We start from the raw sequence: 72,089 nt of genomic DNA, 5'->3' as shown, positions 1-72,089 counted from the left end.
AGCCTAAAAGTTTATATTTATCCTCCGGAAATTCTGGATACGGTTAGGGTTTGAAGAAGACATTGTCAAGAAGAAGGTATGTGTCGAAGATTAGTGAAGAAGACAAAGGAAGACAAAGTTATGTGTAAAATGGGAACCGTCAACTTTTTAAGTATAATGATGAAAAGCCTATAATAAAGGCAGCTATCACTTCGTAAATAGTGAGAATGAAGAAGTCTCGAAGAAAGGAATGAATAGCGGAATCAATTATAAAATGACACATGGACAGAGCATTAAATGGAAAAGACTGCTGAGACGTTAGTACTGTCATGAGCATTAATTGTGGCAAAAGTTCTTTTTACATGAAGATCCACTTCCCAATTATTTAATTGATAAAAAAAATGGAAAGTGGGGGGACTATCTGTATTGGAAAAAAACTGAATTTATATTAAAAATGATGTGGCATGACACGTGGATTAGTTGAATGGTCAAAGAACAGCAATTGACTAAGAGGCACGGTGAAAACAGCCACGGGAAGAAGAATTTAAATAAGCACGAGACGACGTATAGATACGAGTCTCGTACCAATTTAAATTATTTACAGCCAACGGATTAGAAGGCATTGAAAGCAAGGATCAGATGACAGAAAGGAGTCCAAATTCATTATTAAATGTCTGATACGTTATAAAGTTGGTATTTAATAGGAATGATTGTATAACGGCTTATTTAATGTCATTTATTGCTCATGATTATATCATTAAAGCTGAGGCTTTATTCCTTTACCTAGAATGATCTATAAAAGGAAGAAGTATCATCATTTGTAAGGACACGGAATACTATTGAGAATTCATTGAAATACTTATCTATTTACCTTCTACCATTGTTCTCAAAAGTATTTTATTTTTTGTCTCCTGATTATCAGTAACCCGAATTTCTCTTTTAGCTTTGACCAAGGACTCAGATTTTTGGTGAAACAAATTGGTTCCGTTACCGGGAATCTGATAATCTTTCCTTTTAAGCTATATCTTATCTATTATCGTCACCATGTCAAACAATAACGCCGACAACAACAGTAACAACACATTGGGAAACCATGAGAATCAAATACATCAAAATCAAGATATCGTGGTTCCCTCTCCTTTAAATTCACCACGTCAATCTCGTGAAGGCACTCCTGTTACTGAATCCCGTGCTGATCAACAAGAGCAATCTGAACATTTTGAAGGAGTTACAACTGAAGCTTTGCAAAAGCTAATCGATGCACAAGTCGGCAAAGCTCTTCAGGCACTTGTTAGTCGATTGTCTGTTGCGCCACCTACACCGACTCCTAATAATAATACATTGGAGAACCCCCGTTCTGGTCTTGATAATTCTGGAAACGGAGCAACCCCCAGTGAACCACAAGAAGGGGGACCAGGTAATTTAAATAATTCATATTTGCAAAATTTAGTACTAACCTTGCAGAAACAGCTGAAGGAACAAAATGAGCGAATAGAACAAATCCCTGGAGTTCCACCTGTAATAAAAGGAGTAGACATGGACAAATACTCACAACAACCATGGAAGCCTAGTGCTGCTCCCCTTCCAATTCCGAAAAAATTCAAAATGCCTGACATCCCGAAATATGATGGTACTACAGACCCACGTGACCACGTGACTGCATTTACAACCGGCGTGAAAGGCAACGACTTGACCAAACAAGAAATTGAATCAGTATTGGTCAAGAAATTTGGAGAAACACTCACCAAGGGTGCATTAACCTGGTATTCTCTTTTATCTGAAAATTCTATTAATTCTTTTGCTGAGCTTGCAGATTCTTTTATTAAAGCACATTCGGGAGCACAAAAAGTTGAGAAAAGGATGGAAGATATTTTCAAAATCAAACAAGGGGATTCGGAGTTGCTTAGAAACTTCGTTGATAGATTCCAACGTGAAAGAATGACTCTACCTCGTGTGCCAGACAATTGGGCTGCTATAGCTTTTGCAAGTAATTTAAATGACAAAAGTTCTGAAGCCACGAGACGACTCAAAGAAAGTCTTTGAGAATTTCCTGCAACCACATGGAATGATGTTTACAACAGGTATAGCACGAAGCTGCGAATCAAAGAAGATACCGTACCTAAGCTCCATCATGAAGAAAGGAGCGGTACCCGAAGGTCAGATTCCGAAAAAAGATCAGGTAAAAACATGTACGATACATATATGGGACCCGCAGGAAAGGACCCACGGTCGAAGCAAGATAACCAGCAATACGATCAAAAGTCAAGGAACCGGGATTCTGGCTCTTCTTCAAAGTTCAGGAATGATCGGAATAGACAAGAATCACGTGATGATGACAGGAGTTTAAAGGCACGATTCGGTGGATATAATTTTAACGTCTCTACCTCCGAGCTCGTAGCTGTTTTAAGAAGCATGGGAGATAAGGTACGGTGGCCGAAATAAATGCGGTCAAATCCAAGTAGACGCAATCCGGATCATTGGTGCGAATTTCACAACGATCACGGGCATAAAACTTCAGAATGCAGATTCCTGCAAAGTGAAGTAGATCATTTATTGAAGCAAGGATACCTCACTGAGTTATTTAGTGAGAAAGGAAAACAAACTTATATGAAAAACAGACAAGAACCACCACAACCTCCTTCACCCAAGAGGACAGTGAATGTCATAAGCGGGGGAGAAGATATTCATGGCATAACTTACACAGCTTCCAACAAGGTTTCTAAGGTAACGATTACACACGGGAAACGGGTGCGGCAGGTCCTTGACAATGAAAGCATTTCGTTCGATGATGCAGATAACGAAGGAGTGACAACTCCACATAATGATGCACTGGTAATATCTTTACTTGTATATGATACTAATGTAAAGCGAGTTTTGATTGATCCAGGAAGTTCTGTAAATATTATATTACTAAGGGTACTGCGGGAAATGCAAGCTGAAGACAAAATGTTACCCAAGGCGCACACCTTGTCAGGCTTCGACAATTCAAGTGTAGTAACAAAAGGTGAGGTAATACTAACAACTTTTGCTATGGGTGTTGTGAAGGAAACTAAATTTCAGGTAGTTGATATGGAAATGGCCTACAATATGATCATGGGAAGGCCATGGATACACGATATGGATGATGTCCCATCAACCCTGCATCAAGTTATCAAATTCCCATCACCATGGGGAATTTGTCAAATTCGTGGGGATCAGCAGATGGCCAGAAATGTCAACGCTGTAACAAGTACGAGCGCCGTAAATAAAGCAAAATAGCAATTACAGGAAACAGTTGAAAGTAAAAAAGATCAAACTTCAACTGAACAAGAGAAAACAGATTTGGACTCAAGGCCTGACACAATTCAAGAACCTGAAGAGAATGAAAGCATCAAAACGACAATTGAAGAGCTTGATGCAGTGATGTTATTTGATCAACAGCCTGAACGGAAGGTTTATATCGGGGCTAATTTAAACACGAATATGCGAGGTATGATAATCGAATTTTTAAAAGCTAACTTAGATTGCTTTGCTTGGTCCCACGCTGATATGACAGAGATACCACCAAATGTGATGACTCACAAACTCAACGAGGACCCTTCTTTCACACCAATAAAGCAAAAGAAACGGAAACAAGGTGCTTTCAAGAACCAGGTGATTCAGGATGAAGTCCAAAAATTATTAAAAATCGGATCAATCCGTGAGGTAAAATATCCAACTTGGTTAGCTAATACGGTGGTTGTAGCCAAGAAAAATGGTAAGTGGCGTGTTTGTGTAGATTATACTGATTTAAATAAAGCCTGTCCAAAAGATTCCTTTCCCTTACCACATATAGATCAACTAATTGATGCGACCGCAGGTCATGAACTTTTAAGTTTTTTAGATGCATACTTAGGATATAATCAAATCAAAATGGATCCTGGTGATGAAGAAAAAACTTCTTTCATCACAGACAGGGGGACTTATTGTTATAAAGTAATGCCCTTTGGTCTCAAAAATGCTGGGGCAACTTATCAAAGGTTGGTCATCAAAATGTTCCAAGAACATTTAGGGAAAACAATGGAGGTATATATAGACGATATGCTCGTCAAAACCCAGCAATCTCATGATCATTTCTCATCTATCTATTACTTTTGAAATTTTGCGAAAATTTAATATGAAACTCAACCCAGAAAAATGTGCATTTGGAGTTGCATCAGGTAAGTTTTTGGGTTTTCTTGTTTCTAACCGTGGTATTGAAGTGAATCCTTCTCAGATCAAAGCAATAGAAGAAATCCCGGATATCCTTACTAATAAAAAGGAAGTACAACGATTAACGGGAAGAATTGCAGCTTTGGGGAGATTTATTTCCAAATCCTCAGAAAGGTGTTTTAAGTTTTTCTCTGCACTTAAAAAGCAAGATCATTTTGAATGGAATGAAGATTGTCAGCAAGCCCTTAGAAATTTGAAAACTTATTTGTCAAAACCACCGTTGTTGGCAAAACCGAAGGTAGGGGAAAAACTTCTCATTTATCTGGCCGTATCTGAAGTCGCGGTAAGTGCTGTTTTAGTCCGCGAGGACCAAGGTAAACAATCTCCTATTTATTACGTAAGTAAGTCCTTATTGGAAACTGAGACACGATACCCACAGCTAGAAAAATTAGCATTAGCTTTGGTCATGGCATCTAGAAAGTTAAGACCTTATTTTCAATGTCATCCCATTGTTGTAGTTACTGCTTTTCCGCTTCGAAATATTTTGCATAAACATGAACTTTCAGGAAGATTAGCAAAATGGGCTATAGAACTAAGTGAATATGAAGTTATTTATCAACCCAGGACCGCTATAAAGTCTCAAGTACTAGCTGATTTCGTGGCTGATTTTAGCCAGGGGATGCATTTAGAAGCAGAAAAAGAATTATTAGTTTTTAATGGTGCGAACCCGGGGACTTGGGTTTTATACACTGACGGTTCATCTAATGTAAAAGGGGCAGGCTTAGGAATAGTCCTCGTACCACCTGCGGGTGAGACCATTAGACAGGCTATAAAATGTCATTCTATAACTAACAATGAAGCAGAATATGAAGCTGTAATTGCAGGTTTAGAATTGGCACGAGAACTCGGCATAACACAGATTATAATCAAGAGTGATTCTCAACTCGTGGTTAATCAGATGCTGGGGACTTACACAGCCAGAGAGTCACGAATGCAAGAATACCTCGCAAAGGTACGGGAGTTAATAAAGCAATTCTAAACTTGGAAAGTAGTGCAAGTCCCAAGAGATGAGAATGTAGAGGCAGATGCTTTAGCAAACCTTGCATCCGTAGCAGACGTGGCAAACAATACAGATGCTTCAGTCATACATCTATTTCATTCCGTTCTTGAACCTGACAAAAACGAGGTAAATTTTAATCATCTAACATGGGATTGGAGAAATGAAATTGTTGCCTTTTTACAACACGGAACCGTGCCTAATGACAAAGGAAAGGCCTACGCGCTTCGCAAAAAAGCTGCACGATATTGTTTATATCAAGGTAATCTTTATCGAAAGATGTTCGGCGGACCACTAGCAAGGTGTCTCGGCCCTTCTCAAACCGAATATGTCATGAGAGAAGTATATGAAGGACATTGTGGGAATCACGCAGGAGGACGGTCACTGGTAAGAACGTTAATTCGCACAGGATATTATTGGCCTAAGATGGAAGAAGAGGCAACCAGTTTCGTGTCCAAATGTGATAAATGTCAAAGGTACGACAATAATATGCACAGACCAGCTGAGTTACTACATCCTGTTTTAGCCCCTTGGCCCTTTATGAAATGGGGAATGGATATCGTAGGTCCACTTCCACAAGCAAAAGGTCAGGTAAAATTTCTACTTGTACTTACAGATTATTTCACTAAATGGGTAGAAGCAGGGGCATTTAAACAGGTACGAGAAAAAGAAGTTAAAGACTTCATATGGCGAAATATAATATGCCGCTTTGGAGTACCAAAGGAGATCGTATGTGACAATGGACCACAATTCATTGGAGCACAAGTTACAGAATTTCTTCGAAGTTGGCAGATCAAAAGAATAACATCTACGCCATATCATCCAGTGGGGAATGGACAAGCGGAATCAACTAACAAAGTTATTATCAATAACTTGAAAAAGAGGTTACAAGATTCAAAAGGTAATTGGCCTGAGGTGTTACCCGGAGTACTATGGGCTTATCGTACAACGACCAAAACAGGCACTGGAGAAACACCATTTTCGATGGTTTATGGTACGGAAGCCTTAATACCAGTTGAAATAGGTGAGCCAAGCACACGGTACGATCAGGCAACGGAGGAATCCAATAATGAAGAGATGCGGGTTAGCCTAGATTTACTTGAAGGAAGAAGAGAAGCTGCTTTGATAAGGATGGCAGCACAAAAGCAAGTAATAGAACGATATTACAACAGGAAAGCACGCCTCAGATTTTTCAAAATTGGGGACTTCGTGCTTAAAAAGGTGTTCCAATCTACAAAAGTTGTTAACTCAGGAAAGCTAAGTCCAACATGGGAAGGACCATACAAAGTCCGTGGCATTGCGGGAAAAGGAGCATACCAGTTGGAAACAATGGATGGTAAAGTTTTACCCTCACATTGGAATGTTGTCCACTTAAAAAGATATTACTTTTAAGAAAGTACCTACGATCAGGTATCATCATATAAAAATTCTTCTCTTGGTTTATTAATATTTTACTAACGATTTTAGATGCTAGGCTAAATATCCTAACTCGTGCCAAATGATGAGTCACAACCTGCAAGGCAAAATGGAGTATGCTTAAATTCCTAGCCCAGGGTTACAATTAATCTGATGGAAATACACACGAGTTAGGCAGTCTTCATCTATAATCACACCGTCGAGTCACGTATATCTTTCTGTTTCAGGAAAAGGGCCAAAGTAAAAGAAATAAACAAGTGCTCGAGGCTTCATACTTCACCGCTCGAACACTTGGGGGACTACATATTATACACAGATAGGTTCAAAGAAACAGATATGAGTATCGAATAAAAATCGGCCACAAAGAAGCAAGTGTTGAGAAGAAGTTACGAAGTCTTCAGCATTCATGAGAACAACAGAGTCATCTCTCAAACTCATAAACAAAGTCACCTCTCAAACCCTTCTTAACATGTAAAGATAGGGTCATGACTATGTACTGAAACAGGTTATAAAAAAAACTTTGTTTAAACTCTGTTATTTACAAATCTGTTACAAGAAAAACAGTTACGAGAAAAGTTGTAGATGTATTGTAATACATGTAACAGTCAAACACTTGTTAAAAGTTTATGAATGAAAACTTGCCAAAGTTGTTTCATACAAAACGTGTGTTTTCTTATTACTTTCATCGTATTTTAACACCATTATGAAGTTGAGACGTCTTCTTCATTAAGTGTCGATAAAATAAAAGGGCCCTATTTTATAAGCCTCATGTCAATAAGTCATGGGAAGAATCATAAAGCATTTTCAAAGGATAAAAATGCTAAACTATTCTATAAGTCCTAAATAAGTAAAGAAAAGGCAAGAGTAGAGCACATTGAAGTACTAATAAAACTTCTTGATATAATTTAAAAGACTAAGTAGAAACTTAGTCAATAAAAGTTTATACAAGTGCCCCATTATGATAACTGGGGACTTTCACCAAAAAATCCTTTAAAAAAACTAAGGGATAAAACCATCATTCAATTGAGGGGGTTGTCACGGAAGCTTCAACTTCCACAGACTGGGTTGTAGAAGTTTCACCCTCTGAAGCTGGAATAGCAACATTTTCAGGAACTTCAAGGGCAGGAGAAGGAGTATCAGTAGACTGTTGGCTTTTCTCGATGGTATCTATGACTTTGGCCAGTTCAGACTGCAAGTCAAAACCCTCTTGAGCAGCTTCCGTCAAAGTATCACGACGAGAATTCAGAAAAGCCCAACTCACTTCTATGTTAAAATTTTCCTCTAGAAGTCCATATTCCTTTTCCCACATAGCAAGATCGTTTTTTAAAATTTGATTTTCAGCTAAATGGGAATCAAGGGAAGCTTCAAGAGAAGCATGAGAACTCTTCAAGGCTTGAATCTCGTCAGAAGAAGTCTGTAAGTCAGCCTGAGCTTGAGTCAAGCTTTGCACTAACTCTCCTGCATATTCTTCCTTTTTAGCCAAAAGTGCCTTCAGCTCTCTAACTTCTTCACTAGCTCTGGATAATTGTTCTGACAAAGAGCATTCCAAAAGCTCTTTGTCTCTTTTCAATTGGCTTGAAGAGGCTTTGACTGTTGCCAGTTCAGAAGTTAAACAACGGTTTTGCTGCTCTAGGAGGTTTTTATCTTCTTGCAACTCTTCTATAGTCCCTTGAGCATTTTCGAACTGCTCCTTCCAGTTGGTTGCTTCAAGTTGGGCTCCCCTAGCTATTTCCTCAGCCTCGTGGACAGACTTTTCAGACTCACGAGCTTTTCTTTCCAGTAAGGAAATTCTTCTCATTAATTCCGTTCTAATAAGGTTAGCCTACAGAGGTAAGTCATGGAAATGAGAAATTGAAGATAATTTTAAAAAAAAAGAGAGAAAAAAAAAACTTGTTGGTAGAAATACCTTCAAAGTAGAATGAACTACGTCGTTCATCAAAGTTAAGCAGCTATGGCACTCCATCTTCTTCTTCTCGATATCTCCAATTAGAGGTTCGAGCCAAACATCGGCTCTGCCGGTCTTCCTCAGGAGGCTATGATTGGCAGGAACCTCCAAAGTAACACTTCTCATTGTCATATTTCCGCTGCTAGAACCTGTCTCTGTATGATAAACAGAGGGAAGAGGAGCAGCGGAAGGAATGGAGGTAAAAGATGTAGAAACCAACACCGGAGCAGAAGCAGGTGCGGTTGAAGCAGCCAAGGGAACAGATATAGGAGCAGTAGAAATTGGCAAACAAACGAAAGTTGTTAAAGCTGGTAAAGAAACACTTACGGCTGGCAGAGGAATGGAGGAAATAGGAACAAATGAGGAAAGAGGAGCTTCATCAAAAACAGGTCCGAGCTCGCCACTCCCGAAACCACTGTCAAAAAGGTGTTGAATTGACTCATTATTATCTCTTGGTTCGGCATCCTCATCAGATTGAATCAAAACAGGCTCGGTGGCGGAGGTACGAGCAGGAGTGTTTTCAATTTCATTATCAATGATTATTCGTCTCCTGGCCCTTGGCCTGGTAATTAGGGAGGTACCCTCCTCTTCCTCTTCAGAACTTTCCTTTGTAGCTTTTCTTTTAGGCAGCAAGGCTCGAGCCTTATCTAAATCCAGAGCAGCATTCGCAGACATGCGAATGGCCATAGCTACTTCAGCTATCATTCCTCTAATGCCAAATCCTGATTAAAGAATGGATATACATGATTAAAGTTGAGGAAAAAGTGCTTAACATGTAAAACAAAAAAAAATTTTAAAAAAGGGGGGATACCATGTGTTTTGACTTTCCAGCCATGTAAAGAAGAAATTGATTTCCAAGTTCTCTGCTCCCTAGTAGCAATCTTCAAAAGTGAGTCTACCCAACCACGAAAGTTGGGAATAGGTTCCACATCTCCCATGGTTGCTACAAAAAACCAAGAAGGGACGAGGTTAAAAACAACATTCTTTTGAAATTCTCAAAAGTAGGTACGGTAAATAAGAGGAAACTTACGTTCAAAATTCCACTTCTCAGGAAAGGGAATATTTGTTTCGCCAATCAAATCCACTGTACGGACAGCAACGTAACGGATATACCATCCACGATCTTTGTCATCCTCAGGGTTTACCAAAACTTTTTTGCTCCTTGCAGTTAAGGTGAAAACCCCATGGCGTATTAAGTTGGGATGGTATAGATGAATGAGATGAGAAAAGGTGAAATTGACATTGGCCTTGGATGATAAATATCTCAAACAAGCCACTGTTCTCCACACCAATGGACCAATTTGGGCCAAACAAATGGTAAAGAAACGACAAAAATCGAGAATAACTGGGTCAATCGGAGGATTAAAACCTAAAGTGAAGGGGTAAGTGTAAACAGAAGAATACCCATTTCTAAAAGAGGAAATTCTTTGATTTGGGGAAGGAATTGACATTCGGAGACTATCCTTCCAGTTACAATCTCTTCTTATGGTGGGGATTGTAAGCTCGGTTACTAATGTTGGGTAAGTATCGGCTCTTTCTAAATTTTTAATTTATTTTTGAAGAGACGTTTTGTCACTTTCAAAAGACAAATCGCCGGGAACTATATCATCAACTGAGGGTTCTTGAGAAGTATCAAGAATTTTCCTACTTTTAGAAGAAGGGGCTTTTGGGATAAAACTCCTTGAAGAAGAACCAGAGGAACCGCCTCGCATAGATTCTAACCCTGTTCGAAGCCTACTTCCTCCGCATCTTCTGTGTCTAACAGGGGCGTTGGGAAACTGATCTAGAATTGGAACTTTTTTACGGTTAGGGTTTGAAGAAGACATTGTTAAGAAGAAAGTATGTGCTGAAGATTTGTGAAGAAGACAAAGGAAGACAAAGTTATGTGTAAAATGGGAACCGTCAACTTTTTAAGTATAATGATGAAAAGCCTATAATAAAGGCAGCTATCACTTCGTAAATAGTGAGAATGAAGAAGTCTCGAAGAAGGGTATGAATAGCGGAATCAATTATAAAATGACACATGGACAGAACATTAAATGGAAAAGACTGCTGAGACGTTAGTACTGTCATGAGCATTAATTATGACAAAAGTTATTTTTACATGAAGACCCACTTTCCAATTATTTAATTGATAAAAAAATGGAAAGTGGGGGGCTATCTGTATTGGAAAAAAACTGAATTTATATTAAAAATGATGTGGCATGACACGTGGATTAGTTGAATGGTCAAAGAACAGCAATTGACTAAGAGGCACGGTGAAAACAGCCACGGGAAGAAGAATTTAAATAAGCACGAGACGACGTATAGATACGAGTCTCGTACCAATTTAAATTATTTACAGCCAACGGATTAGAAGGCATTGAAAGCAAGGATCAGATGACAGAAAGGAGTCCAAATTCATTATTAAATGTCTGATACGTTATAAAGTTGGTATTTAATAGGAATGATTGTATAACGGCTTATTTAATGTCATTTATTGCTCATGATTATATCATTAAAGCTGAGACTTTATTCTTTTACCTAGAATGATCTATAAAAGGAAGAAGTATCATCATTTGTAAGGACACGGAATACTATTGAGAATTCATTGAAATACTTATCTATTTACCTTCTACCATTGTTCTCAAAAGTATTTTATTTTTTGTCTCCTGATTATCAGTAACCCGAATTTCTCTTTTAGCTTTGACCAAGGACTCAGATTTTTGGTGAAACAAATTGGTTCCGTTACCGGGAATCTGATAATCTTTCCTTTTAAGCTATATCTTATCTATTATCGTCACCATGTCAAACAATAACGCCGACAACAACAGTAACAACACATTGGGAAACCATGAGTTAGTGTACAAAAATATTTCTAAAATATTGAATGTACTTTTTCCATAAATTTCGGTTGTTGTAAAGTCTTTAGGACTTCGAATTCATTAAAAAAACTGATATCTTGATTTAATTAATACTAATATATCTTTGTTTGAAAATGTCACTCAAATTTTCACGTAGATCATATATTTTGAAGGACATACGAATATGAACTTTGAATTAGAAAAAGATTTGGCTACCTTTCACAGGACAATGTTCCTCCCACTCAAAGCGACACGAAAAGTCAACATAATATATGTTGTAAAACTTCACTTCAAAATTTTAAAAATCAAAAGTGCACATCAAATTGGAAAAAGATTAAGTCTCTAGAGAATTGAATATCCTAAAATAAAAAACAAAATCACTAAAAAGAGGACTTATGGTGAATACAATTTTTACGTATAATAGGCATTAAATTGCGTATCATGCACTTGCCACTTGATCTATTTTGCTATAGAATGTAAAAGTAAAACAATGACATGTTATATCTATATCTATTTATGTACATCTATATCTTCTATATCTGTATCTATATTATTACAAAAGTATGAATACAATGTTGGTTTACAAAAATAACCTTATAAGTAATATTAAGCATAATAATTCACAATACAAGGACATAACATGAATTCTAGATATTAGCCTTGTAATCCTATTAATTTCTAGATGCCTCCAGCATAATCAAAATAACATTCTTATGTAATGCATTACTTGCAAATATTAGATCAAGAGACATGATACTGTTCGTAATAATAACAGGTAGTGTACTAACAACGATTTTATTATGAGATCATACAAGTCACTTTAGATTTGATATACCTCTTCAAAGAACTGAAATAACCATCACAAATATATCAAAGAAGCACAATGGTACTAAATTTATAAGGAAAGCAAAATTGATAATATAGGATGAAGCGCTCACAGCTAAGCGTCAAACGATCGAAACAATTGACTATAGTTTTAGAGATATATTGGATATCAATGAACCATTTGATAGAAAAGTAATGGTATGGGAGGTGATTTCTTTCATGTACTACCAGTAATTTCAAAATCGACGAAAGCAGAAACTGTAAAAGCTAGCTTGCCAAAATTAACCTTATGGACTCAAATAAAAAAGATTTAACTGACAAGAAATATAAATGTAAGAACATATCCAGCATTCAATGACTTCTCGCTTCGCGGTGGAAATGAAAAAGAGTATCCAATAAAAGATGATTTGGTTCTTCCAGAACACTTGGTTATCAACCCAATGGTAAAAGTAGTGTATTTAATAGGGAAATATTTCCATCATTATATTAAAATGTAATTCGTGCAAATTACATGATAGAGATTAAAAAGATATCTTAACTAGCAAAAATGAATATGTTGATTAACTAAATAAAATGTTGATTGTTAAGTTTTATGGTAAAAATGAAATGTTTTTAAATTTTTGACTCAGCAGAAGATGATACCAACAATTACTAACAAGAAGAATACCTAAATACTTAATACCGAATGACCTTCTACCATACATATTTGTTGTCAAGTTGGTTATTTCTTATGTATGTTAGTGTTGCCGTATATACAGTAGACAAAGTTAAAACTGGTTTTCCATTGCATATAGGTTGATTTTAAAGAAAAATATGTTCGTCATGCTACTAAACACTTAGATCCACCAAATAGTTTATGTAATAGCACACATATGATATATAAAGGTTTTGAATATAACGTCATACATACAAGAATTATTATACTGGTCAATATGCATATAAGTATGTGTTTATCTCCGAATTCAACTTTCGTCTTCCGAAACTAAAGAATATACTTTTAAATTTGTGCGAAAATAATTTTCAGTATATTTATATTTTGCAATTATAATAAATAAAGCACAAGGACAAACATCCTAAATATTGGACTATATTTATCGCAATATATTTTCTTGCACGAACAACAGTATTGTACTCAAGAAGGATATCAATATCGACAACAAACATTCTGGTTATGGTAGAGCAACCAAAGCATTAGAAGAAAACATACATAAAAATATCATCTACAGAGAAGTGTTCGGTAAGATACCATCATATTAAATACTTTTAAACTATAATACAAAATTATCTAACTAACATTACTAAATTGATCATTTGTGTAAGTTCTGATAATGTCCTTTCATTTTTAATTCTCGTATTATGCTTATATAATAATATATTCGATATTTAGATGAATTGTATTATTATGCATAAAAAAAATTATTAATTAAATTTTATTATTCCTTTATATAAATAAATATTTAAATCATCATGTGTCATTATTAACGTGTAACGCACGTTCATAGATACTAGTTATTATAAAAGCACGAATGTTTCACGCTAAATATTAAACAATAAAAATATTTCCAAAATATTGATCGACTATTTTGTCCTTACAAAGCTAAATTCATTAGTAGAGATAATCCATATTGGATAAAACTGTAAATTTAACTTTACCAAATATTTCGACATCTGCATTCAACTAAACTTCTGCCTACATGAATTTTGATCAATCCACCATGAATTGGAAGTCGTTCCCAATTCAAGTTGGCAACTTCCAACTCTAATTTCTCCTCTTCTCCTTTTTCGACTATCAAAGTTTATATAAGCTATTAACTTTTATTTTATTTATATAATGTCAAGACACACGATTTTTTTTATTTTGAACTATTGGCAGGTAATTGTGTAAACTTTCTGTGATCATATATTATTTGATTTGTAAAAAAAAAAATCTCTTCCTACTTATTTATACATGTATAGTAATTATGGGGTAAGTTTTTTTATACTTTATTTCTGTTCTACATAGTTTTTTGAAATTTTAGCATTTTAATGTATAATTTTTCTTATATATATCTATATTGTTATAAAAGTATGGATGTTACACGCTACATGTTGAACGACTAAAATATCCTTAAAATATTGAGTAACTTTTATGTCATTTGATAGTTAAGTTATCTCTTCAAAAAATAATTTCATAGTGAAATTGTAATAACCTTTATGTAATATAAATTTATGTGGAACTTCTAATCTTAATCAAGTTCCAACCTTTTAGCTATTTGGGATATCGTGACCAACACATTATTTACAATTCTAAAACCAAACCAATGATGGATTATTATATGCAGCGGAAGCAATCCCAGTATCAAAATCACATGTAATTTAGACAACTAGCATAAACGGGATTTCACGGGTTACCTCTTAAAGCGTGAACATATCTCTTCTACCACGTGAGCCTTCAGTTCCATAACTTCTCAATGGAATCTCCATTACCCGCACAATCGTGATCCTCGAACGTTCCACGGTCTTCTACTGTGTTACCCAAATAATACCCGAAAATAGCAATTTCGTGTGGGCGAAATTTCTAGGAAAACTTGGCTGAAAATTTCAGCCACCATCTACTCATCCCTCTAGGTGGAAAACCTCATGTATTTATAGCACAAGTTTTAAGGGTTAAGACCCTTTTCCAAAACCTGTTAGGTTTTCTTTTCCACCAGAAAAAGGATTCCTTTATTTCCTATTATTTAGGCACAATAGGGACCACAGAATTTAATTAACAAGGCTTCCAACTATGGAATTAATTTGTAATTTTTGAAATTAATATCCACCATAATTAATTACGAATTATTCCACTAAAAATTCGTAATTACACTCCTTATTCAATTTCGAAATTCATCCATTAAATCTTATTTAACTCCCCATGTTAAGATTCAGATACGAATCAATTAAATTAAATTACTGACGATTTAATTTATTGATTATTTCCTTTAGACTTTCGCTTAACTTATTTCATGTGTCGGATACAAAATCCACCGGTCGGGTTTACACATGAAAACTTATAAGCTTTCATAAAGGTATATCATCAATCTCTAAACCGAGACATGGATTCCATCAACTAACTATTACTTCGCCAATGTATATTATTATTATCCAATTTACCAGGCATATTGACCCACGAAAGAATCTCGCCTTTTAATAAATCAAAACAATAATAATATACACAGCTAATAATAATTATATAAAGATTAAGAGTATAAGTACATTTAATGGCTAGAGAGTTTATTTTATTAAGTCAGTATATAATACTTATCTCTACCTGGTCCGTTCAATACATATAAAATGTACTAGCACAAGAAGTTGGAATTAAACCATTCCCATAATCAAGATTAATTATATTTAATCTTGTGCTACAATCATTCCTGATGGTTTGTCCAATTCCATCATTAGATTGTGAACTCAAACTTTATACTTATAAGAACCGATGATTTAATCTTCCGTGTATAAGCTAAACTCTATACACTAAATCATATACTATATAAGCAAAGGACACAGACTATTATATGATCTATTTAAAACTTTATTAAAACTGAATAAACAATTATTTCATAATAAATACTATATCTAAACCAAACTCATAGTTAATAGTATATATCCCAACAATCTCCCACTTAGACTTTTAACCATGATAATTATTAGAATATACTATATCCAAATGCATGGTTAATAGTATATGCCCCAACAATCTCCCACTTAGACTCATAACCATGCATCTACAACTTTCTCAGGCATTCTTTTACATGACTATTAAAAGTCTTCACCAAATAAGGTTTTGTTAAAGAATCTTGCCAAGTTATATCTGATGCAATATTTGTTCAGTAGTACTTTGTCGTAATTATCTAGTTTGGTATTAAACTCTTCAGAGATCCTGTTACCGAAACTATCCCAAGAATGAACACCGAACTATAATTTTCTTTAGCTTTCTCCCACTAAGACGAAGTACCACTAATATTACCTTCGTTACCTCACGACATTGAAATATTAGTGACTTCTTACTATAGTGTTCAATGTTCAAACATCACTCCCACTCGATAAAGGCATATTATGTCTATTAACGTTCTCCCACTACTTAAATGCAATGGAACGTCAATTCTGACGTGTGGGTTTTGATGTTCTTGAACATCTAGTTATTTCTTTGCCCAGTTCCTGTAAAAATAGTTTACTTCTAGGAACATGTTTTATTAAACAGTCCTTATCTAGAAAAATGCATTTGTTTTAACAATTGCCTTATTTTCTTTAGGACAATAAAATAAAGCTTCATTCGTTTTCTTGGATATTCGATAAACATGCACCTATCCATCCTTAGTTCCAACTTACATATTTGCTTTCCCTTTCAGCACATATGCGGGATAATCCTATATCTGAACATGCCACAGACCAAGCTTACATTCAGTCCACAGTTCTATAGATGTCCCAGGTACTAGCTTAGAAGGAACTAAATTCAGAATGTAATTTGAAGTTTACAGGAAATATTCCAAAAATAAATAAGGCAAATCTGAATAACACGTCATTAGTCTATCCATATCCAAAAGAGACTTATTTCTTCTTTCTACTACACGATTCTATTATGGAGTTTACGGTGTAGTCAATTGAGATGTAATCCCTATTCTGATATGTAACTAAAAAACTCTTTAGAGAGATGCTCGCCACTACAATCAAATTGTAGTAACTTAATATATTTCTTTGGTGCTTCTCTATTTCAAGTCTTAAAAACCTTGAATTACTTAATTCATTAAGACTTACAATGCATCAAATAAATATATTAATATTTTGAGTAATCATTTATGAACGTCATAAAATACTCAAAATCTATCTCTTACGAGTATGTTCATTTAACCATACAAATCAGAAAGGATTCATTCTAGCTTATCACTAGTTTTATTTCCTTTTAAAGGGAAACATCTTTTAGTCAAATTTCCTTCCAAACAGGATCCACAAGTTGGTAGTGCCTCTACTTTCAATGAAACTTAAGGTCCATACTTGACCAACTTGAAATCCTATCCAGATTAATATGACTTAGATAAAAGTGCACAGATAAGTTTTACTCAATTTTGAAGAACATATTCTCTTATGAGGTAGACTAATATTGTTCTGTTCAGGAGAGACATCAATATATAATAACAACGTCATGCATTCATGTACCACAAGAGATAAAGTGTTTATTAAATAAAACAAATATCCATCTCTTATTTTGCCCAGAAACCGGAATTAAATTCCTTCTAACAAAAGTACATATATTGCATCCTTAAAATTAATGCCTTATCACTAAAAGAAAATTTTAACAAGTAATACGACAAATTGCATAAAATCATTGTGGAGTTGAGATAAAAATATTAAATAGATCATAATAAGTCAAAATATTGAATAGTAAAATTCAGACTGCATTCAATATTTATATACATACATGCATCTGGAATAATAAATTTCGATGGGAAAAGAATTATTCATGCAAAGTATATTATATAATGCAAGAATTATACAATCCAAAAATAAATAGAACCAACTCAGATGGAGAGCATACTATTATTTTCAGTCAATTGTATATAACTTTTTAATACAAAAATTTTAAAACACACTACACATATATGTCATGCATCTTGAATAGCAATTTCGATGGGAAAGAACTACTCATGCAACATACATATGCAATGCCAGATTATTCACTCCAATAATTAAACAGACCCAATTCAGATGGAGAGTATACTGTTAATTTAAGTCAAGTGAACATCATTTTTAATAGCTCTAGTTTCATTGATCCAACATGTATACTCAGATGGAGAGTAAGTACACGATATCAATTACTAGTATTTCACCTAGTGAGCTTACAATAAATTTATCCGATATGGAGGAAGACCTAAAGTCAACGCATAAATTTATTACTCACTTGAAATTAATAGTGGAAGACCATAGAAATATATTTCTATCACCACTTAATCATGATTGTATTGTAGTTACAAAATTGATTCAACCCTTTAAGCTCAGATGGAGAGTTAATACTGGTTATCAATAACTAGTAACTATAGCCAGTGAGTTCATAATAAATTTATCTGATATGGAGGAAGACCTAATGTCAACGCATAAATTTATTATCTCACTATAAATAAATAAAATGAAGACCATAGGGGTTTATTCCCATCACCACTTTATCACAACCACGAACTTTTCTCTGAGAATTAAGTTCCATATTAAAAAAAATGCTCAATACCCATTTAAACAGTCTTAAAATACTAAAATTAATATTTCACAGTGTATAGTGGTGATTATTGTTGACTGGACTATTTCTGATAAATCTACCAAATTTCATATCAATCAAAAATTGCGACCAAATTTGGAAAATTATCATTTTAAGCATTTTTTTAAGAATTTAAAATATGACCTACATTTTTTTTTATCATATACCAATTCATGTCAAATCAACATGTGTTATCATGTTCCAGATTAGACATATAAAATGATAGAAAGAATGACTTTTCGTATGTAAATCATATTTTAATCCGTCAAACCTCCAAAAAACTCACCTAAACGATCCCAAATCGTCAAAATACGATGTGATTCACTGCATAGCAGTGAGTTCTTCTTAAATGATTGCTTCCAATGATCCTATCGAATTTCAGGTCATTCGGAGATCGTGAAATTCATGATCGCCAAAACTAGACCAAATTCGAATAAATTATTTTTTTTGGCGTAGTCAGGATTAAATCCATGTGATTTGCATTCTTACTATATATCATATCAAGTTAAATCATCATGTTTCAGATTTAACACAAATATAGCCGATATATAAAGAATAATTTTTCATATTTATAACAAATTCAATTTAATAAACTGCTTGAAAACCCATCTAAACGACCTCAAAATGCCAAAAAACAACATGATTCACTGCATAGCAAGGAGTTTTTTTTTCACTAGATCGTTTTCGATGAACCCACCAAGTTTCAGGTTAATCGGAGTCCGTCAAATTCATGACCACTAGCCTGTAACCAAACTCGGAGAATAACCGTTTTAAGTAGTTTCATGAATTAAAATAAATATGATATTGATTTTCATTCTCCTTATAATTACACTATGAGCTCAAGGCATATATTATTTTCTTCCTATTTCTAGGATATATAATATCTCTTTTTGCAATAAATTATCCTTTTATTAAATACATAAGAACCTGAGATATTATATTTTCTCCCGTTTAGTGAAAACTCCAATATCTCTTCTCATGGGTGGAGTTAGTTTCACTAGTACCCAAAGATAAATACTCTTTTTCTAGTTATGAACCTCCACCATTAATGTAGATTTCTCAAGGATAATTTTCACATGGTATATTAAACATATTTCAATGACTCAAATAAATAGACCATTTTGTGGATCCTACTTATTAATCATAATGCTCAATCCATGAATAGATATAATTTCACATGTACAAATTTACTAAGAATTTTTCATGAGTTCAAATAAACAAACCACTTCAGTGGTAACTATTTATTACTCATAAAATTCTCAATTTACAAGTGAATATATATTTAGCTCATAAAATTATTTTATGGTAGACCATAGCTTAAAAGTCATACCAACATTATAAAACTCATACAACATACCGTTATATTTCACTTAATTAGAACCTCCAATCAGAGAACAAAATTCTTCATCGAAAATCCAAACTAGTAATCACGTAGGGCATGAAAATATAAACTTAAATTTGAGAAATTTTTTATGCACAAACATGCCAAACGCTCCAATCATTAGTCATCCAGGATATCAAATAGAGAATTTTACTTTCTTACAAAATAATTATATCATTACACAATATGAATTATACTTTGTAAGACCTAGTCAATAAAATCTTACACCTCTATTATTGAATTTAATACAACAACACGTTTATTTGCTAATAGTCAATGTGTAAACCTATTATATGACTAGTATTTAATCATGGGGACCATGGGGTGTCATCCCCAACATCATTGAATTAAAAAAGAATTAAAATTATTAAGAAATAATTTCCAGAAAATAGAAAAATGTCCAAAACACAGTCCAAACGACCTCAAAACGCCGAAAAATACCATGATTCTGCTAAAGTACTGAGTTTTTCTCACCACGGCGTTTCCGATGGACCCACCAAATTTCAGCTCAATCGAAGTCCGTCAAGTTCGCTGACCTCCGAAAATTCCGGCTATTCGGTCAAAAACAGGTTTTGCGTTTTTCTAGGATTTACCCCAAAAAATTCAGATAATCTCAATCAAATATCAATAAGAAAACATATATCTCATGATTATAAGAATAATTCATAAATTATGCACAGTTAATTCACAAAACAGCAGTACAGTTTTTCAGAAAACCACAAGTATATGTAATTCAAAAAATGCACATAAACACCATATTATTGTTTCATGAAAAACTTAGTTATCTAATTAGATGTGAGTGAGCTCTGATACCAATTGATGGATTATTATATGCAGCGGAAGCAATCCCAGTATCAAAATCACATGTAATTTAGACAACTAGCATAAACGGAATTTCACGGGTTACCTCTTGAAGCGTGAACATATCTCTTCTACCACGTGAGCCTTCAGTTCCATAACTTCTCAATGGAATCTCCATCACCCGCACAATCGTGATCCTCGAACGTTCCACGATCTTCTACTGTGTTACCCAAATAATACCCGAAAATAGCAATTTCGTGTGGGCGAAATTTCTAGGAAAACTTGGCTGAAAATTTCAGCCACCATCTACTTATCGCTCTAGGTGGAAAACCTCATGTATTTATAGCACAAGTTTTAAGGGTTAAGACCCTTTTTCAAAACCTGTTAGGTTTTCTTTTCCACAAGAAAAAGGACTCCTTTATTTCCTATTATTTAGGCACAATAGGGACCACATAATTTAATTAACAAGGCTTCCAATTATGGAATTAATTTGTAATTTTCGAAATTAATATCCACCATAATTAATTACGAATTATTCCACTAAAAATTCGTAATTACACTCCTTATTCAATTTCGAAATTCATCCATTAAATCTTATTTAACTCCCCATGTTAAGATTCAGATACGAATCAATTAAATTAAATTACTGACGATTTAATTTATTGATTATTTCCTTTAGACTTTCGCTTAACTTATTTCATGTGTCGGATACAAAATCCACCGGCCGGGTTTACACATGAAAACTTATAAGCTTTCATAAAGGTATATCATCAATCTCTAAACCGAGACATGGATTCCATCAACTAACTATTACTTCGTCAATGTATATTATTATTATCCAATTTACCAGGCATATTGACCCATGAAAGAATCTCGCCTTTTAATAAATCAAAACAATAATAATATACACAGCTAATAATAATTATATCAAGATTAAGAGTATAAGTACATTTAATGGCTAGAGAGTTTATTTTATTAAGTCAGTATAAAATACTTATCTCTACCTGGTCCGTTCAATACATACAAAATGTACTAGCACAAGAAGTTGGAATTAAACCATTCCCATAATCAAGATTAATTATATTTAATCTTGTGCTACAATCATTCCTGATGGTTTGTCCAATTCCATCATTAGATTGTGAACTCAAACTTTATACTTATAAGAATCGATGATTTAATCTTCCGTGTATAAACTAAACTCTATACACTAAATCATCTACTATATAAGCAAAGGACACAGACTATTATATGATCTATTTAAAACTTTATTAAAACTGAATAAACAATTATTTCATAATAAATACTATATCTAAACCAAACTCATGGTTAATAGTATATATCCCAACAACAACCACTTTCTCCATTGCACTGTTAATAAACTAGTAGTAATGGTTAAAGAGAAGAGGTGTCTAATTCTTCAAGGGATTTGGGGTTCACTTTCGCCTCGAATCCAAATGATTTCTCTTGTTTCTTTTATGGTATATCTAGTTACGATTTTATCTCGATAGAACCATTTTTTTTTCCAAAACCATATAACAAACAACAATTATTTATTGTTGTCCAATTGAAGTCCTCTCGTCCAATGAATTCGGCTAAGATTTAAAAGAAGTCCAGAAACTTACGACGAACTACATTGAAACTAGGAGGTAAAATTTCCTTGAAACTATCCTAATTATAGTTAACGAGCTAAGTTCTAATGAGTAACAACGATAAATGCCTTACCGATAGTTTTTTTTTTTCAAAAGATAATTTCGTGTTGGAAAATTTAATACATTTTGCCACAATTTATATTGGATATTATAACTACTATTTATATTTTAAACTTTAGATGAACTAATTGAATGACAAAAATATCCTAAAAAACATTGACCAACTTTATACCTTCCAAAACATAAATTAGTGGTAAAAGAGACAATTCTAAGATGAACAAAATTGTAAAATCGTAGACTTTGCCTATTCACTAAGTTAACTTTTAGTTGAATACATAATTAAGAATTATAGTTAAGATAGGAGTTACTAGAAAAAGGTAAAGTTAGGCAGGAAAACGATTTAAATTGAACTTAACGATTTCACATTGGATAACAAAAAAAATGTCCAAAAGTATCCAAAGCAAAGAAGACAAGACATTGGTTGAGAATAGAATTGTTTCAAGAATTCTGTAAGTAGTTCTATCTTTAATACCTAAAGATACTCGTGCATTGCACGAACGTAGAGATTAGTATATATTTATACTATGTTAAAAGTACGAAAGCCCTTAATAAAATATCATTCATCTTTTTTACTTTTTAAAAACAGAGTTCACACTGGATAAAATAGTCATTTAATTACTTTCCTAATATTTAGGACCTATAAATTCCTTAAAAATTGGTTATTAGATCATTCTTTATTTAAATTACATACCTACAATTTAGGACTTTAAAATTGATTAAAATTTTACCTTAAATATAGGTTTAAAAAGTCAATTATTTGGAATATTAATACAAAATTTAAATAGTTCGTTTGAAGTAGTTTTTACATGGCATTTGGAAAGTGAAATCCTACTGGTACTCAAATTGTATTTATGGTGAACAAAATCATTTTTTAACCTTAATGAGTAATTTTTTTGAAGAGCAATTTTACTTCATTAGTATTTGCAACAAATTGATTTAATTTATTTTAATTATGTGATAAATAATGTGAGACTAAAATTAAATACTAAATATAAAGGAAACATAATGTTTCACTTTTCTTTTAATTTTGTATTCTTCAATCAATCTAAACTATCATAAAAGCACGAAACTTAAACGTGAAATATTGATCGACTTTGTTGTCATTTAAAAATAAATTTTATATTGGAGAAAATTATTGTTTAATTAATATTTTCTAATATTTGGGATGTTGAAATTAACTAAAATTTTGACTATTATATTTTTTCTTATTTAAACTATATAGAAACTCCTAATATTTAAGAATGTAATCCTAGTAAGATTACTTATATAAATCGAGTGAGTTAATTTTCACAAGAACTCATAATTTTAAGAATTCACAGAACAATAATAATCCATGTGATATTAGAAGTTTTCTACTTCAAGATATCAAGAGACGAAACTTAAAGAAAATTACACAGAAATCATACTCAGGAGCTCATGATTATTTTTCAGATTGCTAAAATTTTAAAGATTTAAGGTTGGTAATGTTCAAAATATTAGCTATTTCAAGCTATTCCTTTTTAAGAAAATATTAATTAAATATTTGTCATTGAGTTTTATAGTTTTTCATAGTGTCGATATGTGGTTGCTGATATTACCCATCACTATTGACCTAAAGGAAGTAACAATATTTTAATAGCATGTACAATCTCTTTATGACGATAATGACCGAATATACGCAGAAAGGATAGCATGAGAACCTAATTATATCCTTAACTAAAGTCCAATAATAAGGTTTTTGTAGAGTAGAGATCTTCTTCTATCGAGTTAGATAAATGTAATTAACATTCATAATTTTTTTTTAGGAATTTGGATTTTTCATAATTTTTATTTAATAATCCAGACATATTTGTCAATAACAATTATGTATTTTTTTATAAAATATATCCGTTGATATGAGATAGTACTCTAAGACTAGTGTCCTAATAATGATAACGTAATATCGCTCAATTTTTTGCAGTCGAGCTAACCAATATGATGACTTATCAAGTACATTTACATTAGAAAGGATCGACAGAGCCTAATTGTTCATGAGTGTTGTGGAAAAATTGCACTCTCTTCAAGCTTAAGCCGAAAGAAAAAAAAATACTTTGATCTCAAATAAGTAATCTCTTTTTACCCTAATTAGTTCTTGGACATTTACCAATTCAAATTAATTGAATTAGTAATTTAAAATTAATAATGCGTAATAAGACGTGTATCCAGCCCTAATTCAGATGTACCTCAAGACACCAGAAATAATACTTGTGTCAAACGTTTTCCTAGATGTTGGATTGTTAACGTTGAATTACTATGAATAGAATTATTGGTTGAGATATTCTTAGTTGCTTATGGATCAAAATTGATTAGTTGATAAACATGTACGCAAATGCCAACACATTAAGATTTCAACTTTTTTGAGATGTGCAAATCTTCTATTTTCAGGTCTGTCTAGCATCATTATACTTTAGCTAATAAATCTCATTACGCTCAAGTAACATTAGATCAGACCACCTCTCCCACCGGAGCCCCCAGATAAACAAGTCCAAATGGAGGTGGAAACACCACAACACTCCTACAAGGAAATGCTCCTAGACAAACAAGTGGGTAACCAAACCAACTACTACGAAATGGAAAACCACCCAACATCAGAATTGCCTAAAGGGAAATACATTGAAGACTCCATCCCACTCTCACCAGAAGAGAAGGAACGCCTCTATGCTCCTTGGGGGTACTCAGTAATCGTCAAAATATTCAAAAGAAAGATGTCTCACCACATGCTTCGGTCTAAACTAATTGACTTAGGGAAGCCATATGAAACATTAATCTTGATTGACCTAGGATGAGACTTCTTCATAACAAAATTTAGCTTAGAGGAAAGTATGGTTAAGGCACTACATCTAGGGCCATGGTTCGTTTCTGGACACTTTCTATCCGTTCGGAAGTGGGAGCCAAAATTTGTTCCCCAGGAAGCCATCCTCACTTCTACTGCCATTTGGATAAGATTACCCCACCTACCAACAGAGTTCTATGACAAAGTCATCTTGGAAAGAGTTGGAAGGAAATTAGGTAAACTCCTAAAGATTGACCAATGCACATCCTCTACCCTAAGGGAGAGATATGCATGCATTTGTATTCAAGCGCCATTGGAAACCCCAGTGGAAACTTCAGTAATCATAGGAGACCACAATCAGTGATATACGAAGGCGAAGGAACCCTATGTACCAGCTGTGGTAGGGTGTAGCTGGGAAATGGAACCAACACCAGAGGAAAGCGAATTGAAGACTGTCACCTTCTCACGAAGATGCAAGCAGAGATAGCCAAAGGCACCTATACCCATGGAAGGTAGTGCACCAAAAACACTGCACACTCCACATACAAAAGAGGTACATGTAAACATGTTCGATGCCAATTCAGGTAAATTCCTACAAACAAAAACTTTTAATTATAATTTTAAAAAACCAATCCATAGTACTCAGAAAAACAAAAGAAGGCCACTGGCCCAATAAAAAATCACCCGGGGACCATCAAACGCCCAATTATGTGCCCAACCCAAGCCCATGGGAACAACCCATCATGGGAGCTAAGCGAAAAGCGGGGCCAGACGCAGAAAACCCCACTAATTCAAACAACCAGCCCATTTCCCAAACGGAGGCTAGCCCAAACCCCAATGATTCAATCATCACATTGGGCGGAATAGCCAATGGGGCCCTTTCCTTAAACTCAAACAGATACTCATCTGTGGGTACCACTGACAACCAATCTCCCCACCCAAACCCCAAAGCCTATACCTTTCATGCCAAAGCTACTGAAACACACGATAATGGAGAAAACCCAAGCGACAGAAATGGTAATAGAGTACCCTATCTGCACTCCTCTCCCTCTTCAGTCGAAAAGGCCACAACCGTCACCTCTATTACATCCCCAGTTAATGAACAAGTAACACCCCTAACCCTAACACCTGGAAACCTTTCCACTGTCCAATATGTGACACCAGAAGGCTTTACGATGGGAAATCGGTCCTTAAACACCGCTCCCATCTTTACACAAAATAGCACATCAAGAAATACAAAAAATGGCAAAAAACACACTTCCGACCACCATATCCACCCACCCACTGCCATCGGACCACCGACCGGCCTCCTGGTTGGAGGTTACCTTGCAAGGGCAGGGGATCTCTTACGACTTCACTCTGGACGACAAGAAGGTGATGTTGATAGTCCAAAATCCGGCACACCTAGCCAGAGTGACAATAGAAGCCCTGAACAAGGCATTAGTGGCATTTGGCCCTCTCCTATGGCAATCGATGGCCAGCTCCAGCAGCCCATCACCGATCACAGACCCATAAGCTCTCAACAACCATATTCTTCAAAGTTTCCAATCTCTCTCATTCTTCCCAGATCTGATGAAGGAAGACCCAACGGCGGATCCAGTGTTCACCCAGATCGATCTATCAACAACACCCTCATCATCCACACCAAATAGAACGAACAAACCACCTCCACTTCAGAATATTCGACAAGGAGTCTTCAAAGCACTGGATTTACTGAAGAAGAAGGATGTCATAGAAGAGTTAGAGCAGACCTACCCAACACCAAGAACGGAGTCGATTCTGCTAGACTCGGTAAGATCGATCAAATTCAGCACGGAAGTGAGCGAAATAGTAGTAGTCCTATGCCCCAAGTCCATGTCCAAGTGTGGAATAAGCCTAGTCTCAGCCCAAACATATGGACAACTGAAACCACTACTAAATCTAACACCAATTTTGAGCCTGAAGAGGAAATCCCCCCCCCCACACAAATACCAGATCTGCCAAACCAATCGATCCCTCAAGAGGGAGCTCACCAATCACCCACGTTCCCAATGATAAACTACATCATATGGAATGTTAGGGGTGGTAATAGTGCCGAATTCAAAAGGCACCGCACAAATATGGTAAGGATGCACAAGCCGGCGATGTTAGTCCTTCTTGAAACTAAAATGGCTGACCATCAGACCTTGGGCCAGACACTAGACTTTGATATGATTATTCAATCCCTTGCGGTTGGTCTTTTTGGAGAAATCGTGTTCATATGGAAGGAAGATCTTGTAGCTATGGAAGAGGTGGCTACCCCCCCCCCCAAGGTATTCATGCAATGGTGAAGGTAAGACCTAATCACCCACCTTGACTTTTTTCAGCTATCTATGCTAGCAACATCTTAGCAGAAAGAAAACTCCTATGGGAGCAGCTTATCACCATCTATAATACATTAGGAAATAACTGGTTCATAGGTGGAGACTTCAATGAAGTCTTGAAGGCCAGGGATAAGTTTGGGGGTAACCCTATCAACCTGAGCCGCAGTAACCTATTTTGGAACTGCATAAATAGGTGTCATTTAATCGACCTAGGGTATAAGGGAAGTAAATTCACATGGACTAACAAAAGGTATTCTAGCAGAACTTCCCTAATCCTAGAAAGAATTGATAGGTGTTTTGCCAATAAGAGTTGGATTGAACAGTACCCCGAGGAAACTGTTGAGTACCTACCAAGGACCCACTCAGACCACTATCCTTTAAAGATTCAAATGGAAGATCCCCCAAGCAACAAACCCTCTAGGCCCTTCAGATTTGAAACAATGTGAGCTAGCCACCCTTCCTTCCCTAGCATCATTAATCAAGCCTTCTCTGGACAAACCCCCCTACTCCAATCCACTGCCAAATTCAAGGATCTGGCAACAGAATGAAACCAACAAGTCTTTGGAAATATTTTTCACAAAAAGAACAAACTCCTGGCCAGAATCTATGGCATTCAAAAGTCCCCCAGCTACCAATTCAATAGCTTCCTCCAAAAGCTTGAAACATACCTTAATGAGGAGCTAAACAGTATCCTCAGAAATGAGGAAGACTTCTGGAAGCTAAAGTCCAGGATCAACTGGCTCAATGAGGGTGATGCCAGCACCAGATTTTTTCACACTTCTACCCTTAATAGAAGGAGGAAAAATAGAATCTTCTCCCTCAAGGATGACAATGGCAACTAGATCAATGATAAAAAAGAGATCCAGTCAACCATTGTCACCTTCTTTAATGAGCTTTACTCAACCTCCCACTCTGAAGTCCCTTGGACAACCACTCACCACTCCACAATGGAACCTACCCTACAGCAAAGCCACAAGGCTTTCATGGACATGCCCTTCCCTATGAGTGAAATAAAAAGGGCTGTCTTCTCCAGCAAACCCTTCAAATCACCAAGACCTGATGGCTTCCACCCATTCTTCTACCAAAAATACTGGAACATTGTTAGGGACTCTGTCACAAAATTCTGCCAAAAATGCTTCAGCACATGCTCCATGGATAACACCATAAACCAAACCCTCTTGTGCCTAATCTCCAAATGTCCACAAGCTTTAACATTAAAAAACTTGAGACTCATTGGCCTTTGCAACACCATCTACAAAACTATCACAAAAATAATAATAAATAGGATCAAACCTATACTGCACCTCATCATAGGACCAAGCCAAGCTAGTTTCTTAACCAACAGAAGAGCCTGTGACAATGCCATCATTGTCCAAGAATACATCAACCACTTCAGAAAAATGAACGGAAGGAGTGCCAATATGATCTTAAAAATAGACCTTGAGAAAGCCTTTGACAGGCTGGAATGGTCTTTTATCAGAGACACCCTAGATGCCTTCAATTTCCCTAAGGGCCTGTCCAAACTCATCATGTCCTGCATAAGTACTTCCTCCATCTCAATCCTTGTCAATGAGGGGAAAACTAATCCTTTCAACCCTTCAAGAGGCATCAGAGAAGGGGACCCTATGTCACCCTACCTGTCCATCCTGTGTATGGAAAGGCTATCCAGATCCATTGACAAGGCAATCATGCAAAACCAATGGCACCCCATCAACATAAGTAGGTCTGGACCAAAAATCTCCCACCGTTTCTTTGCAGATGACCTCACCCTCTTTGCTAAAGGTAACATCAGGAACTGTAATACAATCCTTTCCATATTACATAGCTTCAACAACCAGTCAGGACAAAAAATAAACCTAGCCAAATCCAGAGTCCTGTTCTCCTCAAACACTACCCAAGATACCTCCCAACAACTCTCTAATCTCCTATCCATCAAACACACCACCTCTTTTGGAAAGTATCTTGGTTTTCCAATCTTTCACAAAAAACAATCAACCTCAGATTTCTAGTTCATCATTGACAATACGTAACACAAGTTGACTGGCTGAAAAACTAGATTCCTCAACATGGCTGGGAGAACTGTCCTGGCAAAAACCACCCTAGGCACCATCCCAAGCCATGTAATGCAATACATTACACTGCCAACCAAAATAACAAATCAAATTGATAGAATTCAGAGGAACTTCCTCTGGCGTACCACCCATGAAAAGAAAAAACTTCATTTGATTAAGTGGGGTGTAGTTACTAGAACAAAAGCTGAGGGAGGGCTAGGGTTGCAAAAAGCTAGTTTTAAAAACAAAGCTGCTTTAGCAAACCTGGCATGGAGAACTTACAAGAATACCAATAGCCTTTGGGCTAGAGTCCTTATCCACAAAAATTGCAACATGTCCAGACCTGCTCAAGCTGTGAGACACCATGAGAACAATAAATCGCCTACCTGGAAGAGCTTACTAAAAGGCTGGGAGACATGTAGCAAAGCCAGTAGTTGGTTAGTTAATAGAGGAGATATGGTCAGTTTCTTCAATGACACCTGGATTCCTAATCAGCCTGCCCTCAGGCATTTGATAGAGGGACTCCTAACCCAGAATGACCTTCAAATTAAAGTGGAAACAATCCACAATATGGGCACTTGGGACACATCAACCATGTCATTTGACCTCCCTCCCCATATCCAAAACCTCCTTAAGGCTGTGTTTATTCCAAAGGTAGCCAATAAGGAAGATAATCTAATATGGGGCATCACAACCAATGGGCAATTCTCCAACAGCTCTACATACTCCATCATAAGCAAAAGTACACAAGCTCATTCTCTTGGAGAAGAGGACCACTTCAAGTGGATCTGGAAACTCCAAACCCCAAACAAGATAAAGTACTTTACCTGACTCCTAACACACAAAAGGCTACCCACTAGGAGCCTTTTACACTCTATTGGAATAAACTGCCCCACCCAGTGCCATTTTTGTGGTTTTGAATAAGAAGATATTGACCACATCTTCTTCCTATGCCCCAATGTTGTCCACGTTTGGAGTGCCATCCGGTCAAAATCTTTAGCCCAATCACCCTCCAATCCTCTCAGTTGTAGTCACCTTTGGCAAACAGTTTTGACAACTCTTAAAGGTGTAAAGTACAATGACTACCTTAACTGGGAGAACCTCATTCCCTACTGCCTCTGGCACATTTGGCTGGCAAGGAATAATAATGTGTTCAATAACAAAAAAGAATCCATCAATGCTAATAACACCATTGCTAAAGCTAATGAGTATCATGTCCTTAATAATAACATTTCACAACAATGCACCCACCAAATCATGCTTAAATGGACTCCACCACCAAGAGGCTCCTACAAATTAAACACTGATGGTGCAACAAAGGGCAACCCAGGGTGGAGCTGGGGGCATTTTCAAAAACCATAACGGAAGTTGGATGTTGGACTTCATGGAAAACTTACCCCAAACAACTAACACGGGGGCTGAATTTAGAGCCCTCATCAGAAGCCTACAACTAGCAGAACTAAACAACTTAGTTCCGCTACAAGTAGACACTGATTCAGCAGAAGTAATCAATATGTTGTTGAATGGAAATCTAATATTTGACCCCCTAATTTGTGAATGCAGATTGATGATTCAAAGGATGAGCAGCGTGGTAGTGAGGCACTCATACAGAGAGCAAAACAGGGTAGCTGATGCACTGGCGAAGGAAGCAGCCAAGGAATATTTTTTGAACAAATCAATATCTCTAGCAGTTCCTCCGGTGTTTGCCAATGATGTATTTTGGGCAGACACCCTAGGAACTGAACTACCTAGAACTTTTGTGGGTTATAATATAAGTCCAATTATGCAAAACTTTGCATCTATGGGGGACTTAAGGTACCCCAGTAACTTCCAAGGCAGTGTAACCCCTTTTGTTTAACTAGTTAATATATTACTCTGTTGACCAAAAAAAATGCCAACACTTTAAAGTTTAAACGTCAAATGCTATGACTCCCATTTTTTGAATGTATGTTCATTTTTTCACTCTTAGGGGTCGTTTGGTAGGGTGCATAAGAATAATGTTGAATATGATGTATTAGTAATGCTGGTATTAGTTATGCTTGCATTAGTTATGCTGGTATTAGTTATGCTGACATATTTCTTATCCATTGTTTGGTTTGATGCATTAAAATATTGCACAATTTCTGAAAGAATTTCTTATTTACAAAAATATCCTCAAAACCAGTCCATCACTCTAATTTTTTAAAAGAAACATATGTTGAGAAATGTTTTTATATGAAAAAGTTTACAAAAATTATTTGATTTGTCTACCTATATTGTAATATAGAACTAACCTATATGGTAATATAGAACTAAATATTTATTTATAAAAAAAAATATAGAGATATAATTTTATTTCTCACTATTTGGATTATTTTAAACTTGCATTAATATAATAACTAGCACATTTTAATCAAGCATAAATTTTGAAGGACAATTTCGTCTTTAACTAAGCTAATACATGCATTAAAAAGCATATTGCATTGCTAATACCATGGTTTTCTATGCATTAGTTATGCATAGGATATATCAAATAGAATGTATAACTAATGCTTGCATAACTAATGCATAAGTTCAAAATATCTATCAAACAAGATATTATTAATATACAAAACTAATGTATGCATTATTTTATCTAATGCATCCTATCAAACGACCCCTTATGGTTTGTTCTATTAGTTCTTCTACAAGATATAACTAGTCGAGATGTCAGGTCTTGTCTTATTTGTAACAAAAAAAAAAGGGAAAAAGAAAAGTAAAACAAGTCACTACGTTCAAACTTCAAAGAGAACTTTATTTTTCAAAAGAAAAACAAAAGGTCACGTCGTCTTATATATTTTTCTATTTTAAATATTTATCCTTTTTCTCAAGTTTTATAAATTTTAACGAGTAAAGAGTTTAATTTTTGTGAGACGAAAAAGAGATATAGTCCATAACATTTGTGCTGACAATATATAATTATTGAGTTTAATTTCTATATTAATTGTTTATAAGACAATTATAGATTTGAACGAAAAGTATAATTTTAGTGTATTGACAATATAGAGTTATTGAGCTTAAGTTCTACTATTATATACGATTTATAATTATTCATAGTTATATTAATTAAACACAATTAAAAATAAATATTATTTTTAAAATGATTGATAATTTAATAATAATAAAATTCACACTATCATAAGTATGAGTTTCCTCTCCGAACTATGCCTGGTCTTAATTATCCCCCTCAACTTGGCCTTTTGAGGGTCGTTACTCCCCTAGACGCTGATGTGCAAAAAGTGTGGGTGCACCCGCCTGCCACGTGGATTTTTCTGTCTATGTGGCTTTTTTTGAAACATAAAATATTTTTTTTACCTTTTTAAGAATATTACTTCTTTAGATAATTTTTTTCGAATAAAATTTATAATAAAACTTTGATATAACTACATTATTTAGGCTAAAAACAATTTATTTGACCAAAAATAATAAAATTTTAGTTAATATTTTTTTTTGATTTTGACCTGAAAATAAAGATTTATACAATTGAAATAAATAGTCAAGACATCTAAAAAGTTATAAAAATACATAGTTTAAAATAAATAGTCATTGCATCAAAAGAAGAAATAAAAGAGTGTAAAATTGCACTTGTAATTTCTTGCAATTGTATACTCTTTTTATTTCTTCTTTTGATGCAATGACTATTTATTTCAACTGTGTACTTTTACTTTTTAGGTAAAATCTGTAAAAAATAATATAAAACTAGAGCACCATAATTTAGAGCTATATAAAAAATTATAGCCAAAATAATTAATTTCAAATTATATATTTTTTATAACTTTTTAGATGCCTTGACTATTTATTTCAATTGTATAAATCTTTATTTTCAGGTCAAATTCAAAAAAAGATTAACTAAAACTTTATTATTTTTGTCCAAATAGAAATATTTAGCCTAAATAATGCAGTTATATCCAAGTTTTATTCTAAATTGTATTCGAAAATTTTTATCTAAAAAGGAATATTCTTAAAAAGGTAAAAAAATATTTTATTTTTCAAAAAAATGCACGTAGACCGAAAAATCCACGTGGCAGGTGAGTGCACCACACCTTTTGCCATATCAGCGTCTAGAGGGTAATGACTCTCAAAAGCTAAGTTTATGGGGTAATTAAGATCGGACATAATTTGGGAAGGATACTAATAATCTGAACCAAATTTAGGGGTGGTTTAATGTATTCAAACTAATAATTTGAACCAAATTTAGGGGTGGTTTAATGTATTTTTGCCTAGCTTATATCATACATAGTTATATTTTCTACCTGTCAAGTAGTCAACCAAATCACCGCCTTGCTTAAGTTCAGTCCCCACCTCAAAAAACAACGCCTCAGAAATCCCCAATCTTTTCTTCTAAAACAGATCCCAAACCAATTGCATTCTATCCATCCCTAAATCTCTCTGTTTCCTCGCACACCCTACAATTTCCTCTTTTTCCCGCCCGTTAAAACCCTAAAAGAAACCTCTTTAATTTAAATAAAAACCCTAGATTCATCCAAATTGCACCACAGATCCCTAATTTTATAACAAATTTCTACATTGATTCATATATTTTGTTTCCGTACAGTTATGGTTGAGAATCAAAATGGAAGACAGTAAATTGATGTTTGATAATTGCAGAGAAAATGAGAGCTCCAGTAATAGCAAGCCGCCGAATCCTATTGCTGGAGGAGGGCACCGTTTAGTGGCTTCTGCCACCAAGAGGTCCCTTGTTCGACACCCCTCTTTGGTAAATTGTCTACTTTTGCCTTCGCATTTATTGGATTTTTTTAGTTTTTTAGTTTAGTAAACTTGCAGAGTATTAATTATTTACTAGTTGGGATAAAGGCCTTAGTCGTGTCGGTGCACTTTCCTTAGATCCGGTGTTAGAAAAACTTAATTTCTTGAGTATTAGAATGAAATGGGTCTGAATAGAGCCCGTGGCCGAGGGGAGAATTTATACAAGGGGATTCAAAAAATACAACAATGTTTCACTAGGATTTGAACCTATGACCTGAAGCAATTTTGGACCCGCTCAGCCACTACACTAGATTTATTTTTGTCAGGGGATTCAATCATTTATATATAACAAAAGAAACTCATTTTTCTTTGTTAGTGTAGTGTAATTTTACAAAGGAGGGGATTCAATTGAACCCCCTTACTCCTATTTAACTCCGCCCTTGAATAGAGCTTATATAGCCAATCCTAACTAGTTTGGCATTGAGCTGTAGTCGTTATTGTTGTTGTTATAGTAAAGTTTATGCATTTTTTGGAGTGGTTTTAATAGATAATTTGTGTTAGTTGGCTTAGTGCATAAACAAAGCAAAAGAAGTACTCCCTCTGTTTCAATTTATGTGAACTAGTTTGACATTTAAGAAAAAATGAAAACTTTTGAAATTTGTGGTCCTAAACAAGTCAAAAAGGGGTTTAGAGTATTTTTGTGGTTATAAAAGCTTCTCATTAAGGGTGGAATTGGAAGTTTAAGCTAAATAGTTTCCAAATTTAGAAAGGGTTTATTCTTTTTGGAACAGACCCAAAAGGAAATAGGTTCACATAAACTGGAACAGAGGGAGTACTTCTCTATTGTTGTGTTCATTGGATATGTTATTATCATATGATTGCTTATATTTACAAATATTGGACATTTTGTGGTAATCTGACTCTGCTCAATTAAGATAGCGACCAAGTTAGAAAGGTTATCTTTATGTGTTTTAAAGCAATATAAGCTGCTGTGTTCTTTGCAACTATCTCTTCTTGTCATCTGACAGTTTGATTGTCTTATTGGGGAGATGTGTTCCAACCCTGTTTTATGGTTTCATAAGTAATATGTTGAAATTTGGAATTTACATGCATACGTTTTCAATATAACTAAAGAAAAAAAATTGTTTAATGTGATGTTTTCTGGGAATTTTTATGGCTGTGGCGTCATGGTTGGGAGCATTCTGCTGATTTAGTGAAGTGAATGATATTAATCCTTCTTCGATTTGAATAGTATCTACTAGGAGGATGTAGTTTTCTGGTTTTGGCTTCTTCAGTGTTATTATCTTTGAAGAGTATACCACTTCCATTAATTCTTATATGAAACAGTTTTTCTGCCCTTCTAGGGTAGGGGTAAGGCTGCGTACATCCTACCCTACCCAAACCCCACTTGTGGGATTATATTGGGTTGTTGTTGTTGTTGTCTACATGAAAAATCTTAATAGGCTAGTTTTCTGTATTAATAGAAATTTAATATATCAACTATTGGATCAGTATGTTTTGTTTGTCTGTTTGATTAATCATGTTTTTATTTCTGATCTATTTGTAATTTGTTTGGACATTATGATCTGTTACTTTTTATTTTTATATTACTTCGAATTAGTTGCTGGCTGAACTTTCAGCATTTGTATGATCTGTGGTGATTTTGTATCTTCTTGATGTGTATTGAAGTTTTGAGTGGAGATTTACCAGGTGAGAACCAAGTTATCAGATGTTTCTCTTGAACCAAGGGCAGCTACAGGTGATCATGCAACGGAGTACATTCCATTGCTTCGCTCAGGTGCTTGGGCGGACATTGGATCTCGGTCAAGCATGGAAGACGTGTATGTGTGTGCCGACAATTTTATGAGCCACTATCGATCAACTAGTTCTAATGAAGGGAATCGTGCCTTCTATGGGGTAATAATTTTCTCTGCTCTTGCACTCATAATTTCTGAGGAGTGATATTAATTTAACTCCCCATATTTGGGAATAAATTATGTTCTAACTATTCAGCATTTAGCTGTTTACCGTAAAAAATATTATTCTGCATTTGACAGGGCAGGCAATGCCTGTCTCTGCAGTTCCCCTGGTTCCTTGAGCATCCTGCTAATTTTTTGTTATTTACAGTTTTAATTTATATTCAAACCTAGTCATTCAGGCTTATTAGATACCTATATGTTGACTTGACTTGTTTGCATTTGGGCCGAGTTTCTTTATGCATTTGCTTGTAGACTTGACTTGTTTGCATTTGTGCCAAGTTTCTTTATGCATTTGCTTGATATACTTTCAGATCATATTTTCTGAAATGCAATATATGCAGGTCGTCTAGTGCTTCCCTACTGTCCTGCCGCTGTGTGTGTGAGAATTTCAAGAATTATGTCATATTTGTTATGGAAATATTGTTAATTCCTGAGGACTGTAGGACGGCAATTAAATAAGTTATGTTGTTCGAAAAGGGTATATTGTGTGTGTGTGTGTGGGGGGGGGGGGTTAACTTTTATTTGGCTCAAATTGTATGATGAACTTGTTCCGTCCAGTTTTATTTGATAAAGCAGTTACAATTTTAGTTTATTTTGGAAAGCACTTTAGGGGAACTCTACTGATAACTGATAAGAACAAAAAACAAAATCTTGTTGTGGTTTCAGGTTTAATTGAACTTAATAATGCACCATCAGTTGCAGATGAATAAACCTAGGTTGCTAAATTATTAATCACAACTCACAAGTCCAAAGCCAGGGTGTGGGAGTAGCACAAACTTATTTGCCACCAAGAAAGTACATAGAAACTTGATGTTTGTTAGTGTTTACTTAATTCCTGGCACTATTTAGGTAGTAAAACACAAAAAGCTGAATTCGCCTTTGACTTTTAAGTTTTACTTTTACACGTTCATGGCCTATTAGAAGTAGAAGACGCTCTGGTGGGATCTTCACGGACAGAAAATGATTGCAGTTAGTTTAATAATGATCGAATGGCGTTGCTTCTCCGGCCCGAATCGAGGCATCTCGAATTGGTAACAAAGAAATTCATAAGAAAGTGTAACTCATTATGACTTAAAATTAGCTGTGTATGCATTAGCATTACAGAATAAATTGATTTTAGTGGTATATAAGTAGCTCTAGATCCACTCTCTTCAATTCCAGTAGCCGAACTAACAAGGATAGGGTCAAACTCTCAATAACTGAGGCTCATACGAATAGAAATAAAAAAGGGGGGGGGAGCAGCACGAGAAATGGGCTGCTTTGAAGTTTCACGACCAAGTGCTAGATTATTTTGTGCAAATTCCTTTTTTTTTTAATAATAGATTGGTTGGAATGCTTGTAATTTCTTGGTACTTAGTGAGAATTGTGAGATGACAAATAGCTCTTCTCACTCTACATGCATTAAAAATGTTGGAAATTGATGTGTCTCAGAAGAAGTGTATTGATGAAATAAACAGTTAGAAGGGCAGGCCCTACATTTTAAGGTTTTGATGTTATTTTCATCTCGTGGTGAGTTGGGTCTTTTCATAAAGTTTATCTCTCCCAACTCAAAACTGAGGGATATGAAGTAAAGGAAAGTTATGAGGCTTTCTTTGCTTGAGTTTCCATTACAAGATCACTTCTTTTTTCTTTTCTTTTTTTTTTTCCATGTAAAAGGACGAGTTAGAAGTTTCTTCTCATGCTCAAAACTAAGGATATCACTAAAATCATTTCAAGCATTTGCTGTTTAGTGTTTGAAAGCTGAATAGCCTTTTTAGTCACTACGCTGCCACTACTGAGACAATACTGGAGCTGAGTGGTGAAAAGTAGTATCAAGTTGATTACTGTGTTTACAGAGTTGTTTACTTACCCTCTCTGTTTGTTTCATTTCATTATGTTTCCAACGATTGATTGGGATATAACTTGAACTAGTATTTCTTTGGCGCTGGAAGTAATACCAAGAATTGAGTATACTTATGCAAGGCTGAGGGGAAGAGACGTTTCAAATTTGTGGTCTGTGTTAGATATCTCAAATTAATTTCGAGTGCAGACATTTTTTATTTGTTACCAGACTCAAAAAATTGCAGACCTCTTTTATGTTGCATTTTCGAAATGAAACTGAAGAATACTAGGTTCCAAGATCAAGCTTGCTTACAAATTGAAATCTTCTTGTTTTTGGGTAGTTTGTGCATGGATGAAGCATTTAAGACATTTTGCATGTGCACAGATTCATGGTGGATATAGGGGAAAAATACATTAGATGTATAAAACTCTACTTTTTGTTTCTATTAATGCAAGGTTTTTGATGGACATGGAGGAAAGCATGCAGCTGACTTTGCGTGCTACCACTTACCAAGGTTTATTGCGGAGGATGAAGACTTCCCAAGGCAGATTGATAGGGCAATTTCTTCTGCATTCTTGCAAACTGATACTGCCTTCGCAGAAGCCTGCATCTTGGATGCTGATCTTGCTTCTGGTACCACTGCTTTGGCAGCCCTTGTTATTGGAAGGTTCACTTGCTTTCTGTTGAAGAGAACATTTAATCATCTTTTTTGCATTAAAATCATTTGCGGCACTGTTTAGTTTTTGTTGTTTTCATTATTTTTGGCTGGGGTCAGGCAAAATGGATTAAGTCAGGTTCAGGGTAGGTTTGATTTGGAAGCAATTCAATATAACTTGCAGGGGGGGATCCTCTGTTTTTTCAACTAGAACATCTGCACCATTCTCATATTTTTTCTGTTTTTGATCGGTGGATACTTATCTTTTTATAACTCATGTTCTGAGGTAATTTGCAGCTATGTTCAACATATACAATATGTAAGACCTTCCATTCTGAATCGTCTGTGGAAACCTCGCTCACTTCCTTATTGTTCACCCACCGACCTCTTGCGAGTTGGCTAAAACTCATACTAATTTTTGTGGCATTGGAACTTTTGACTGAACATTATGTAAAAGTTCTTTAAATTGGGACTTGTATTTTTATGGTTTAGATACACGACATGTTCCTTCTAACCTGGTAGGGATGAATATGATGAGATGAGCTGAAAATAGTGCCACTAAGCTACCTTTTTGTAATATATCTCGCCAGATGAAGGAACATGTGAGAATAGCTCCGATAAAATACCCCCCACGCGCCCCCACGCGCCCCCACGCGCAGCCAGTTTCCGGCAAGGACAATGCCACGCGCCGGCGCGTGAGTTCAATTTCCGACCACTTTTCAAAAAATTTCTTTTGGACAGCACAATCACTGGGGAATTCCGACCACAACCATACAATCCTTTCTGAATTCCGACAACTTTTATTTTTTCCGGTGGCAGGAACCTTCCAGATTTCTGGTTCTGGTTTTTCCTCTTTCATTTTTGAGTTTTCTAGCTCAATGGGATAACTTCCAAACAACCTTTAACTTTCATAAGCTGAGCAACTGGTTTTAGTACAATATGGGAGACAACAGGATATATTTCAACGCAGGATTCAAATCTTTTGACATCACCAGATGGAACTCCAACAAAGACACATGGTTTGAATGGGTTGAGAGAAGTCGCAACATGATGAGAAGATCATCCATGGGTAGAAAGGCAATGGAATGGATCTGCTTTGCACTTAAAGAAGCCTCGACAGATCAAAACAATCTAGTGAAGAGATGGAAGTACAAGGAGCTAATGACAGAACATTTCTGTACTAGGAAATATAACGCTCATGGAAGATACATGAGTATTCTGTCACTGAAGGGCGAAGGGAGGTCAGTCATAATACTCCCAGAGTTAACTCTGAACTCTGGCTGGAAAGACATAGCAGCTAAGATAGAAAGATTCATTTATCAGACCACCAGGCCGATTTCCATAGCACCACCCAGAAACACTGTGGAAAATCTCCCTTATGCCCAAGTAGTTAAGGAGAGTAAATGGCAGTCCAATACACTTCGAGAGGCAAGGGTCAGCACGAACAATGGGGAAATCTCTGTTATGGAACCTACTGGAGGAGAGGATACAGGCCTACTAAAAAGATGTATTATCGGGTCTTTTGGGAAAGAAATCAATGAGAGACCCACTTTAGCAGACATAAGGCGATGGGCTAGTGCTTCATGGAACAAAGCATACGGAGTAAACATATATGAAATGACAGGAAACATGTTTCTTTTTGAATTTCCAAACAGATTCATGGCAGAGCAGATTGTGCAAGGAGAATGGAGATGGAAAAAATTCAAGCTTCATCTGGAATGGTGGAATCATACTGCCAGTTGCATTCCAAACTCACAAATTGAGGAAACATGCTGGATTAGAGCCATGGGGATTCCTTTACATATATGGTCACAAAAGATCTTCAAAGAAATAGGAGATCTCTGTGGGGGATGGTTAGCTACAGAAGAAGAAACTGATCTCAAAAACCATCTTAAGTGGGCAAGAATCAAAATTGCTGGTGATGGCAGAAAGACTCCCAACGAGGTGGGGATTGAAAGAGATGGTACCAAATTTTTCATCCCAATCTGGGCTGAAAGAAAGACACGGTATGAGCTTAACACTAGTAAAGGAAAGGTAAGTGGACAATTTACACAAGGTTCAACTTCGATGAATCAGAGCAGTAAAGTGTCAAAAGTCAAGCTGAAATCCTATGACCCCGATATGGCTGCACAAGTCATTTTTAATGACCTCTCGTGTGAGATCTCTGAAGATACTGGGCTGAAGCCTTATATCGAGGAAATGGGAGGACCTTCTTACTCGGGGGCAAAAGAGTCCTCTCCAGGGGACCAAACCCTTAATGTGAATCTTGAAAGTATGCAAAAGGAAACAATTACCAGTTGTAGTCAGCCGAAAGGTGGAGCAGTTTTGGCAAGATTGGAACAGAAGGAAAGGGAACAAAGCATAAACTCAAAGATGGGGAATGATCAGGTGGGAAGTTCTTTGGAACATCTAAAGCAACTTAGCTCTATTCAAGAGTGGGAAATCGAGGAGGTGAATCCTATAGCAGTTCAGCAACACATTCCATTACTGGATAAAGACATGGATGCAACAATATGGGTCCACCAAAATATGATCAAATTGGGGAAAATGTTTGGAGTAGATTTTCAAGGACATGAAGAAGAAGCACTGGAGTTGCTAATGCAAATTGACAGCTGCAGACAGGTAAGAAGGGTGGAGACAGAGTTGGAGGTGAAGAAACAAAGATTCAAAGGATCACTGGAATTAAAAGGTTTAACTTCGTTTCGATGTCAAGTTCAAGAGTGATGGAAAAAGGAGTAGGGGAAGAGATCTATCAATCATTTCTATATGATGATCAAAGTAATTTCCTGGAATGTAAGGGGATTAAACGATAAGAAGAAAAGGGAGATAATAAAAAGTCAAGTGCAGAATTGGAGGGCAGACATTATTTGCATGCAAGAAACAAAAGTCGAGGGGGAAGTCGAGGAAATAGTCAGGCAAATATGGGGTGGTAGATGGGTGAGGTATGCATGTTTAGAAGCTAGCGGCACGAGAGGGGGGATTTTGTTGTTATGGGATTGCAGAGTATGGAAAGGGGAGGTGTTACAGACTGGTGCATACACTTTGACGTGCAAGTTTGACGCTCTTCTACAGAATTTTCAATGTCACATAACAGGAGTGTATGCTCCAAATTGTAGAATAGAAAGGAAAAAAGTATGGAGAGAAATTGGTGCAGTGAGGGGTTTGATGGAAGGTCCTTGGGCGGTTTGTGGCGATTTTAACGTTACAAGGTACCCGTCTGAAAAACGGGAATGTTCAAGGAGGTCCAGAGCGATGGTGGAGTTTTCGGATTTTATAGAAGATATGGAGTTGATAGATCTTCGACTTGAAGGAGGAAACTATACTTGGTTCAAAGGGGACAATCATACAGCGGCTTCAAGAATTGATAGATTTTTCATTTTCAGAAGAATGAGATGTAAGGTTCAGGAACATCAAGCAAACTATCCAACAAAGGTTGATTTCGGACCATTCACCTGTGGCTCTAGACTGTGGTGCGTGGGAACAAGCTAAATCATACTTTAAGTTTGAAAATTAGTGGCTGAATGTGGAAGGCTTTGAGGACAGAATTAGAGAGTGGTGGGGATCTTTTGAATTCTCAGGAAGACCTGATTACATTTTAGCTTGCAAGTTAAAAGCTCTCAAGGGCAAGCTAAAAGGATGGAGCAGAAGTTATGAAGGCAATTTGGGACTGCAGAAATCAAAATTGCTAAGTCAACTAGCAGATTTTGAGACAACGCAACAACTAAAAGCGTTGACAGAGGAGGAATCAGTCAGGAAAGCAGCCACTCTAATGGAGATTGAGGTGCAACTCAAGAATGAAGAATTGGCATGGAGACAAAAATCAAGAGCTTTGTGGCTCAAAGAAGGGGATAGGAATACAAAATTTTTCCATCGGACTGCAAATGCACGCAAGAGAAACAACAACATTGACCAAATAATGATTCGACATGAAGTAATGGAGGATCCAGAAAGAATAGAGAACGAGATCATTGAATTCTACAAGGAGCTTTACACAGAACCTGAACAGTGGAGACCAACAGTCAATTTCGAAAATAGTTCAAGCATTTCTGAATCAGAAAGGGAGTCTTTACAGAGTAATTTTGAGGAACAAGAAGTGCTGAGCAGTCTGAAGATGTGTGCAAGTGACAAGGCTCCAGGGCCAGATGGATACACAATGGGTTTTTTCAGAAAGTGTTGGGACATTTTGAAGGAAGATATCATGGCGGCTTTTAACAACTTCCATTCACAGGAGATGTTTGAGAAAAGCTTCAATGCAACATATATAGCTTTGATTCCAAAGAAGACAGGTGCGAAAGAATTGAGAGATTTCAGACCGATCAGTCTGATAGGGAGCTTCTACAAACTGCTCGCAAAAGTCTTAACTGAAAGACTTAAGAGGGTGGTTGGGAAAATTGTCGATGCTCAACAAATGGCGTTCATCAAAGGAAGACAAATAATAGATGCAGTGATGATTGCTAATGAAGCTGTGGACTCAAGAATAAAAAAGAAAGAACCTGGAATCTTATGCAAATTGGATATTCGAGAAGGCCTATGATCATGTGAACTGGAGCTTCCTACTAAGAATGTTAGAACAAATGGGTTTTGGGCAAAAATGGATTAGATGGATGAAATTTTGCATATCTACTGTGAAATTCTCCATTCTTATAAATGGATGTCCGAAAGGTTATTTTCATTCACACAGAGGTCTCAGACAAGGTGATCCTTTATCTCCCTTTCTATTCATCATAACCATGGAAAGATTGAACAACATGATCAAAACGGCTAAAGTCAGTGGATGGGTTAAAGGCTTTGAGGTAAACAGGAGTGAGGCTAACAATCTAGAGATCACACATCTCCAATACGCAGATGATACTCTAGTCTTCTGTGATGCTGAAAAAGATCAACTTAGATTCTTAAGGATCATTTTGGTTTTATTTGAGGGAGTATCAGGATTACACATTAACTGGAGAAAGAGCAATATTTATCCCATTAATGAAGTTAACAACATGGGGCAACTGACTCAGATTTTGGGAGGAGAAGTTGGGTCCCTACCAACTGTCTACCTTGGGATGTCTCTTGGTGCAAGATCCAAATCAAAAGAAATCTGGAATTCAGTCATAGAAAAGTGTGAGAAGAAGTTGTCAAGATGGAAATCGCAGTACCTATCATTGGGGGGTAGGCTAGTTCTAATCAACTCAGTATTAGACTCTCTACCTACTTACATGATGTCTTTGTTCCCAATTCCAGCAGGCATTTTACAGAGATTGGACAAACTCCGAAGAACATTCCTTTGGCAAGGCAATAAGGAGAAAAAGGTCTTCCATTTAGTCAATTGGAAGACGCTAACAATGGATAAAAAACAAGGTGGAATGGGGATAAGGAATTTGAAGAACCAAAGCAAGGCTCTTAGAATTAAATGGTTATGGAAGTACTCTAAAGAACCCGAATCTTTATGGTCCAAAGTGATCAAAGCAAAGTATGATGAAGAAAACAATTGGGTGTCAAAAAAAGTCAGAACATCACATGGAGTAAGTGTGTGGAAATCCATCAGAGAACTTTGGCCAATAATGAAGAATCACTCCTCCATAAGAGTGAACAACGGAAGGAACACATCATTCTGGAATGATAACTGGTTAGGAATTGGAAGCTTAAAGGAAAGTTACCCAGATATGTTCGGTTTAGCACAAAACCAGCATAAGACAGTAGCTGAAATGAGGAGTTGTCAAGGATGGGAAATAGCTCTAAGAAGACAGCTGAATGACTGGGAGATAACAAGATTAACTGACCTCTACAAAGAACTGGAAGCATTTACAGGATTACAGGAAGGGTTGGATTCAATATGGTGGAAGAGGCACAACAGAGGGGTTTACCGAGTGAAGGATGCATATAAGATTTTGAATCATGACAATCAACAGGTAGACACATGGCCTTGGAAACATATATGGAAAACAAAGATTCCATACAAGGTAGCTTGCTTCACTTGGCTACTAGCAAAGGAGGCGGTTTTAACCCAGGATAATCTCATAAAAAGGGGAATATCTCTGTGTTCAAGATGTTTTCTGTGTGGGGAAAATGCAGAAACTGTTAACCATTTGTTTCTACATTGCAAGATTACAGACCAACTATGGAGAATCTTTATTAGTCTTAGGGGTATTTCATGGTCAATGCCATACAGGATTAAAGATGTCATTTATAGCTGGGAAGAAGCTGGAGCTGAAGCAACTAGCAGAGATAGATGGAGGACTGTTCCGACATGTATCTGGTGGACAGTTTGGAGGGAAAGAAACACTAGATGTTTTGAAGACAGAAACAATCCACTGCAGAAGATCAAACTCAATTGTATTCTTCTATTTTGTTTTTGGTGCAAACAGATGTACACAGAAGATACATTGACAATCGTAGACATACTAGGATCCTGCCTGGTTTTAAATTAGAATATCTTCAAATTCTCTCTATGTAAATTTGGTTTTCAGTGCAACCTATGTACTGATTTTTATAATATATACAATAGTTACCAATTCAAAAAAAAAGATGAATTTATTGTACCATTTACATTCAATATTAGATTTCTCTGAGGAAAATGTAATCTAATTTTATCTAAAAGATGTATCTATCACTATGAAAACCATGACTTCTTGTTCATTTGCTGGCACCATTGTCAGTAAATTCTTGGATCTACGCACTATCTCCCCCTCCCCACATGCTTTCACAGCCTAGAGTGAAGAGGATTTACTTTTATCTTATCTTTCTTTTGCTTTCATTGCTGATCCCTAAGCATCTCTTTTCCTTTGATATTTTGCATGGAAAGCAGTTCTCTGGTTGTGGCAAATGCTGGAGACTGCAGAGCTGTACTCTGTCGCCGTGGTAAAGCTATTGAGATGTCGAGGGATCACAAACCAGTTTGTTTGAGGGAAAAAGAACGCATTGAAGCTTCCGGAGGATATGTGGATGACGGTTACCTGAATGGACAACTCAATGTGGCTCGTGCTTTAGGAGATTGGCACCTGGAAGGACTAAAATCAGTTGATGGTGGTCCCCTTAGTGGAGAACCCGAACTTATGAGCACCAGACTTACAGAAGAGGACGAGTTTCTCATAATAGGCTGTGATGGTATATGGGATGTCTTCATGAGCCAAAATGCTGTGGATTTCGCTCGTCGAAGGCTCCAAGAACACAATGATCCAGTGATGTGCAGCAAAGATCTCGTTGACGAGGCTTTGAAAAGAAAGAGCGGGGACAATCTATCAGTGGTTGTGGTGTGTTTTAAGAAGCAGCCACCTCCTAACTTGGTTGCACCACGTGGAAGGGTACATAGGAGCATTTCTGCAGAAGGTTTGAAGGAGTTGCAGAGCTTCTTGGATACCTTGAAAGATTAAGACGATAAATCGTGGTCTTTTTGTTTTATTTTCTTTTAGTTTTTCGGTTGTCGTAGGATTTCTTTTCTTAGGTGTTAAAGATCCCTCCTCCCTTCTTTTCCATGTTCTTTTTCCTCCCTTTGTTGTTTCTCATTCTTGTAGTTTATGCTGAAATGGTTAGATAATGGGAGAGAATAACAAACCAACTGTAACATATGCGGCTCTGTTCTCTGATTACCAACATTTATGTGTTTTAGGTGGTTCTGAACCTTCTTGGTAATCTTGATTTATGCTAATATTTCCATTAAGTTTCTCATTGAAGTCTTGTTAGCAGTATTATCCAATTTAGATGCGGGGTTGCATTCAGCTGGTTACTATGGATTTTTTATGTCTTAACGTTTACATCAAAGCGTTAACTTAATTTCAGCTGTGGTTCGAAAATTTCTCTCGAAGATTCATTTTTGACTTGTAAATTTTTCTTCCATTTCTCCCGTTTAGCTTTGATAATTTTGAATTCTTTGTAATTTCGTATATGTAAACTTAAGATCTCGTTTGAAATAAAGTAAGTAAACACAAGTCTCCATATTTTTTCTTTACAACTAGTATTTGGGCACGTGCGTGTACCATATCAATGAGTAAAAATTGCGGCGCCCCCATTTAACCTATACCCATTTTTTAAAAAACTTTTAACTTGTACCCACTTTTTAACAACTTCAGCCCCCTTTCTCCTCCTTCTCCTCCTCAAAGTTTTATCTTTTCTCTTCTTTCTCAAACTTCTCCATCCCTATCTGCTTCTTCTTATTCCTTTTCGCGGACACCCTCAGCTGTAAAGGTTCTATCTTGATAAGAATAATAATAGTAAAAATATGATTATTCTTCAAGAGAGACAAGATCTCCTTCGTGTATAAGAATAATATTAAATTTTCAATTCTTAGATTCAATGCTCAGAGCATCATGAACATCAACTGGAAGACAAAATCTCGAAGGGAACGAAGAATTCTCACCTGCGAACGAATGGAAAAGTTCATACGTTTTGTATTTCCAACTGCTGCAATTTTCTGCATTTAAGACAAATTATCATACTCCCTACGCACAATAAAAAGCGGAACCTTTGTAAAATTACGGCGACTCAAATGAAATTATAAACAAACAAAAACTTGAAGTTCCCCAGTTACAAAGAAAAAAACTTTAGCTCTAGAGCTGAAGTTCGCCAGTTACAAAACAAAACTTCAGCTCTAGAGCTGAACTTTAGGCCCGGCTACTAGAATGCTGAAGTTTTGCGTGATTGCCTTTGCTACTTCAGCCCCGTATGCTGAAGTTATGATAAAAAATGGGTACGCTTGCAATTTTTTTTGTAAAGCGGACACAAGTTAAAACGTGACACAAAAAACAGGTATAGATGCAAATGCCCCTATCAATGAGATGTACAAGTGGAATATTCACCCTAAAGTATATTGCTAATATTCATGTTATAAGTAAATAGATCAAGTTACACTCTGTTTGGATCATTGTTCCTCGTCGTTTTATAATGTATTGTATTGTATTGTATCGTATCGTTTTATAAATACAATGTTTGGATAGATTGTATTGTTTGCTATTGTAAAATAATATTTTACTATTTGGTTTGACTGTATCTTACTATACTGTAACTGATGTTGACTAAAACACCCTCAATTGTTTAAATATTAAATTTATTAAAAATTGAACAGAAGAAGGCAAAACACCTTAAAAAAGCAGAACAAAGGAGCGAGACAGAAGAAGGCAAAATGAAGGAGCGCAACTAATTTGGATTGAGTAAAAGCAAATTAGGAGAAAAAACAAAACAGAAGGCCGTAAAACATCTTTAACATTGGTGACAGAAGTTCTTGAAAAAAACAAAGTAAGTTATAGGTTGGAGATTTGGAGTTAAAATAGAAAAAAAGGTAAACGGTAAAATAGAATTGTTGAGTAATAAGTTAGGGCATAATTGAAAAGAAAAATAGGAAACAATCTCACCACATCAAATCGGTTGTTTCAAAAAAGAGGACTTTTTATTATTCCGAAACAATAGATTTAACAATACAATACAATCAATTTTAATGAAACAATCAAAACAAACATTGTTTTGGGATAACAATACAATACGATACAACGGAAACAACCATCCAAACAAGCCGTTAATTTTCAGCAAAGTACATATCTCCATCATTTAGATATATAATTATGTTAAGTTTGACCCATTATCACAGGGGAACAGTGGCCATATCTTTTTTCCAAGTATATTAAAATTAGTATTAGTATCCGCGCGATGCGCGGACAAATCATTTCAAATTACGATGTATATTGTTTGAATCATGTACAAATAACCTTAAAATATATATATATCTCAGATAAAAATTATATAACATGAGAATTTAATTATGAAGCAGGATATGAAATTATTGATCAAATCTCGTAGTAGACAACCAATCTTTTTAACATATATTTATACAAATAACTTTAAAATATATATATCTCAGATAAAAATTATATAACATGAGAATTTAATTATGAAGCAAGATATGAAATTATTAATCAAATCTTGTAGTAGACAACCAATCTTTTTAACATATATTTGTAGCAACCTAACCCCTTGATTTTAGTACTTGCATTTCGTTCTGTTGTCGATATTAAAGAATACTAAGCATGTCGTATTGTGATCTGTCTTGTTCGAGCAAATTAGATCATATTATTTTAACAAAATTCTTACAATCACTTTATTTTTATCAGGAAGTCAAATATGTCTTATTCATCACATCATTTTTACGTAAATTCTTTTTTTTTTGTTCTTTTCTTATAGTTATTGTATTATTTAATATTTCATATTATTATACCATCATATAATTTTTTGTTAGCTTATAATTAAATTAATGTCTTGCTTATTATCCTTTTAATAGCATGTGATAAAAATAAATATTTTATTCTCAAAATTTGATATATTTTTATGCTTTTATCCTCTTATTCATAATATCTTAATCATTTAAATTTGTCAGTAACATTTTTAAATATAATTAATTATTTTATTTTATCTATATTAAAATTAATTTAAAGTATAAGTATCCTCACACTACCTCTATTTTCTTTTTAATATACATTCTCTTTCCTACTATAAATGTTAATTAGTTTTATATTAATATTTTACCTATAACCAAAATAATGTCATATTTTGTTTTAAATTGTAACTTTTAATTACTCTAAAATATTAATACATAACTTATTTGATTATCATGTGTCAAATGTATTGAGTTCTCTTATAATTAATTTTGTATTAGATGCAGTTAAATTTTCTTTCTTTTTTAGCTATAAGATAAAATTTAATTTTACTTTTAATTTTCATTATTAAGATTACCAATATTAGAAATTTATTTTGTATTTTTAAAAATTTATTTAATCATAGAAAAAAAATTCTTAATTTTATGAACACATTATTTCTAAATATTGTAATATTATTTTTACTATCATTTTAATTATTTACGTAATATTTGTTTTTTAAAAAAATCATCTCAAACTCAAATAATTCTTATCATTTTATTTTCTAAACTGGACCACATTTTCAAAAAATTATGCTATGTATTCAAACTCAAACTAACTACACTCGATTCAGATATTAATCATAAGTCTAAAATATTAATACATAAGTTATTTGATTATCATGTTCCAAATGTATTGAGTTCTCTTATAATTAATTTTGTATTAGATGCAGTTAAATTTTTGTTCTTTTTTAGCTATAAGATAAAATTTAATTTTTAATTTTCATTATTAAGATTACCAATATTAGAAATTTATTTTGTATTTTTAAAAAATTATTTAATCATAGAAAAAAATTTCTTAATTTTTGATCACATTATTTCTAAATATTGTAATAATATTTTTATTGTCATTTTAATTCTTTACGTAATATTTTCAAAAAAAATCTCATCTCAAACTCAAATAATTCTTATCATTTTATTTTCTAAACTGGACCACATTTTCAAATAATTATACTATGCATTCAAACTCAAACTACCTGCACTCGATTTAGATATTAATCACAGAAAAATATTTTCTTAATTGTTTGAAAATATAATATCTAAATGTTGTAGTAATATTTTCACTGTCATTTTACTTCTTTACATCATTTTTTTTCTTTTTTAGTTTTAAGATACAAATTTAATTTTTGTAAAATTACCTATATTAGAAATTTATTTTATAATTAAAATTTTTATTTTTTATTATTATTTTATTTTTCATAAATAAGACTTCAATTTCGTGGTATTATTTATAATTTGAGCATTCGCATAGTAGTTTTAAGAACTTTCTAAACTTAAATTCAAATAGTCTTTTATTTTCATTTCTAATAGTAAATTTCTAATAAGTTAACATAATTTTCCTATTTTTTTAATCTAATATATAGTCTTATTACGTTTTATGTGGCTTTTCATTAACTCGTAACTTTATTTAATATCATTCTCAACTACTTTTCTTTAATAATATAAGATAAATATATAATTTTTTAATTATAAAATAAATATTTATTTTGTTTCAAAAATATTGCTCGAAAATTTTAAATTATTTAAAATTTAATAATATTTTAAGTATTGTATATTTACTTTATTTTATTTTCTAAACTTATGATTTATAAATGTCCTTACATTATCTCTAATTTATTTTTTTTGTTCAATATTTTTAGTTTTTTTATTTTACTATTAGACTTGAGTTATGTGGACTTATATTATGACTTTTCTTATCATAATATAAAAAACTTTCTCATCTCAAATTTAAATAAGTTTTACACTTTTTTCTATGATAAAAAATCTTAGTTTTTTTTCTATTTATTCTTTATTATTGATCTTATATTATTCAATACCTAATATTATTACATTGTCATGTGAGTTTTTATTAGCCTGTTTGAATTTAATATCTATTTTTACCACACTCATTATAATATAATATAGATAAAAATTAAAATACTTTCTTATCTCAAATTCAAATAATTTTTATCATTCTATTTTCTTAATTGGACCATATTTTCAAAAATATTATGGTATGGTTTCAAACTTAAACTAACTAAACTCAATTCAAATATTAATCATAGAAAAATATTTTCTTAATTGTTTGAACACATTATATCTAAATGTTGTAGTAATATTTAGGTATAAAATATTCGTTTGCACGATTTATCAATATTAATATGAATTTATTTTTCTTGTTATTAAAATATCTTTTGCTGATTATTTAATTTTTCTCTTACCTTATAATTAATTTGTATACTTTATGTAAGATCTTATTTTGCTGCTTGAATTTATTTAGTTTTTAAACTCAATAAATCTTTAATATCTTAAGTAATTTTTAGTTTTATTTTATATTTTAACTTACTCCAAAGTATAAATAGTCATAGGTTATCTCAATTTACGTCTTTATATATATATTATTTTTTTTCTATTATAGTTTTTAATTAATTTTTCACCTCCATATTTCTAGCAAACATAGAAGAAAATCTATATAGATATATAGATTAGATTTGTCTAGATCTATTTAGATTATGTATAAGATTCATTAAACTACCTCCATTAATTATGTTTCTATATATAATATAATTAATTAAAAACTATAAGCAACAAAACCCTAATTAATAGAGATTCTTAATAGTATTTCCTTATATAGATCAGTGCCAGCTCTAATATACAATATTATAAAAAATCAATTATTAAGTAGATACACAATTTTGGAGGATTTTCAAAAGGAAAAAAATATTTAATACTAATTTCTTAGGTAAATAAGCGACATCTCTAATATGCAATTCATAAAAAATAATCAATTATTAAGTATATACATAAATCTGGAGAATGTTCAAAAGGAAAAGGTATTAATATTATTTCCTTATATAATCAGTCATAGTTCTAATATACCATTCATAAAAAAGTATTCAATTATTAATCAGGGAAAAATTCTAGAGATTGTTTCTTCAAAAGGAAAAGATATTTAATAATATCTTTATGCAGTTTATAAATTTTGTTTAAATTATAAATTAGATTAGCTACATAATTCTAGAGAATGTTCAAAAGGAAAAGGTATTTAATATTATTTTCTTATATAACTCGGTGACAACTCTAGCAATTCGTTAACAAAAAAATCAATTAGTAATTAGATACAAAATTCTAGAGAATGTTTCTTCAAAAGGAAAAGATATTTAGTACTATTTAGTTATACAATTCGGTGACAACTTTATGCAATTCAAAAAATCCAATTATTAATTAGTAATAACTTTTATTAATGTTACACAAATAGAATCCAACAAATTAAAGAATTATTATTTCAACTTAAAATCAATGTGCAAGATACAAAATTAAAATTTAATTGATTCTTTCTAAAAAAATGATACCTACCATAACTGAATTATACACAAAATATAATTAAAGATACTTATATTAATGTATATTGTACACAAATAATATCAGATCCAAAGCTTGTACTAAACAAAGAATTATTATTTCAACTTAAAATTAATATGTAAGATACAAAACAAAAATTTAATTATTTTTTCTCAAAAAAAGGATACCGACTATAACTGAATTATACACAAAAAATTTAATTAAAGATACCTACATTAGTGTATATTGTACCCAAATAAGGTCAGATACAAAGCTTGATCAATTAAAGAATACTTCATCAATCTTTAATTGTTTCCATAACAGACGTCCCTACCATAATTATACAAGAAAAGGCTAACTAAATTATACTACTCTATATTATTTATTTTCCAAATTTAAATTTAAATTTAATAATATAATAGAGATTCTGAAGAGTCAACATACGTCAAATATATTTCCTATCATAATTAAATAATAATTCTTATTGAACTACTACTTCCATTAAATATGTTACCATTTATAATTCAAATTTTTAATGTTGTCTTAAAATTGCCAAGTGACTTTATTTTGGCTTGTTACTTGGCTTAACCACATGCTTCACTACTCTCCTTTTAATATAATATATAGATATAGATATTATGGTGCTAAACAAAATATTATGATATTGAGGATTTATGTGGTAAACTTCAAGCTTGTAATTAATGAAATTGTTGTTTGTTGTTTTCTTTTCTATACTTTTACCTTTTTTTTTTTTTTGGTGTGTGTGTGGGGGGGGGGGGGGGGGGGGGGGGGGGGGGGGAAGGAAGTAATTCCGTGTGAAAGCTCGTTGTAAAATAAACGGCCAAAGTATCATAATTCCTAACTTTCAAAAAGCGGGATGATTGCTCGTAGCAGTCGAGTTTTTTTTCCCAAAATGTAAATTTTTTGGCTGAAAACAGTTCATTGTTATGTATTTTTTGTTGAAATTTCAAAAAATATACGAAATGCATGTAAAATAAGTTAACTGAAACAAATAATGACATTAGGTTAAATTTGCATTTCTGAAGTGTGAGTTAAATTGAATAAATCGGATAATGCAATTATAAGTCGCGTATATCAAATGCGACTTATAAAGCGTACATCTAAAATAATCGAAATATCTAATGCTATTTATAAACCGCATTTTGATAATCAAACGCAGTTCTTATAATTGACAGCTCTCTCTCTCTCTCTGCAAAAGTTGTACAGCAGAAATGGAAGTCTCTTCCGTACAAATGCTCTATACACATGTGATTGATTTCCTCTACTCCAAAACTGTAGCCTCTGCATTGTTACTCCAATTGCAGCTTTTGCCATTTCTTACAATTTATTAATTGAACTTTAGTTTCACTCTTCTTCTACTTGTGCAGCTCATTTTCTGCGCCGTTCAACGTTGCCGCTTAGCTGATGATCTCTGCAGATTATCCGTAAAATTGACTTCCTTCTCTCGATTTGGACGCTCGCTCGTTCGAATTTCAGGCGATTTCTCTCTCTCTCTCTCTCTCGATTTTGTTGATGTGTGTGTGTGTGTAAAAATGCGAGCAGAAACATGTATTGCTTGTTAAGTTGCAACGCCGTCTGTGTGCGTGCGTGTGTGTTCTGGTTCTTCGTTCAGAAATTCGTATCTGCGACTGCGTATGTATGCCATAATTCCGTATATGCATGTCTATGATATAGACGATGTGTCATCTGGCAGTGATTCACTTTGAATACGCATTGACTAGTTTCTCTGGATACGGAATTTACATTTGCATTCAAATTTTATTTTCTCAATTCCAAATTTCACTCCGAAGCTAGATGAGGTTGCTAGACAGATCCTGAATCCATTCTCCTCTTCGGTATTGAACAGGTTTGAGCTATTTTACGATGACCTTCAACCTACAGTGATGCTACTCCTTTCTCCGGGCTTGAGATAGCTCGCATGGAGGAGCTAATTAACTACACAAAACTAGTTATATCTTTTTGTTGAGTGCTCAAATAAGTATAAATTGGTCGGCATGTTAACTTGATGACTGATTTGTCCATGCTAATCTGTCTAATTCACATTTTCACTGATCCTATTGGTTAGAATAAGGAAATGAGATTGCATTTCAGAAATAAACTGCATATTCATTTTAAACTGTTGATTGAGTGTTTTGTTAATATAGTTAGCAGAATCTATGAGGCTGAATCACTAAAATTTCTTACAAACAGTTTCTGATACTGGTGTTGGAAGCAAATTGGAGGAATACCAATATTTGAAATACAGAAACGATGCTGTTCTGACTAATCAATGGGGTAAGCAATTGGCAATTACATGCTTGTTATTTTTTTACTCTATTTTTCTATGCTATGTTCCTCAGAGAGTTATACCTGATATGCATGCAGCTTTGGTTTAAGTTTCGGTAGATACCTCTCGTCTAAAACATATCTGTGTATCGTATATATATGGAAGAAACAAGACCTCATACTTTTATTCATCATTGCATAGACAGTAGTTCCTGTGGTTCTTAAATGGTATATGTGACATAAGCCATAACTCTGGACTTTATTCTGACCGACTAAAATGCTGATTAAAGCACAAGAAAAAGTCGCCTTTGTATTCCATTTCTTGGAATATGAAGCATAACTTCATGCAACTTGAAGTTACTAGGAGCATTATTCTTAAATTTTGAGCCAACAGATTAGGGAGCTGAAAAGGAGGAGCGTATGGTGGGGTGGGATGAAAGAGAGAGAGAAATATGAGGATTCTAGTGGCAAAGCAACACAGCATTTTTAGCAAATGATCAGGTCATAAATGCCTTTGTTTTACTACCATCGCTGCCGGACAAGAAAAATGGAAAAGAACATAAAGGGAACGAAAGAAAGTGCTAGCTAATATAAGAGTTCAATTTTTAATTATTCAGTTTCTGGGGGTTCACAGGTATCGCAACTAAAGATCATGCGTCTCTACTTTTTGTGTTCTCTTGCCTGGAAGATACAATTGAAAGCCTTTCATAATTTCTTTTCTGCCACATGTGAGTTTGCTGATGATATAGTATCTTTTACATTGTAGATGGGATGATTTCTCTTGCAACTACAAGTAAGTCCAACCTTCTTGGTGAATAATTCTATTGCTTAGTCAAATTTTATTGTTAGGACAAAAATTGGGAAGTTTTGTACTCCCTACGTCCCAAATTAGTCATCACGTTTCGCTTCTCGAGAGTCAATTTGACTAATCTTCGAAGCTAAATTGAATTACATCATCTCAATATTTTACAATTAAAACTTAGATATCCAAAAACCATATGAAAAGTACTACAAGTTGCAATTTTTCTCTCTAAAATGTTGGTCAAAGTTCACATAATTTGACTCTCGAGAAGCGAAACATTTTGGGACGGAGGGCGTATGTAGTATTTTTGGGAGTTTATTCATGATATAGTCTGCACAAATTACTCTAGCAAGTCCTATTATTTCCTTTGTCCTTTGAGGGATGTGATACTCAATGAACTTCACAAAGAGGAAGGTTAGGCAGCTTTCTAAAACTTGAGATATTTATAGGTCAAATTAATGCCACAATATTATCACTCTTTCTATTCAAACAGTCTCAAAACCTTGAAATCTTTAACTTGGAAAAGAGGCATTACCACTAAAGCAAGTCCACACTTTCCTATGGGTAAATTGGGATCAGCTTTTTACTAAAAATGTCTCAATGCTAACTCTGCACTGAATCCTGCCTATTCATGTCTTGAATGATACAGTTCCTTAACCATCTACTTTTAATCAAAGAATACATGCTCATCCGTAACACCTTCTAAATATTAGCTAAAAAGTGGCATTGACGCAGTTTGACAGTAGATTGAACTATATGTTGTTCTCCAACTTAAGCAATTCCAGTCAAGCTCACACAGCTTCTCTTTTAGCTTAGGGTGCTCATTATCTACTAGCAATTAAACCGTTGATATTGCTTTGGAAGAATGGTTTCTGGATAGTATTTATGGTTCACATATATAGCATATTTCTTACTTTAACAATCTTATGTTTTACAAGTACATAAGTTGGAACTACTCCTATAATCTCATAGGATTGAGCATTGGTAGTTTAAATTGAGGGATGAAAATTGCAGGCATATCTGATAGTGAGATACACAACTTAAACTTAAATTTGAAAGAATCTGATTCTGCTGGGAGACTGATAAAGCTACCCTCAACTGCAAAGAATGGTGACAAATTCAGGTATGCCATTTGCAGGGGCTCCATCCTTGTGATCCTACTCCTAAACTAGTTTTCTCTTGACTGTACCCATCTAGTCTTTCCCCTCTTCCTATGTTTCTGTCTTTCTGCACATGGTTAATTAGTTATACCTTGCAGCGGGACTGAAGTATCAGTATCAATATCCAAGAGCCTTGATGACTTATTGGCAGAGGTTACCTGCTTTCTTCAGAAGGTTCAGTTTTCATGTTTATCAGCTCATTCTAGATATGATTTCTCAAATTCAAAGTAAATCTCTATTAACTCCAGTTTTTCATGGCTTTTTACGCAGATGATCCTTGTGAAGATTCCGGCAAGTTCATTTCTGTCCTTGATATGCTTTATAATTCGAATCAAATGCAACTATCTCCTCTATAGACCCCTTTCATAGTTCTAAATGCAACTGTTTATTTTTGAAGGGGTTCACCATGTCAAAAAAAAATCTGTCGTTATCAAATTCGCATTGAGATTTGAAAAATTTAAGTATATGTCTTTTTAACCAAGTTCTTTGGACTTCTAATTATAATTAAGGAGCTATCTTTTTTACTTCTGCTGTTTCCTAGGAAATAGCTAGGACCCCTACCTCTCTTGGCTGATTGTTTGTTTCTTCTTCCAGAAAGTTGTAATGGAACTCTTAGTTGGTGGCAATGATCCTTTGGGATCACAGATTGAAAGTCGTATTCTGGCAATTGAGGGAAGTTCTGCATATTCTCCTGTTGAAAGCATTAAATGCTTGGAAGTAGGATTCAAGGATTATGTTCGTAATCGCCACACTGTCTTCTCAATTGGGTGAGTACTAGAGGGGTGCTAGGTTTTGTCTGATGAATGATGCATTCCTTCATCTACTTTTTGTTGAAGGGTGGGGATAATGTGTTAATAGGTCTTACTTCCACATATTAAATTCATAATTCTTAGGTGCTAAACTCAAAAAATAAAAAGGCAGTACTTAGCAATGGTATTTCTTGTTTCTTCGTTGTCCAATCTGACGTAGTTTCCCGACCTTTGTCATTCTTTGCTTTACATGGAGTATTGCATCTACTATCTTTAAGTTAGGCCTTTCTTGCTGCAATTTCCCATTAAAAAGTGTAACATTTACAGTTCTTTGCTCTTTCTTGTGTAGTTTTGTCTGTATGTCTGACTGTTCATTAAGGTACTTTAGTGTGTTGTAAAGTAGTTAATTATTTTTCTAAAATGCATAATTTGAAGATTTTGGCTTCTTAAAAGACTGGTGTAGTCAAATAGTTTAGCTTGAGCCTTGAGTGAAGATGGGGAAAAAAGAAGCTTGGGATGGAGTGGAGCAGGTGAGGAAAAATCAGGGGTCAAATATAAAAGGGAATGCTAGAACTCAAGCCAGATAAGCAGAAGGAAGGAGTAGAGGCAATAAGACAGATCACATGTAGCATGCAGGAAGTAGCAACTCAAAGTCAAGCCTTTTATATTCTGGTCGAGAATTCAATTCGCTCCTTCTATATTTTGATGTAGGATGATTTAATTTTCCCTGCATTGTTTAGTTAAGATCTATTGGTGGTGCTAAACTAGAAACTGCGATGGCTCATATATGGAAATTTCCCTTTGGAGATGCAACTGTCGTCCAGAGCAAAAAAAAAGTGCATTAAAACAATCTTATTATACTTAATGCTGTAGTTTCATATTTCAGGGAAACTCTGAAGGTTGGAACTGGGGTTGCTAACTCTTCTGGAAGTTCTCAGGGCAATAGCCAGGTGGTGGAAGCTGTGGTGATTATCAGTGAGATGTCAGAACAATTCCCTTCTTCGTGCATCAGGGAACAAGACATGAAAATGGAGGTTTGCTTTTGGATTATTAATTGAAGAAAGCTCTTAAAACCATAAAAAAATGTTCACATTCTAATATGTGCTTATTATTAACCATGTTGTCACCAAATGTTAGATAACAGTTTTCACCATATACATTCATATTTCATATTCTTTCTGAACTTCTATTAACTTGTAAGTTGAGTTCATTTATTGTCTTAGAACGAGTGGATCGTGAAATATCTCAGATCTGCATTATTAATGTCTCTGGAGTTTCCAATTTTCAGGGTCTTATATCACTATAATGAATCTCTTGTTTTTATGTAAACCATGGAACACAATGTGAAGAATCCCGTGCCTGTATGGTGTGTGGAAGCTGATATTTATGCATCTTTCCCTACATCATAGAGTAGAGAGCTATTTAAGTGAGTAATAACTGAAAGATATTTCGATTTTTTTAGGGCCAGTAAGTGGACCTATTTCTCTGTGGCCATCCTGATAACATTTGATTCGATAGGATTACATATACAGCAACAACAACTATGCCTCAATTCCAAGCAATTTGGGTTGGCTATTCCTTGACCTTGTAGCTCCTTTTAAGCTCATGATATGATTAGATATGCGTTGAGCTTTAATGAAGAAGTGGGGATTCATATAGTTGACCCTAACTAGTTAGGGACTGAGGCATAGAAGTTGTTGAAAAGTGCGATTGTCCATTGTAATGTTGTAATAAAAAATAAAGTATTGTCTAAAATCTAATCTATTATGTATCTTTCCAATTTTGTAGATGTCTCCAAAAGGACAAGTATTTTCTAAAATCTAGAGTAACCCATTGTGCACCAAACAGGATACATTAATTGTCCGATCTTACCTAGTGTAAACAAATGTGGCCTCTGGTATTAGCTTTAATTAAGTATTGCTTATTATACTTAAGAGGGTATCAGAAGTTTTTGCTAAGTGAATCATAGAAGTTACAGGTTGGTTAACTCCAAGGATTTCTAGTCCTTACAGTAGTTTCAACATATTCTGGAGGTATGTTGGAAGTTCAACATAACAAAGACATGTTAAAAGGCACCTTGTGTGCCTTAGCATCAATCCATAGTTGTTGTATGGGTCAGGAAGATGATTGGTCAAAACTTAGTCTTCTAACATTGTATGCGATCACAAAATATTTTAAGCAATTTTTTTTTGAAAATTTAGTTCCTTCTACCTGATTGATGAGATGCTGTTGAAGTTATTTAATTCATCTCTGAGCATTACTTGCTCGCCTTCTTTTAGTTGATCCAGTATCTTGCCCTTCTTCATGTTTTCTTTTCAGAATAATAGTAGTTTGTTTCTGTTTCTTTGATTTGTATCTTTATGCCTGATTCCAGGTCTTATATTTCAAGGACTTTGTACCTTGTTCTATTGCTCAGTCGGCCGTTGATGCATTGACAAGCATCAACTGGAAAAGTTATGGGTTGGCTCTACGAAGCATTGCAGATCATGATGGTTGTATAATGCTGGAATGGGAGAACCTGCCACAATATTTTCACGTTCATATTGCCATCCATTGTTACCATAGACAATATCCGTAAATTATACATATCCATGATAAATAACATGGTTATACAATCTTAGGTGTTACCTTTAAACAATGAGAAATTTCTTGCATCTGTGTTTTGCTTAACTTGCTTTCAAGGTGAAACAGTTGGTTGCACAAAACAGTCTACCTGATCGAAATCTTGCTAGAAAAGCTGTCAAGTGTGCTTTGGATGACTTAAAGGAAAATAATCACAGGGTTCTCCTAAGTACACGTGCACTTAAGGTAAATTTTTCTCGATCTTCTCTGCATTCAAAATGGTCATTGGATTTTCTGGTTCCTGGTATTGGCTGAGCTATGAACAAATTAATCCCCCCATTTTATGATCTATTCTGCATTCTTATATGTCCATACCGAAGCATGAAGCAGAAAAAGTAGTTTGTATGATTTTCTTTTGATGAGGATTGTTAAAGGATTGGTTGCTAACCAGAGAGTATTCAGTAATTCCATCTGACTAGGTAGTTCACATATTAAAGGAACTAGTCATGGTTTAGTCTTTTACATTCTTCATAAACCATCTGATGTTTTACACGAGTAGGGTGATTGAATTTGAACGAGGGATGACAGTTATTCAAATAGTTAATGAGAGCAGCGGGTGGGCAAGGAGTATATTCTCACTGGGAATGAAAGCTTCCTATAAAAAATTCTCCTTTTAACTGGGAGTTGCTTTTGAAGCATTATCTAAGCACCGCTGTCCTGTTTTTGTCAGATATAGCTTTTTCATGAGCTGGAAGGGCATGTGCTTTCACGTTTTTACACTTTTTAAACAACACACTTATTCAGTACCTATATCAATGGTCAGAGGCATATGTAGTATGCCAGTGGTTGATGAGTTCACACCCTCTATCCTAGACTTTAGCTATATAGTTGAACAGCTTTATAAAAAATAGGCCATATATCTTTATATTAGTCCACTGCTACAACATAGTAGTAGGTGCAGTAGTCTTTTGCATGCATTAATTTTAATTATCAGGCACCTTCTAGCTGAATATGATCCCCTTTAAAGTTGAATTGGTTAAAATCAATTCCAGTTTGCATCAGCGTATATTGCTCAAGTTCTAATTTGTTTTTCATCACAGATTTGTGATTGTGCACCTGATCTTGCAAAAACTCTTGCTCGCCTGATCTTATCCTCGAATGACTTGAATTTCCAAGAAGAATGCTGTTCTCTTCTCGGATTGCAGTCTCGAAGGGTTAACATGGATAACGTTGGAAATTGCATCAGGGATAAGATAGTTTCAGTGATCGGATTAAATGATCGTAACTCCCAGAAGCATAAAGATGCCCCAAGTTTCCTCTTTGAAGATGATTATTTGCAGAAAGAGGATTTCATGGACGAGGAATATCAAGAAGATGAAGAAGCTTACAACTCTTTGGATCTATAGAAAGCTATAAGCATTGTTACATATCCAACTATTAGTTAGTACTTTGTCATGCCATATGGTTTACCACAATCAATCTCTGCCATGTTATATTATTTCTATTGAGGGATAGACGGCTTTATATGACATGAGATTTTGCGAATTGATGTGAGAATATGTATTAACAAACTATAGTGAAGTGAGAATGATGATGTGAGAATATGTTTTAACCAACTATATATAGTATAATTAAGTGAGAAAAGGGCATTAGTTGAAGACATGATATGTCATGTATTTAGTGTAAAATATGAGTTTGACTAAAATACTACAACAAAAAATACATACACAGAATATTTTCACAAGTGGGTTCTGGGCAAGGGCGGATCTAGAGCAAAGGTGACGGTTCCCGTGAACCCAGTAACTTTTGCATAGACTATGTATTTGTACTAAAAAATTCGTTAAAAGTATAAGAATATTTAGGTTGGAACCCAGTTCGTTGGTTAACTTATCATGTAGATTAACTTGAGATTGTTATAGGAACTCATACGCTTAAAATTCTGGATCCGCCTCTGGGTCTGGGAGGGTAATATGTACGTAGACTTTACCCTACCTTGTGCAGGCAAAGAGGTTGTTTCCGAAAGACCCTGGGCTCAAAGTAACGAGTTTGACTAAAATTAATCTTTTCCAAAAAATGTTTCCCCATTGAAGTTAGTTAATTTTCAGGAAAACAAACAAGGCCAACCAAAGACATGAATATTTTTCCTGTTGGAGAATAAAATTTGTTGCTTTCATGCAGGCAAAATGAAACAGTTTCTCCAATGAATTTGGGATTTCATGGCTCCATTGCTTGATTTTATTAGGCTCCGATAAAGTTACTTTGAGGAACTCCATCGAACAATGTTGCTTTAGTCCCCACGCATAAGAAAAAGCTAAAGAATATGCCTTAGATAATGATGGTATAGCCAGCTTTAGATAGAAACTACAAATAATAATTAGCTACTGGGGCAAGCTAGCTCGTGCGGCATGCAACATACTAATATCGCAGAAATGATTGAAGCAATAGAGAGCCAATCAATGCTGCTTCGGCAGGTGTATAGCATTGAGATATTATTTGGCTGTCACCAATGTGGAATCATATTTCTTATTACTACTATTTAGTATGATCTCTCTCTCTATACATAGGCGCACGCACAAGGTTGGGACCAGCCCCTCTGTACCAGCAAATAGGCAAAGGCATTATTCAAACCTCAGTCATGATTTGATGATCAATTCCTCTATCCCGCATTCAAACCTCCGTATGGATTCGAACCACATGGAGATTTTTAATTCAGCCACGCTACTTGAACTGCTTTGAAATAACTCTCCTTTTCTTATGTAATTTAGCAATAACATGTTTCTGGAAGACCTGCGCAACTTTATCTCTTTGAAGAAGGACCAATTCTTCCTTATATGTATACACTATCTAACGTACGAAAGTGAAAGAACAACTAATGCTTTCAAGCGTGAGTGAATGATGTAGTGTGTTAGTTATGGGTTCAATTAAACCCATAACTTTCGACGCGGAGTAGAAATTTATGTGTAAAAATTCATTAAAATTACAAAAATAATAGATTTGAACCTACAACTTCAAAAATATAATGGGTTCAATGTTAAAAATCTTAAAAGTTGAACCCATAGAGTTTAAATCCTGGATTCGCCTCTGAGTGAATGTCAAGGATTCCAACTAGAATTGTTGTTAGATCTATTGTCTGACTTAATAAGGATGGGAACCATTTCATCTTAATTAGGGTAGGGTAACCTCAGGTGGAAAGGGCAAGAGCTTAGCTTTTTGTCAGTCAATAAGTAGTCCTAGTTTCCAATAAAATTGCAATAGCAATTCAATAAGTAATGTAGGCTTCGATGACTAATTGAATGCAGAAGCTTTTTTGCACCAAATATATAAAGCATTAATTTACACCAAATACATTAAATAATTCTCTCTCACATTCATGTGTCTCGTTAGCTTCCACGTCTCAATACCATTACATACTACCTATATCTATATATGATATATCTACTCTTTACTCTGGAAATGATTTTACTGTATGTAATTGAATTTAAACGAAAAAGAGCCTAAGGAAAAAACGAATGAAACAAAAAAAAAAAAAATGTATGATATGAAGTATGACCCTGCTACTAACAATAGGTAATGCGCTATACTGTGGGAGGTATATAAAGAACACGAGAGAATTGATTGATAATAGGATCATATATGAGAGATTATATTCTCCAAATTGCACTCTTCTGAAATCCAGTCTGTAAAATCATCATCATAATACCGTACACCAAAATAGGAGGGGAGTTTTAGAGCGACGATACAGCTATTTCCGTGTGACATATAGGTTACGGGTTCGAGCCGCAGAAACAACCACTAATGCATGTATTAGGATAGACTGTCTATATCATATTTTTTCATAACCTCACGCGGACTGCTTTGTGCACCGAACTATTTTTTTTTGTTTGTAATACAGTAGGCCAATAAACATTTAGCTAGCTAGTATTCCACTTGGATCCAACAATGGGGTCATCTTCTTTGAGAATCACTCAATGCAATCAGGCACTTATCATTGTTCCCATTGAATAGAGAAACTTTCCCACTACTTGTTTTGCCTGTAGCTGTTCTTTCTAACATGATCAATGATTTCTGTCAAGAAACAACTTTGGTAATTTATTTCCATTTTCTTATTCTATTTTAGAATTACTAGTAGAGGACGTTGGCTAAAAAAGGCTAAAGAAAAATCTTTTGAATGATCGGTAAAGATCCGTATCTAAGATAAGAAGCCCTAGTTGTCGTTTCATAGGGTGAGCTAGCTAGGGTTTTCTCCTTTTCAAAAACCTAACCAACAAAAAGCATCATGTTATTATATATATATATATTATTTTTCTAATATCTAAAACTTTAAAATCAATTAAATATTTTGTTACTAAATCTTTCCTTATTAAACTAGGCAAGAGATCCTAATATTTAGGATTATTATCACACTCTGATTAAGGTTTCCTATTAAAGTTTCCCAAACGTATATAAATGCTGACATTGTGACTCTAAGGTTTCTATTTTTTGTTGTATTATTCTTATCAATTTTGTACTTACTCTTATATATTAAAATTCAAAATTGTACACTCTAATAAAATGATTAAAGAATAATTAATTTTTGGAATTTAATATAACCAAATGTTGGTTGATTTTTTATGGTTTAAAATAGATTACATTGAAAAGAATATAAAATATATTTCTAATATTAGGACTTTAAACTAACCTAAAAAATTCCAAGTGAACCTCAAACCGATTTTTCTATCTTTTGAACATAAAATTCTTATTACATAAAAGTATAGTTACAGTTTAATTACCAAAAAAAGTATAGTTACGATTAAACATTAGTGTAGATGTAGTTAAACAATTTGAAATTTGTGATGTACTAATATTATGTATTTGAATTAAAAAAACAATACTTTTCTTACTGTTGAGAATAAATAATTAAGTATGTGAATTAACTAATTAGTTAAAAATTCAATACCTTAGCGAAATGTTGTTCGTCTTTTTTAAAATAGAGTTTATATTGGATAAAATAGTTATTTTATTATTTTCCTAATATTTATCACTTTGAAATCAATTAAAACTTTTCTTATTAAAATTTTTCTTACTTGAATTACTACATAGTAAATCAATCATAATATTCAGGATATCAAAGTCCACTAAATTTATCTTAGATAAATCAAATAATTTTGAAAAAAGAGGTTTTGCTTATTTCGGCTCTTTTCCTCCATACTTTTGTGTTTTGTAAGTAGATACACATTAGGAATGTACATATCATATTTTTATAAAGCATTTCAAAGTTCCATCCAATATACATTTTTTCCCTCAAATTAAATAATTAAACTATCGTATATACATTATCTTATATAATTATTTTCTTGAAAAATAAACTTATGCCATTAAAGTGTAGTCTATTTTTTTCTAATTATAACATCTTTAATGTTAATATGTTTACTATTTAGAGCTTTAAAACCAACTAAAGTTTTATTTATTGATTTGTTTGTATAATATTTGACGACTATAGTCAATAATTATTTCAACCTTCAAAAATCACGTACAATATAAATAAAAATATATTCTAAATGAGTAAATTTTACTCAATAATTGTAAAAATATATTCTAAATGAGTAAATTTCCTCGCAGTTTGCAAACACTTAATAGTTATTTTATTTTTTTAATTTAAATACATTATTCAATACTTATCTTATTTTTTTAAAAATATCTACTCATTGACATGGAAAACACATGCAGAGCGCGTACCCTAAGTCTATTAGTTTGAAAAAGGGAAAAAGGAAACATAAATAAAGAAAATAAGGGAAAACATTTTTATTTTTATTTTTTTGCATTATATAAAGTATGTTTTTTAATGAGTGTTTGAGCATGGGATAGTGAAGCTATAGGGAATTATAAAGTGATTATTAGTGCTCTTCGACTCTGTCCCTATTTTTGCTCAAAATTAACATTCAGAAGTCAATTCAGGTGAACGTTATATATTATCGGACGTATACTTATGTAAATAAAAGTGTGCTTTCGATTAACATAAATTTTCGGATGAAATAGTTATACAATTTAACTTGGTATTAGAATAGACAAACTGACGAGTTCAAGTTTCACAATTATCCATTATAGAAAAGAATTTTCACATACTTGAATTGACCTATAAAAAGGAATAACACCCTCAAATAATTGGTGTATTGAAAATATAGTTAAGTAAATAAAAATATATTATCTCTAGTAACTTAAATTTTTAAATAAGATGTTCAAAGAGTTCAACATTTACAATTGCATCTTACATGTAGTATGAGAAAAGACAATAGTAACAAACTACATAAAAGTATTACTCGGATCCCTCTATTCTAATTTATGTAATGTATTTTTTTTAGTATGTTCCAGAAAGAATGATATTGTTCTATATTAAAAAATAATTCAACTTTAAATATTTTAATTTATCTTTATTGAGATGATTTATATCCATATAAATTTCTAAGACTTTTTTTAGACAACAAGTTTTAAAATTCTTTCTTTTATTCCTTAAATTTCATATTCAGTCAAAGTGTATCAAATAAAATGGATAGGAGGAAATACTCATATAATTATTCGTACTATTTACTACTAATAGTGGTGGCAAAATGGTTAAAAGAAAATAGTTAACCGCCCATATTATCCACTAAAAAATGGGTTGGATAATAAACTTTTTAAAAACGGATCAAATATGGATAAGAACCATATTATCCATTTAGAAAATGGTTAACCAATGGATAACTAATGAATTTAACTTTTACATTTGTAATGCCTCAAATTGGAGGTTCCTCAAGTTTGGGAGACTATGAATTCTCCCAAAAGTGATTATATTCAAGAAGTCATGGATAATATATGGTCATATTATCGGCCGGTTAACCCGTCTTTTATCCATATTAAATACGAATCAAGCCGGATATATTATTCATTTTCGACCCGAACTATATCCGATATGACCCGCCCGTTTCCTACCTACTAGTAATATACACCACGTATCTTCTTGACTAAAATAGGATTTGACATTTGAATAGTCAAACTGAAAAATATGACCAAAAAATTACACATAAATGTATGAACTGGAGTGATAGATCCCTAATGTTTCCAATGGAAGATAGAGAACATCGTCCAATTTCCAGTATTCAAAGCTAAGTAAATGACCTAAAAATACACCTTCCTTTTCTTGTACTTTGCCATCAGCAGGTAGAATTGACTTGCAAAAGATACGATAAAATTATATAAACAATTACTATATATTTTTTTGTTCTTTTACTAATATAAACAATTAGTACTATATTTCTTTGTTCTTTTATACTTAAAAAGAAATGCTTGACAAATAATTTGACATAAACAAACTGCTACACCGTTCAAAAACATCTTTTTTTTACAAATTTTATTGGATAAACTATGCGTTTAGAAATAAACATTGGCCTAACAGACTCTTACTTCTTTATTTCCTCATCTAGTACTTCTATAAAAGGAAATAAATTAGTAAAAGGAAATCAAGTTCTAATACAGGCAAATCTATCCAGCTACTTATATTCAAATAATTCTCATTGACGTCACCAACTCAAGACTTGTAGTACGAATACTTCAAAATAGAAAGGAATTACAGTATAAAGTTATTTTATGAAAAGAAGGAGAATATTTTATTTATAGTATCACACGCAGCCATTAGATTTTTGCATTGGTGTTCGCGTGATGCGACTTCTATAAAAAATTTAACGCTGATTTCTAATTTACGTTTGGTTATTAAAGAATCAATTTTTTCAACATTATTTGCACCTTTACTATTTTAACTCCAACTTGAAATATATAATTCAAAGTTGTAAATTTTATATAAGAAGTATTTAAGGTGAAAAAATAATTTTCACTTACACAATTCAACATTTTTTTTACAAACGAATTAATATCTATACAAATATAATTTGAATTTCTCTTCCTATAAAACTTTTCCATTCTTATTTATTTTAAAAAAAAAAACTAGAGAAAACAAATAATCTACAGTTTGTTGAAACGTGTCCTTTGCACTAGTGACTAGACTATCAAATCGAAAAATTCAGTAAATTTTAATTCATACGCTAGATGTCATCTCAGGTGATCACTGTCACCGTCAATCTTTGGAAATTTTCATTTCCACGTGGCACTGATAGTGGGACCCAAAAAGATTACACGTCATGCTGATTATATAATGGGGCCAAAGAGGAGAAGCTAGTGATAGATTTGTCCGTCAGTATGGCACGTGACTAGCAGTAGGTGACGGTTCAATGAGGTCACGTGACGGTAAAAACTAAAATTTGGGCTACCGCTTAATATTTTCACCTTTTTAGGCCACCATTTCTTGCACCAAATTTCGTACCAAAATGGTATAACATCAAATTTACTCCAATTATTACACCATATTTTACATCAAATCTTCTCTCTCTTCTATATTATATTATTATTTTCTATTTACTTTTCATTTTTAATTTCCTTCAAACTAATACTTTTCATTTATTACAAAATTATTTTAAAGGATAAATTAACTAAAAGTGAAATCATTAATAGAAGATAATTAAATAAATATTACCCCGTTCTTTCAATATTTTGGTAATTTTGGTACACCTAGAAATGACATAGGGGATTACTAAACTTATGTTTTATGTTTTTAATGTAATTTCAATTTTAATGTATCCTCCTTTTATGTACTTTAATTATAATGTATTTTTATTTTATGTATTGTTAATTTTCTTTTTTAAATTTTAGTTTTCACTTTTCAATTTTAGCAACATTAGATATCTTACATTTGCATTTTTTATTTTTAAATAATGGTTATATGTCTTTTTATACAATTATAATAATAATAAAATTAACTTATAATTTTATATAAATATAATATATACAAAAATTAATATATCAAAAAATAGGATATAAAATTAAAATTATAAAGATCTTAATATAAAAATTAATTATATACACAATATATGATAAATTAAAAGTTCACAAAATAAAAAGATTGAATAAAATAATATTAAACCAAATTTAGAGTGATGAATAGTGTTGCACCAAATTTGGTGCAACACTATTCATACTCTATAATAGTGCAAGGAGTAAAAAAACACTATTTCTTGGCCAAAAGTTTTTTTTTTTTTGCCAAGCTTATTTTTGGCCAAAAGTGTTTTTTTTTTTATTTTACCAAAAGCACTTTTGGCCTCAATTTGAGGTGTTTCGCCAAACTTTTGGAAGAAAAAAAAGTGCTTTTGAGGAGAAGCAGAAGCAGTTTTGGAGAAGCAGAAAAAAGTAGATTCTCTCCAAAAACACTTTTTTGAGAAGCACTTTTGAGAAAAATACACTTAGAAGCAGTTTTTTAAAGCTTGGCCAAACACTAATTGCTGCTCAGAAGTGCTTTTCAAACTAATTAGTCAAATACAAACTGCTTCTCACCAAAAGTACTTTTGAGAAAAACACTTTTGAAAAAAGCACTTCTTAAAATAAACTGATTTTTGCAGCTTGGCCAAACGGGCTATTAGTCTCCAAAAGTGAAATGTAAAGGAAAAATAACTAAACTTCTGGTAAACGTCACGTCTGGTTGGGAGCAGTAGAAAATTTAATTTTCATATAAAATTAAATAGTACTCCGTATTGTTTATACAATATATGGTTTCTTTTACATATAAAAACTAGAAAGTTGTTATAAAATAAAGACTTTAAAGTAAAGAAATCAAATACAAGTAGAGAGAGAAACTGCTATATTATTCGAATTCAAATTCATGTACATAATGAACTGAAATCTCTTCTATTTATAGAAGAAAGGAAGCTGCTGTGTAAGCTGCTACGCAAGTTGCTGTGTAAGCTGCTATTACAAGCTGTTGTGTAAGCTGCTACGCAAGCTGCTGTGTAAGTTGCTACTGCAAGTTGCTGTGTAAGCTGCTACTGCAAGCTGCTGTGTAAGCTGCTACTATACCAGATATGGATAATCTTCTACTGAGAGCAATGTTTATCCATAGTGGAGTATTGAATGGATAAGCTTATTATACCCGGTATGGATAATCTTCTACCTAGGGTAATGTTTATCCATAACCGGGTACCGAAGTGATAAGCTTCTTCAGGAAGCTTATTTCCAATAGAGTACTTAAATAGATAAACATATTTACAGTGGAGTCCCATATGGATAAGCTTCTTCAGGAAGCTTATTTACAACAGAGTACTAAATGAACATCCATAATATAATATGTTTATAACACTCCCCCTTGGATGTTCATTAAAAGATAATGTGTCTCATTAAAACCTTACTAGGAAAAACCACGTGGGAAAAAATCCTAGTGAAGAAAAAAGAGTACAAATATTTAGTAATACGCATTGCTAGGTGCCTCATTAAAAACCTTATAAGGAAAACCCCATGGGAAAAAACCTTAGTAAGGGAAAAAGAGTGCATCGCGTATTTTACTCCCCCTGATGAAAACATTGTTTCAAATATTTGACTCTCCGCATTCTAATCTTGTATACCATCTTCTCAAAAGTTGAAGTTGGCAAAGATTTAGTGAATAAATCTGCTAGATTATCACTTGAACGGATTTGTTGCACATCAATGTCACCATTGTTCTGAAGATCGTGTGTGTAGAATAATTTTGGTGAAATGTGTTTCGTTCTATCTCCTTTTATAAATCCTCCCTTTAATAGGGCTATGCATGAAACATTGTCTCCGTATAATATTGTGAGTTTTTATCACATTCCAACCCACATATTTCTCGAATGAATCACTGATCTCAATCATATGCACTCCCTGCTTGCCGGTTTGAAATCGAGCTTTATGGGTATCGGATAAATAACCTGCATCTGTATTACCAATACGATCTGCACCACTTTTGTTAGCATTAGCAAGATAAATAAGTGTACCATCTACACCGAGATAGAGTATTTCAGGACCAAGGGGCTCCTCATCCTCTTCTAGAGGTTGGAACGGATCCTTATTCACTTTAAGTGATTGAATATTCATTGGTGTACTTAATGAGTACACTTTGTCCATGTAAAAGTATTTTTAAGACCCTCTTGGAGCTCTTCCGGAGTTCCAATAAGATTTATGTCACCAACATAAACAACAAGTGTAACAAATTTTGATGACATTTTCTTTATAAAAATACATGGACAAATAACATAATTTATGTAACTTTCTTTCAGCAAATATTTACTGAGGCGATTATACCACACGCGCACAGATTGCTTTAAACTGTGCAAAGATCTTTATAATTTGATCGAGTACATTTCTCAAGACTTTGAATTATATGTTTCGGGCATTTTCAATCGTTCAAGGATCTTCATATAGATTTAGCCAAATAAGTCATATAGGTTAAGACTTGTATCTAAATGATACGACATCTTCAAGTGTCTGGACTGCTGGTCCGATCCTCACAATCTTTTATAATATTGTGCACTATATTGTATCAAATATATCATCGACGATTCTTTTGTGTCAGTTCCGAAGCGACATAACTTGTGGAGATCTCATCACTTTCTTTATTTTCAGGTACCTAAACTTTTTCGGGAGTTTCATGAAATGTTATGTCGTGGGCTCTTCTAGAGCATATTTCCTCCTCATTATGATCATTTTGATCATTAGCTCCTACTATTTTTCAAGGATTGTTACCTTTGGAATCGATTGGTCTACCACACTTCATGCGTACAGTAAACTCTATCCTTCAGGGACTTTAATTTTAATAGGAGCATTTGCAGCTGAAATATGATATTTAATTTTGGATCAACAAATGCTTCTGGCATTCGACTTGAATTATTTTCTAAGTGAGGATCATGATAATTCGATTCATATAGCATATTTTTCAACTGTTTATTCCATCCCCCAAATGTTAGAAAAACTAAAATATATCCCCAAACATCTTTGGGAAACATATCTTTGTGTATTATGATAGAGAAATTAATCATATACCATGCAACAAAAGATAGTAAAAATATTTGGTTTCTGATCCTAAACCAATTGTGAAGGGAGGACTTATCATATATTGTTGATCTGATGCATACAAGTGCTGCTATATGCAATTTAGAAAATCTTAGGCCAACACATGAAGCTTTGTTCTCATAAGCAATGGTTTAGCCATTAATAGGAGATATTCAA

General features: G+C 33.9%; 3 protein-coding genes across 3 annotated transcripts; 2 read left to right on the top strand and 1 right to left on the bottom strand.

Moving 5' to 3' along the window:
* Nucleotides 1–7,637: 7,637 nt before the first annotated feature.
* LOC142163053 (uncharacterized) lies at nucleotides 7,638–25,746 on the bottom strand. The gene is made up of 6 exons (XM_075220303.1): nucleotides 25,572–25,746; nucleotides 9,598–9,717; nucleotides 9,379–9,510; nucleotides 8,736–9,289; nucleotides 8,240–8,444; nucleotides 7,638–7,735 (listed from the first exon to the last, which is right to left on the bottom strand). The coding sequence occupies exons 1-6, from the start codon at nucleotides 25,744–25,746 to the stop codon at nucleotides 7,638–7,640; spliced, it is 1,284 nt and encodes a 427-aa protein (XP_075076404.1).
* An 8,212-nt stretch (nucleotides 25,747–33,958) lies between these two features.
* Nucleotides 33,959–46,408, top strand: LOC107814743 (putative protein phosphatase 2C 22). The gene is made up of 4 exons (XM_075219201.1): nucleotides 33,959–34,307; nucleotides 36,008–36,214; nucleotides 38,554–38,765; nucleotides 45,544–46,408. The coding sequence occupies exons 1-4, from the start codon at nucleotides 34,164–34,166 to the stop codon at nucleotides 46,106–46,108; spliced, it is 1,128 nt and encodes a 375-aa protein (XP_075075302.1). The 5' UTR covers nucleotides 33,959–34,163; the 3' UTR covers nucleotides 46,109–46,408.
* Nucleotides 46,409–53,624: 7,216 nt separating this feature from the next.
* Nucleotides 53,625–61,630, top strand: LOC107828584 (type 2 DNA topoisomerase 6 subunit B-like). The gene is made up of 12 exons (XM_016655929.2): nucleotides 53,625–53,750; nucleotides 53,844–53,952; nucleotides 54,667–54,750; nucleotides 55,508–55,534; nucleotides 56,558–56,666; nucleotides 56,802–56,877; nucleotides 56,974–56,994; nucleotides 57,298–57,470; nucleotides 58,339–58,486; nucleotides 59,827–60,020; nucleotides 60,134–60,260; nucleotides 61,115–61,630. Exons 1-12 carry the CDS (start codon nucleotides 53,688–53,690, stop codon nucleotides 61,418–61,420), a joined length of 1,437 nt encoding a protein of 478 aa, XP_016511415.1. The 5' UTR covers nucleotides 53,625–53,687; the 3' UTR covers nucleotides 61,421–61,630.
* The last annotated feature ends 10,459 nt before the right edge of the window (nucleotides 61,631–72,089 follow it).

The sequence above is a fragment of the Nicotiana tabacum genome, chromosome 8, assembly GCF_000715075.1.
Source record: "Nicotiana tabacum cultivar K326 chromosome 8, ASM71507v2, whole genome shotgun sequence".
NCBI lineage: Eukaryota > Viridiplantae > Streptophyta > Magnoliopsida > Solanales > Solanaceae > Nicotiana > Nicotiana tabacum.
This window is presented reverse-complemented; position numbering and strand designations above follow the sequence as displayed.

What these genes read in the sequence shown, in the direction of transcription:
- LOC142163053 (XM_075220303.1), bottom strand. Translation starts at nt 25,746, where the DNA reads ATGTTTACATGTACCTCTTTTGTATGTGGAGTGTGCAGTGTTTTTGGT. An exon ending in GCTACACCCTACCACAGCTG is followed by an intron (nt 9,718 to 25,571) that starts GTACATAGGGTT and finishes GGAGCAAAAAAG; the next exon opens with TTTTGGTAAACCCTGAGGAT. An exon ending in CCTCCTAGAGCAGCAAAACC is followed by an intron (nt 7,736 to 8,239) that starts GTTGTTTAACTT and finishes CTGCCCTTGAAG; the next exon opens with TTCCTGAAAATGTTGCTATT.
- LOC107814743 (XM_075219201.1), top strand. Translation starts at nt 34,164, where the DNA reads ATGGAAGACAGTAAATTGATGTTTGATAATTGCAGAGAAAATGAGAGC. An exon ending in TTGTTCGACACCCCTCTTTG is followed by an intron (nt 34,308 to 36,007) that starts GTAAATTGTCTA and finishes GAGATTTACCAG; the next exon opens with GTGAGAACCAAGTTATCAGA. An exon ending in GGAATCGTGCCTTCTATGGG is followed by an intron (nt 36,215 to 38,553) that starts GTAATAATTTTC and finishes TATTAATGCAAG; the next exon opens with GTTTTTGATGGACATGGAGG.
- LOC107828584 (XM_016655929.2), top strand. Translation starts at nt 53,688, where the DNA reads ATGGAAGTCTCTTCCGTACAAATGCTCTATACACATGTGATTGATTTC. An exon ending in TGATCCTTGTGAAGATTCCG is followed by an intron (nt 56,995 to 57,297) that starts GCAAGTTCATTT and finishes TTCTTCTTCCAG; the next exon opens with AAAGTTGTAATGGAACTCTT. An exon ending in CACACTGTCTTCTCAATTGG is followed by an intron (nt 57,471 to 58,338) that starts GTGAGTACTAGA and finishes TTCATATTTCAG; the next exon opens with GGAAACTCTGAAGGTTGGAA.